At 51.9% G+C, this 63,691-nt stretch overlaps 2 protein-coding genes across 3 annotated transcripts; one reads left to right on the forward strand and one right to left on the reverse strand.

The window, feature by feature from the left end:
• Window positions 1-11,998: 11,998 nt before the first annotated feature.
• On the forward strand, window positions 11,999-36,452 carry RFC2 (replication factor C subunit 2). 2 transcript variants are annotated; one of them, XM_030933142.1, is made up of 11 exons: window positions 11,999-12,174; window positions 14,075-14,144; window positions 17,100-17,141; window positions 17,761-17,867; window positions 20,723-20,824; window positions 24,330-24,430; window positions 27,685-27,842; window positions 29,399-29,464; window positions 30,936-31,016; window positions 32,715-32,828; window positions 35,897-36,452. In XM_030933142.1, the coding sequence occupies exons 1-11, from the start codon at window positions 12,068-12,070 to the stop codon at window positions 36,005-36,007; spliced, it is 1,059 nt and encodes a 352-aa protein (XP_030789002.1). In that variant the 5' UTR covers window positions 11,999-12,067; the 3' UTR covers window positions 36,008-36,452. The 2 variants fall into 2 exon arrangements, with proteins under 2 accessions (XP_030789002.1, XP_030789003.1); XM_030933143.1 differs by lacking the exon at window positions 35,897-36,452 and adding an exon at window positions 33,207-34,522.
• Window positions 36,453-38,190: 1,738 nt separating this feature from the next.
• On the reverse strand, window positions 38,191-56,495 carry LAT2 (linker for activation of T cells family member 2). The gene is made up of 13 exons (XM_010387482.2): window positions 56,284-56,495; window positions 50,636-50,758; window positions 49,826-49,865; window positions 47,143-47,186; window positions 46,921-46,969; window positions 46,671-46,708; window positions 46,305-46,340; window positions 46,189-46,219; window positions 45,251-45,306; window positions 43,186-43,242; window positions 42,786-42,965; window positions 42,227-42,345; window positions 38,191-39,079 (listed from the first exon to the last, which is right to left on the reverse strand). Exons 2-12 carry the CDS (start codon window positions 50,727-50,729, stop codon window positions 42,242-42,244), a joined length of 729 nt encoding a protein of 242 aa, XP_010385784.1. The 5' UTR covers window positions 50,730-50,758; window positions 56,284-56,495; the 3' UTR covers window positions 38,191-39,079; window positions 42,227-42,241.
• Window positions 56,496-63,691: the final 7,196 nt, after the last annotated feature.

Here is a 63,691-nt window from a genome sequence, read left to right on the forward strand (position 1 = left end):
TTGCCTACAGTGGGCACTTAACCGGAACATGTATTTACGTAGAATAGTTTCTAGGAGAGTTATTAAAGCACACTCTTCAGGATTTGCCTAAAAAGTAGGGCAGGAGCTTTTGAAATTAGGAGCCTTATCCACTTTAAAACACCACCTTGTGAGGAAGATGTCTTTCAAAAGGTGTATCTCAGCTGGGTGCAGTGGCTCATGCCTGTAATCCCAGCACTTTGGGAGGCTGAGGTGGGTAGATCACTTGAGGTCAGGAGTTCCAGACCAGATTGGCCAACATGGTGAAACCCCCGTCTGTATTAAAAATATAAAAATTAGCCGGGCATGGTGGTGGGTGCCTGTAATCCCAGCTACTTGGGATGCTGAGGCAAGAGGATCACTTGAACCCGGGAGGTGGAGGTTGCAGCGAGCTGAGACGGTGCCACTGCACTTCAGCCTGGATGACAGAGCGAGACTCTGTCTCAGTAAATAAATAAATTAAATTAAATATAAAACAAAAAATTGGCCAGGTGCGGTGGCTCAAGCCTGTAATCCCAGCACTTTGGGAGGCCAAGACAGGCGGATCACGAGGTCAGGAGATCGAGACCATCCTGGCTAACACGGTGAAACCCGGTCTCTACTAAAAATACAAAAAACTAGCCGGGCGAGGTGGCGGGCGCCTGTAGTCCCAGCTACTCGGGAGGCTGAAGCAGGAGAATGGCGTAAAGCCGTGAGGCGGAGCTTGCAGTGAGCTGAGATCCGGCCACTGCACTCCAGCCTGGGCGACAGAGCGAGACTCCGTCTCAAAAAAAAAAAAACAAAAAACAGGCTGGGCGCGGTGGCTCAAGCCTGTAATCCCAGCACTTTGGGAGGCCGAGACGGGTGGATCACGAGGTCAGGAGATTGAGACCATCTTGGCTAACCCGGTGAAACCCCGTCTCTACTAAAAAATACAAAAAAACTAGCCGGGCGAGGTAGCGGGCGCCTGTAGTCCCAGCTACTCGGGAGGCTGAGGCAGGAGAATGGCGTTAACCCAGGAGGCGGAGCTTGCAGTGAGCTGAGATCTGGCCACTGCACTCCAGCCCGGGCGACAGAGCAACACTCCGTCTCAAAAAAAAAACAAAAAAACAAAAAAAACAAACAAACAAAAACAAAAAATTAAAAAATGTATAAAAGATACATCTTAGAGTCATGGGTAGACATCTTCTCCTGCCCTTAAAAATGGAGCTGTCCAGGGTGATTAGGGGTTGTGAGGGGTGTAAAAGCGTAAAGGACATGTCCTCTTTGGACACGTTTGCTCAGGGACACCAGATTTGAACTTGAGCTTGCTTCCTTTGAAGGCCCAGCTCAAAGGTCATACCTCGGGGTGCCTGGGCCCTGCAGACACAGTAGCTTTTCCCTCCCGGTGCCATCTAGCGCCTACCCAGCAGTGGGGCGTGGACACCCGCGTGCCTGCCAGGACACTCAGACCAGGCACTTTTCGTCTAACTCATTTTTGCATCTCCCACTGCAGTGAACCCAGAACTGTCCTCCCATGGGCCAGTCCTTTGCAGACTGGCTGTGCCTGAGTCCCGTCCTGGCTCTATAGCCAGGGCTGTCCTTGTCAAATGGCTGGCTTCTTTTGGATGCTTGTGGAGAGAGCCCAGTCAGAGGTCACCCTGTGACCTAGTTAAGCGTAGCACAGGAGAAAGCCTGTACACACTCAGCAACACACACCAGATGCAGAGAGAGATTCAGGCAGAGATGGAGACAGGCATGGAGGGAGGGAATTTCGGGTGGTGGACATGCCTTCTTTGTGGATAAAGTGGCCTTCACCCCGGCCCACCAAGGCACCCAGGAAGCTCTTGGCGAGGCCAAGATGACCTCAGAGAAGTGGACGGGTGAGTGGCTGGTTGGACACAGTGAGGAGCATGGGCTCTGGGTTAGACCATCCGGGCTCCGCCTCCTACCCACCAAGTCACTCTGGGTACCACGTGCCTCAATTTCCACACCTGTAATGGGATAATAACAACCTTCGATGGGAATTGCAAGGAGTGAATGTCAACCCTTTCTACCCAGGACAATTGCTAGTTACTAAGCCTCTGCAGGGCCTGAAGACTGTCACCAGGTGCAGACTCATTAAGGGGACACCAGGGACAACCGGCAGAGAGGCAGCTGCCCGAGGTGGGGAGCTGGGAGGCGGAGATCCAGACTGACTCAGTGCGCACTGGCCACCCGGCCTCACAGCATCTCCGTAGTTAGCTTTCAGTTTTCTCACTGGTAATAACAGTATTGGAGCATTTGAATAGCCCTTGAACAGAATTACCTCCCATGTGTGGCTGGCAGGGGTATACCCTATGACAATCCTTCAGAATACAATGTGGCAACACCCTCAGGAATGTGGGGTTTCTGGTGTACTCTCGGATGACTTCTGTGCACTGAAAACTTTATTTAAACAAATTTCTTTTTTTTTTTTTTTTTTTTTTTTTTTTTTTGAGATGGAGTCTCACTCTGTCGCCCGGGCTGGAGTGCAGTGGCCGGATCTCAGCTCACTGCAAGCTCCGCCTCCCGGGTTTACGCCATTCTCCTGCCTCAGCCTCCCGAGTAGCTGGGACTACAGGCGCCCGCCACCTCGCCCGGCTAGTTTTTTGTATTTTTTTTAGTAGAGACGGGGTTTCACCGTGTTAGCCAGGATGGTCTTGATCTCCTGACCTCGTGATCCGCCCGTCTCGGCCTCCCAAAGTGCTGGGATTACAGGCTTGAGCCACCGCGCCCGGCCAACAAATTTCTTAAGGGTTAAGTGCAGTGGCTCACGCCTGTAATCCCAGCACTTGGGGAGGCCAAGGCGGGTGGATCACCTGAGGTCAGGAGTTCAAGACCAGCCTGACCAACATGGTGAAACTCCATCTCTACTAAAAACACAAAATTAGGCGGGCGTGTTGGCGCATGCCTGTAATCCCAGCTACTCGGGAGGCTGAGGCAGGAGAATCACTTGAACCTGGGGAGGTGGAGGTTGCAGTGAGCTGAGAGCGCACCACTGCACTCCAGCCTGGGCAACAAGAGCGAGACTCCATCTCGAAAAAAAAAAAAATTACTTAAGTAAGGGACAAATTTAAAAAACCTTTGCCAGGCGCAGTGGCTCACACCTGTAATCGCAGCACTTTGAGAGGCCAAGGCGGGCGGATCACAAGGTCAGGAGTTCAAGACCAGCCTGGTCGACATGGTAAAACCCTGTCTCTACTAAAAATACAAAAATTAGCCGGGTGTGGTAGCACATGCCTGTAGTCTCAGCTACTCAGGAGGCTGAGGCAGGAGAATCACTTGAACCCGGGAAGCAGAGTTTGCAGTGAGCTGAGATTGTGCCACTGCACTCCAGCCTGGGTGACAAAGCGAGACTCCATCTCAAAAAAAGAAAAAAAAACCTTTTTGGGTAATATAATTAAGTTCTTTTTTTTTTTTTTTTTTTTTTTTTTGGGACAGGGTCTTCTTGCTCTGTCTCTAGGCTGGCGTACAGTGGTGCAATCATAGCTCACAGATGCCTCTAACTCCTAGGCTCAAATGATCCTCCCACTTCAGCCTCCTGGGGAGGCATATATCACCACGCTCAGATAATTTTTAAAAATTTTTTTGTAGGCATAGGATCTTACTTCATTGTCCAGGCTGGTCTCAAACTCCTGGTGATTAAGTTCTTTTAAACATTTTCAACTACTTTTACAAATTAAATATATTTGATTGATTTCTTTTTGAGTATCTTATCTGACAAACCTTCCAAGTACTCAAATTTTTTTTTTTTTTTTCGAGATAGAGTTTCACTTTGTCACCCAGGCTGCAGTGCAGTGTCGAAATCCTGGCTCACTGCAACGTCTGCCTCCAGGTTCAAACGGTTCTCCTGCCTCAGCCTCCTGAGTAGCTTGGACTACAAGTGTGTGCCACCACACCCGGCTAATATTTTTATATTTTTATTAGAGATGGGGTTTCACCCTGTTGGCCAAGCTAGTCTCAACTCTGACCTCAAGTGACCCGCCCACCTCAGTCTCCCAAAGTGCTAGGATTATAGGCATGAACCACTGCACCCAGTTCAAATATATCTAATAAATCTAATAAACTAAACTTGTAATATTTTTTTTTTTGAGACAAGGTCTTGCTTTGTTGCCTAGGCTGGAGGGCAGTGGTGCAATCACTGCTGACTGTAGCCTTGACCTCCTGAGCTCAATCAGTCCTCCCATCTCAGCTTCCCAAGTAGCTGGGACTATAGGCACACACCACCACACCTTGCTAAAAACCTTGTAAGGCCGGGCGCGGTGGCTCAAGCCTGTAATCCCAGCACTTTGGGAGGCCGAGACGGGCGGATCACGAGGTCAGGAGATCGAGACCATCCTGGCTAATACGGTGAAACCCCGTCTCTACTAAAAAATACAAAAAACTAGCCGGGCGACGAGGCGGGCGCCTGTAGTCCCAGCTACTCGGGAGGCTGAGACAGGAGAATGGCGTGAACCCGGGAGGCGGAGCTTGCAGTGAGCTGAGAGCCGGCCACTGCACTCCAGCCTGGGCGGCAGAGCAAGACTCCGTCTCAAAAAAAAAAAAAAAAAAAAAAAAAAAAAACCTTGTAATATGTTGAACCTCAAATTCTCTTAAATATCCTAATACTATTGATACAGCTAGTGAGGTTTCAATCTAAAATCACAAGTTTAACTTAACTGATTCAACTTTACATTTTAAATTAGAATCATAAATTTCCCGTTGGACACTAATATGAGAAGTTGTCATAAGGATTTCAAATCTGTAATATATCAAATCTATAAAGATTATGTATGAATGCTACATAAAAAGACTAATATAAAATTTTAATTTATCTCATCATGTCTGTATTTCTGAAACCCCCTAGGATCATTCATTCATTCAACAATTTTTTAAAATTTTATTTATTTATTTTTTTGAGACAGAGTCTCACTCTGTCACCAGGCTGTATGCAACGGCATGATCTCAGCTCACTGCAACCTCCGCCTCCCAGGTTCAAGTGATTCTCCTTCCTCAGCTTCCCGAGTAGCTGGGACTACAGGTGCACGTCACCACGTCCAGCTAATTTTTTGTATTTTAAAGTAGAGATGGGGGTTTCACCACGTTGGCAAGGATGGTCTTGATCTCTTGACCTCATGATCTGCCTGCCTCGGCCTCCCAAAGTGCTGGGATTACAGGCGTGAGCCACTGAGCCCGGCCTGAATTGTTCCATAATTTAAGAATTAAATCCAAAAATTAGCTGGGCATGGTGCCGGGCGCCTATAATCCCAGCTACTCAGGAGGCCAAGGAAGGAGAATAGTTTGAACCTGGGAGGAGGAGGTTACAGTCAGCTGAGATTGCACCACTGCACTCCAGCCTGGGTGATAGAGCAAGACTCCATCTCAAAAAATAAAAAGTAAAAAAGAATTAGAAATTAAAAGATCAGAAAACAAAGCCCAATACTTCCACACATATTTCCTCTACACCCAGCCTTTGGCAACCAGAATGATCTAAAACCCAAACTGGGTCATGTCACTTTGCCCCACCTCCTCCGGGGCTTCTCACAACTCCTAATTAGCCTTCATCCAGCACAATCTGGTCCCTGCAGGCTCCATCTCTCTCCCGCCCCCACTCCCACCTCTCCAGGGCGGATAATCCCTCTCCCGCCCCAAATCCCACCCGTCCCAGGCTGATCATCTCTCTCCCACCCCCACTCCCACCTCTCCCGGGCTGATCATCTCTCTCCCGCCCCAAATCCCACCCATACCAGGCTGACCATCTCTCTCCCACCCCCACTCCCACCCGTCCCAGGCTGACCATCTCTCTCCCACCCCCACTCCCACCCGTCCCAGGCTGACCATCTCTCTCCCACCCCCACTCCCACCCGTCCCAGGCTGACCATCTCTCTCCCACCCCCACTCCCACCCGTCCCAGGCTGACCATCTCTCTCCCACTCCCACTCCCACCCGTCCCAGGCTGACCATCTCTCTCCCACTCCCACTCCCACCCGTCCCAGGCTGACCATCTCTCTCCCAACCCCACTCCCACCTCTCCCCCGCTGATCATCTCTCCCCCAAATCCCACCCATCCCAGGCTGACCATCTCTCTCCCACCCCCACTCCCACCCGTCCCAGGCTGATCATCTCTCTCCCGCCCCGACTCCCGCCCGTCCCAGGCTGATCATCTCTCTCCCGCCCCCACTCCCGCCCGTCCCAGGCTGATCATCTCTCTCCCACCCCTACTCCCACCTGCCCCAGGCTGATCATCTCTCTCCCACCCCCACTCCCACCCATCCCGGGCTGATCAGACCACCATGTGCCCCAGATCTGCTGTCACTCATCCCTTCGTCCCTTCAGGAAATGTGGGGCCTCTCTCTGGGCCACTACAGGCAATGAGGATACAATGGGAACAGGACAGAGAAAGTTCCTTTTCTCAAAGAATTGTCATTCTAGTGGGGAAACAAACAATAAACAAGGCAACAAATCTAGCTAAATATAGATTGTGGGCAAGAACAATAATAAACAAACAGGGGCTGGGCTCAGTGGCTCAGACCTGTAATCCCAGCACTTTGGGAGGCTGAGGCAGGAGGATTGCTGGAGCCCAGGAATTCAAGACCAGCTTCGGCAACAAGGTGAGACCACGTCTCTACAAAAAATAAACAGATTGGCCAGGCATGGTGGCATGTGCCTGTAGTCCCAGCTACTCAGAAGGCTGAGGTGGGAGGATCACTTGAGCCCAGCAGTTCAAGATACCTGGGCAACAGAGTAAGACCCTATCTCTACAAAGGATAAAACAGATTAGCTAGGCATGGTGCCATGTGCCTGTAGCTCCAGCTAGTTGGGAGGCTGAGGTGGGAGGATGACTTGAGCCCAGGAGGTCAAGGCTGCAGTGAGCTATGATCATGCCACTGCACTCCAGCCTGGGCAACACAAAAAGACCAACTCAAAAAAAAAAAAAGAGAGAGAGAGAGAGAAAGCAATAAACATGGTGTTAGTGTACGGAGCAATGGGAGGCAGGGCAGGGTATTAGGTGGTCCTTCCAGGCAAAGCCAATAAGCATTTAAATCTCAGATTGGGGATTTACATCTCAGGCCAAACGCACCTCCCCATCAAAGCCCTTCCTGATCTCCCAAGCGAGGTGTTAGCCTATTGCTGATATCCTAACAACCCACCAGTCCCTTTTCTGACACTAATCATAATTATGTTTTTATTTTATTTGTGAGATGGAGTTTTGTTCTCATCGCCCAGGCTGGAGTGCAGTGGCACAATCTCAGCTCACTGCAACCTCTGCCTCCTGGGTTCAACCGATTCTCCTGCCTCAGCCTCCCAAGTAACTGGGATTACAGGTATGCACCACCATGCCCTGCTAATTTTGTGTTTGTAATTCAGACAGGGTTTCTCCGTGTTAGTTGGGCTGGTCTTGAACTCCCGACCTCAGGTGATCCGGCCGCCTCGGCCTCCCAAAGTGCTGGGATTACAGGCGTGAGCCACCGGGCCCAGTCCATAATTACATTGAAATAAGCATAACATTGGCCGCTTGCTGTCAGTTTCCCTCCTTACAATGGAAGCTCCTGTGCCCCTCGCAGTGGCTCTAGGCACTGGGTCAATATTTGTTAAAGGCATAAAACGTGCTGGTTACATAATTTCTAACCAGCTTCCGAATTCCATAAATCTAATCAGAGCAATACCCGGGGACAAATTTTACCCAGATGAGACACCCTTATACAGTAGATATAGCTAGGAAATGTTTTTTTCGGTACACGCTGTGCCTCTCAATCTTGAAAATGCTACAAAGTGCTCGCTTTGGCAGTGCATAGACTAATTTTACAAATGCTAATGAAAATGTTAGAAAACCCATAAACGGGGCCGGGTGCAGTGGCTCACGCCTGTAATCCCAGCACTTTGGAAGGCCAAGGCGGGCAGATCACGAGGTCAGGAGATCGAGACCATCCCGGCTAACATGGTGAAACCCTGTCTCTACTGAAAATAAAAAAAAAACCAAAAATCTATAAATGGATGGAACACCGCAGTGCCTGAAACAATTATTTTAATGATAGCATCACCGTTTAAAAACAAAAAACTGAGGCCGGGCGCGGTGGCTCAAGCCTGTAATCCCAGCACTTTGGGAGGCCGAGACGGGCGGATCACGAGGTCAGGAGATCGAGACCATCCTGGTTAACACGGTGAAACCCCGTCTCTACTAAAAACTACAAAAAACTAGCCGGGTGACGTGGCGGCGCCTGTAGTCCCAGCTACCCGGGAGGCTGAGACAGGAGAATGGCGTGAACCCGGGAGGCGGAGTTTGCAGTGAGCTGAGATCCGGCCACAGCACTCCAGCCTGGGTGACAGAGCGAGACTCCGTCTCAAAAAAAAACAAAAAAAACAAAAAAAACAAAAAACTGTCGGGCGCGATGGCGCACGCCTGTAATCCCAGCACTATGGGAGGCAGAGGTGGGTGGATCACTTGAGGCCAGGAGTTCGTGACCAGCCTGGCTAACGTGGTAAAACCGTGTCTCTACTAAAAATACAAAAATTAGCCGGGCATAGTGGCGTGCACCTGTAATCCCAGCTACTCCGGAAGCTGAGGCAGGAAAATCTATTGAACCCAGGAGGCAGAAGTTGCAGTGAGCCAAGATCATGCCACTGTGCTCCAGCCTGGGTGACAGAATGAGACCCCATCTCAAAAAATAAATAAAGGCTGGGCGTGGTGGTTCACGCCTGTAATTCCAGCACTTTGGGAGGCTGCGGTGGGCGGATCACCTGAGGTCGGGAGTTTGAGACCAGCCTGACCAACGTGGTGAAACACCGTCTCTATTAAAAATACAAAATTAGGGTGTGGTGGCACATGCCTGTAATCCCAGCTACTCGAGAGGCTGAGCCAGAAGAATTGCTTGAGCCTGGGAGGCAGAAGTTGCAGTGAGCTGAGATCGTGCCATTGTACTCCAGCCTGGGAAACAAGATCGAAACTCCATCTCAAAATAAATAAATAAATAAAAATAAAAACAAAAACAAAAAATAGCTTAAAATCACAAAGAAATCCACTTGAAAACAAATAATACTTTTTTTTTTTGATGGAGTTTCGCTCTTGTTGCCCAGCTAATTTTTGTATTTTTAGTACAGATGGGGTTTCACCATGTTGGCCAGGCTGGTCTCGAACTCCTGATCTTGTGATCCGCCCACCTCGGCCTACCAAAGTGCTGGGATTACAGGCGTGAGCCACCCCACCCAGGCTAATATTTCTTTTTTATAGAGATGGGAGTCTTGCTACATTGCCCAGGCTGGGCTCAAATCCCTGTTCTCAAGGAATCCTTTTGCCTGGGCCTCCCAAAGTGCTGAGATTACTGGCATGAGCTACCAGGCCCAGCCTAAGATAATGAACTTTTAAAATTTACTGTAAACAAGGCAAACAGCATCAAGTGTGTATGACATTCTGGGCCAATGGAGGCTGGAATGGGCAGGGAGAAAACCAGGCTATCTTGTAGTCCTGATCTTGGCATGCCAGGAGATTTTCAGCCTCACATCCTGCAACATAACTCAGGAAGTGAGCTAACGGTGAAAGTCAAGGCATCATTCAAACCAAGATGTGTTGCCTGACCTCTCTGACAATTTGATTGGAAGCCTCTGGATTTGGGGAAAGAGGATTTTGGTTTCAATTTTATTTTTTCTACATGCTTCCTCTTGGTGTATAACTGCCTTGCCCTCTTGTGATGACAGTCTGGGAGCTTAGTGTCAGTGTGTATTTAATTTCCTGAGATTTCATGGATTTGCTGGGAGGAATTCTCTGCGGCTACTCTTTGCCCTTTCACAAGAGCCTGTGGTTTCCCCAGCACTCCCTGGTTCCCCAACATTGCTGTTTTTCAGTCCCAGGGACGCAGTTGGAGTTTTTAAGCTCTGAGCTCGGTTTGGGCCCAAGTCCAGTGGGTCACAAAAGGCTCAGTCTAAAAAAAAGAAAAATGTCCTGACAGTGCAGCTTTGCCCTAAGAATCACCTCCGTCTCTGGTTCTCCTGGCATTCCAAGCACATCAGTTAGAGGATAGCCCTGGGAGCACCAGAAGGCCTCTTGTAGAGTGGAGAACTATGAAAGGAATCATGTTCTGCATTTATTAAAAATTAGTTTAGGTTCTAAACTGTGTTATGTGATGGGAAGGATGTGTGTGGTAGTGATTACAAGGAAAACATGAAGATTACCACACAGGAACAATTCTACGGAAAAACCGCAGAGACGTTTCAAGAAAAGTTTGTATTTCAAGAAGAGTGTGTATTTTCTCCTCCGGAAAAATGAAAGACCTGTGAATAATGATCGAAAAAACAGACAAGACGGCTCCATCGGTTTAAAGGGGGAATAAGGGAAAGATGGCCAATTCAAGCATTTTTTCCAAATTACATGGAAAGAAAAACACTGTGTAAGTTCTGAATCTGTACACTTTAATACTATCATTAAAACAAACTGCTTGGCCAGGGGCGGTGGCTTACACCTGTAATCCCAGCACTTTGGGAGGCTGAGGCAAGCGGATCACTTGAAGTCAGGAGTTTGAGACCAGCCTGGTTAACGTGGTGAAACCCCATCTCTACTGAAAATATAAATATTAGCCAGGTGTGGTGGCACACGCCTGTAGTCCCAGCTACTCGGGAGGTTGAGGCAGGAGAATCACTCGAACCCGGGAGCTGGACATTGCAGTGAGCTGAGATCACACCACTGTACTCCAGTCTGGGTGACAGAGTGAGACTCCATCTCCAAAACAAAACAAAAACAAAACAGAATGATCAAAGCACTTGTGAATCTGAAGTACCTATTTTCTTATTTTTTTAGAAACAGGATTTCTCTGTGTCCCCTGGGGCTGGAGTGTACTGACTTGATCATGGTTCACTGTAGCTTCCACCTCATGGGCTCAACCCATTCTCCTGCCTCAGCCTCTCAAGTAGCTGGGACTACTGTCACGTATCACAACTGGATCATTTTTTAAAAATTTTTTGTAGAGATGGGGTCTCACTTACGTTGTCCAGGCTGGTCTCAAATTCCTGGGCTCCAGGGATCCTCCCACCTCAGCCTCCCAATGTTCTGGGTTCATCATTATTGATTATTATGACATTTTGGGCTATGGGAGGAAAGACTAGGTAGAAAAACAGCCCACAAAAATGCTCAAAACTCTTACAAGGAATGAGTATTTATTTTTCTTTTCTTTTTTAGAGACAGGGTCTTGCTGCAGACCAGGTTGGAGTGCAGTGGTGTGATCAGAGCTCACTGCAGCCCGCACCTCCTGGGTTCAAGCACTCCTCCGCCTCAGCCTCCCAAGTAGCTGGAACTGCAGGTGCGCGCCACCACGCCCAGTTATTTTTTTTACTTTTATTTTTGTGGGGTCTCACTATGTTGCCCAGGCTGGTCTCGAACTCCTGGGCTTAATCGCTCTTCTGGTCTCTGTCCCCCAAACTGCGGGGATTAGAGGGGTGAGCCACCGCACCCGGACGTGAGTCCCTATTTTCCTGGAACGAACATCGCATTTCATCTGACAAAAGGACAGTTTCAGTTTCCTCCTCTGCAAAATGGGCTGGGGGTGGAATTCCCATCTTGCAACCGAGAATTCCCTGATAATAAACGTCGAGTGCCGCAGGCGGTTGAGGCGCAGGAGCCCACCCAACGGGAGCAGCTCACTGGGACATTCAGAACAATCTGGAAAAGTGGGCATGGGCAGCCCTAGACGTCATCCCCGGACCCCGCTGCCCAGCAGCGCCCGGACGCGAGCGCTGTCCGTGTCCCAGCACCGAAGTCGGCGTTTGGCCGCAACGCCCCCAGGCCCTGCTCCTCCCACGCCGCCGCGGAGCAGATCTTCCACAGAAACTACACACAAACGTCCGTTCCGAGAGCGACCTGCTTTCTCTGAAGGCGTCGCGGCCAGAGCTCGCCTTCCTGTAGCTCCCAGGCCGGACGCCAGCTCTCTCCTAGCAACCGCGGCCTCTAGCGACAGCCGCCCGGGCACCACCGGAACCCTCTTCGCCTGCGCGGAGAGGCGCGGGTACGTGACTTCCGCTCGCGCGCGGCGGAAGTCAGGGGGCGGGGCTCGTGTGGTGGCGTCACGGGGCGGGGCCTCGGGTGGCGGGAAGAGGAGGCGCGAGAATGGAGGTGGAGGCCGTCTGTGGTGGCGCGGGCGAGCTGGAGGCCCAGGACCCTGCCCCTTCTTCCAGCAAGGCTCCCGGCAGCGCCGGCCACTACGAGTTGCCGTGGTGAGGTCCCAGGCCGTAAAGAATGGGCGCATTTGGATGTGAGGGTGGGCGAGTGGCGGCCCGTGCTCTGGAGAAACTCGGGGGGCAGGGGCTCGTTTTGGGGGATCCCGAGGGAGGAGGAGACCTCGGGTGGCATCGAGATGATTTCAAGAAGGCGAGGGACATGCATCGAGAGTGGCCGGCCTAAACTCTGCGAGCGGAGTCTCGCTCACAACAATGCTTATGACAATTAGGGCTATCCCAGGTGGCCACCTACTCTGACCTAGTTGGTTTTTTCAAAAGTTTTTGTGGATAGTAGTGTATGACCTCGTGTTTTTAAAAATCTCGGTCTTTTAAAAAAAATTGATTACGTGTTCAAAATATTTTGACTGTTAGGTTCAATAACATTTACATTTGAAAATTTTTTTTTTTAATCGAGACGGGGGTTTTGCTCTGTTGCCTAGGCTGGTGTCCAATTCCTTGGCTCAAGTGATCCTCCTGCCTCAGCCTCCCAAGTAGATGGAACTACAGGCATGCAACACCATGCCCAGCTAATTTTTTTGTTTTTGCAGATGGAGTAACACTTTGTCACATAGGCTGGAGTGCAACGGTGTGATCTTGGCGCACTGCATTCTGCATCTCCCGGGTTCAATCAGTTCTCCTGCCTCAGCCTTTCTAGTAGCTGGAATTAACAGGTGTGTACTACCACACCCTGCTAATTTTGTATTTTTAGTAGAGACTGGGTTTCACCATTTTGGCCAGGCTGGTCTCGAAGTCCTGATCTCAAGTGATCTATCCACCTCGCCCTCCCAAAGTACTGGGATTACAGGCATGAGCCACTGCGCCCAGCCTAGATCTACGGTTTTTGTCTAGCCAGCCATGCTGTATATTTGGCACATGTCTGCAGAAACTGGCAGGTAATCCTTGCCTGCCACGGTGGCTCACGCCTGTAGATCCCAGCACTTTGGGAGGCTGAGGTGGACGGACCACCCAAGGTCGGTAGTTCGAGACCAGCCTGACCAACATGGAGAAACCCCATCTCTACTAAAAATACAAAATTCTCTGGGCCTGGTGGCGCATGCCTGTAATCCCAGCTACTCGGGAGGCTGAGGCATTAGAATCGCTTGAACCCGAGAGGTGGAGGTTGCAGTGAGCCAAGATCGTGCCATTGCACAAGAGCGAAACTATCTCAAAAAAAAAAGAAACTGGCAGGTAAGGGATGAGAAAGGAGCTTGGCTGCACCCATGTTGTCACACCAAATGATGTCAGCGTTGTGTGTGCTGGGCCTCTTGTGACGGGCAGACGGGGTTGCAGCACGGTGTCCCGTTGCTCCAGATGGCCTGTGCTGGCCCTGCTCCAGCAACAACAGGTGTTTCTCTGCTGTAGCAGGTTTGAAGCCTTTGCTGTACAATTCTCATGCCCTTAACTTTTCAAGTGGCACTTGGGCATCTTAATTACATTTTATTTATTTATTTATTTATTTATGAAACAGGGTCTCACTCTGTAGCCCGGGCTGGAGTGTAGTGGCCCGATCTCAGCTCTCTGCAACTTCTGCCTCCCGGGTTCGAGCTATTCTCGTGCCTCAGCCTCCCAAATAACTGGGATTACAGACGCACACTACCACATCTGACTAATTTTTGTATTTTTAGTAGAGATGGGGTTTCACCATGTTGGCCAGGCTGGTCTCAAACTCCTGACCTCAAGTGATCCACCCACCTCAGCCTCCCAAAGTGCTAGGATTACAGGCGTGAGCTACCGTGCCCGGCTGGCATCTTATTACATTTAAAACCTGGAACTGTTTGGCATAGTTGTACTGAATGTATGTAATTTTCCAACAAAGCTCTCAGGATGACCCTTAAGTGCTTTTTGTGGGGTAGTGTGAAGATAACCATGTCAGCATTTTTATGCATTTTCTTAACAGGGTTGAAAAATATAGGCCAGTAAAGCTGAATGAAATTGTCGGGAATGAAGACACTGTGAGCAGGCTAGAGGTGAGTGGCTGTTTTTTGTTTTTTTGTTTTTTTTGAGACGGAGTCTTGCTCTGTCGCCCAGGCTTGAGTGCAGTGGCGCGATCTTGGCTCACAGCAAGCTCTGCCTCCTGGGTTCAAGCTATTCTCCTGCCTCGGCCTCCCCAGTAGCTGGGACTGCAGGCACGCGCCACCATGCCCGGCTAATTTTTGTATTTTTTTTTTTTTTTTTTTTTGAGACGGAGTCTTGCTCTGCCACCCAGGCTGGAGTGCAGTGGCCGGATCTCAGCTCACTGCAAGCTCCGCCTCCTGGGTTTACGCCATTCTCCTGCCTCAGCCTCCCGAGTAGCTGGGACTACAGGCGCCCGCCTCGTCACCCGGCTAGTTTTTTGTATTTTTTAAGTAGAGACAGGGTTTCACCGTATTAGCCAGGATGGTCTCGATCTCCTGACCTCGTGATCCGCCCGTCTCGGCCTCCCAAAGTGCTGGGATTACAGGCTTGAGCCACCGCGCCCAGCCAATTTTTGTATTTTTAGTAGAGATGGGGTTTCACCGTGTTGGCCAGGCTGGTCTCAAACTCCTGACCTCATGATCTGCCCACGTCGGCCTCCCAAAGTGCTAGGATTACAGGCGTGAGCCACCATGAGCGGCCTTGAGTAGCTTTTTTTTTTTTTTTTTTTTTTTTTTGAGACGGAGTCTCGCTCTTTCTCCTGGGCTGGAGTGCAGTGGCCGGATCTCAGCTCACTGCAAGCTCCGCCTCCCAGGTTCACGCCATTCTCCTGCCTCAGCCTCCTGAGTAGCTGGGACTACAGGCGCCCGCCACCTCGCCCAGCTAGTTTTTTGTATTTTTTAGTAGAGACGGGGTTTCACCGTGTTAGCCGGGATGGTCTCCATCTCCTGACCTCGTGATCCACCCGTCTCGGCCTCCCAAAGTGCTGAGATTACAGGCTTGAGCCACCGCGCCCGGCCTTGAGTAGCTTTTTAAAAGATGACCTAAGGCCAGGCGCTCACACCTGTAATCCCAGCACTTTGGGAGGCTAAGGCGGGCGGATCACTTGAGGCCAGGTGTTCGAGATCAGCCTGGGCAACATGGTGAAACCGGTCTCTACGAAAAAATTTAAAAATGAGCTGAGTGTGGTGGCACGTGCCTGTAGAGTCTGAGGTTCAAACTGGGCGTGGTGGCAAGTGCCTGTAATCCCAGTTGTTCGAGGCCAAGGCAGGAGGATCTCTTGAGCCCAGGAGTTTGACACTGCAGTGAGCTTTGATCACGCCACTGCACTCTAGCCTAGGTGACAGAGTGAGACCCTTACTTTGAGAAACAAAAAGAGTTTGGGCTTCATAGTGAGAGCAGGGAGGAGTCAAGGATTTCAGTTAGGTAAAAATGTTTTAATAGGGCCGGGTGAAGTGGCTCACACCTGTAATCCCAGCACTTTGGGAGGCCAAGGTGATTGGATCACCTGAGGTCAGGAGTTCACGACCATCCTGGCCAACATGGCGAAACCCTGTCTCTACTAAGAATACAAAAAGTTAGGCAGGCCTGGTAGTGGGTGCCTGTAACCCCAGCTACACTGGAGGCTGAGGCAGGAGAATCGCTTGAACCTGGGAGGCGAAGCTTGCAGTGAGCCAAGATTGCGCCATTGCACTCCAGCCTGGGCAACAAGAGCAAAACTCCATCTTAAAAAAAAAAAAGGCCGGGCGCAGTGGCTTATGCCTGTAATCCCAGCACTTTGGGAGGCCAAGGCGGGCAGATCACGAGGTCAGGAGATTGAGACCATCCTGGCTAACATGGTGAAACCCCATCTCTACTAAAAATACAAAAAATTAGACAGCCTGGTGGCGGGCGCCTGTGGTCCCAGCTACTTGGAAGGCTGAGGCAGGAGAATAGCGTGAACCTGGGAGGCGGAGCTTGCAGTGAGCCAAGATCACGCCACTGCACTCCAGCCTTGGTGACAAAGTGAGACTCCATCTCAAAAAAAAAAAAATAGAAAGAAAAAAGCAGTTTTAGTAAGTGTTTAGGAAAGTGGTTGTGGTTACAGGATGGGAAATGGATTCGAATGGGAGCATGGAGATCACTTAATGGCCCATTGATAGCAATCAGACAAAATAATGAGAAAGTGGTAGCAGGGATGGAGTGAAGTAAAGGACACTGGAGACGAAGAGGAGGATGGTGAAGCCCTGGTAATTGAAGTACCCGGGGTGAGGATGAGGCCAAACCAAGATGATGGTGACCTCAGCTTCGTGGCATGGACAGTCCCTGGTGGGAAACATGGGTGGGGCCTCAGGTTTGTACAGGAGAATGAAGTGTTCAGTTTTGAAGATGCCCAGGTGAGTTCCTGTAGTCCCAGCTACTCAGGAGGCCAAAACAGGAGGATCACTTGAGCCTGGGGATTCAAGACTGCAGTGAGCCTTGATCACACCACTCCACTCCAGCCTGGGTGACAGAGCCAGACTGCATCTCTAAAAGAATAAAAAGAACTTGAGGTGGATGGGGCATCCACGTGGATAAATTTGTAGCCACGTTTACTACACGGGCTGTGTGGCTGGGGAGATTCAGCTCAAGCCTACAAATTAACCGGGTTTTGTGTTTTTTTTTTGTTCTTTTTGAGACAGGGTCCCACTCTTGCCCAGGCTGGAGTGCAGTGGCGCAATCACAGCTCACTGCAGCCTCCACTTCTTAGGCTCAACTGATCCTCCCATTTCAGCCTCCCGAGTAGCCGGGAGTACAGGCGCACACCACCACACCTGGCTAATTTTGTTTATTTTTTGAGGAGACAGCGTCTCACTATGTTGCCCAGCCTGGCCTCTAACGCCAGGCCTCAAGTGATTGTCCTGCCTTGGCGTCCCAAAGTGCTAGGATTACAGGCATGAGCCACTGTGCTCAGCTGAGTTTAACCTGCTTGTTTGTTCTTTCTTCTGTCTTTTTAATCTGGTCATCCAGAATCGAGTTTTAACCAGTTTTAATGATCGTTCTCGCTGTAGGTCTTTGCAAGGGAAGGGAATGTGCCCAACATCATCATTGCGGTGAGTACCCAGCCCTGGGCCTGTTGAGTGTCTCCGTGTCTCATCCCACTACGCGTTGAAGTACTTTTTTGTGCATAGCGCTCCCTGCCTGGAGAGCCCCTTACCATTCCTATGGCAAAGGGAAGCATTTCTTTCAAGTTAGTTGGAAGGCCTGGGGTTGGTTGCTGTATTTTTTTTTTATTTTATTTTTCCCTGAGACGGAGTCTCACTCTGTCACCCAGGCTGAAGTGCAGTGGTGCAATCTCTGCTTGTGGCAACCTCTCCCTCCCGGGTTCAAGCAATTCTCCCACCTCAGCCTCCTGAGTTGTTGGGATTACAGGTACCTGCCACCACGCCTGGCTAATTTTTTTGTATTTTTAGTTAGAGACGGGGTTTCGCCATGTTGGCCAGGCCGGTCTCGAACTCCTGACCTCAGGTGATACGCCTGCCTCAGCCTCCCAAAGTGCTGGGATTACAGGTGTGAGCCACTGCGTCCGGTCAGCTGTGTTGATCTGTGTGTGCTGTGTGTGGGATGCGGGGGTCAGAGGGGACAGAGGAACATGCAGCAGTGAGCAGAACTCAGGAGCTATCTGCGGTCCTTCTGGTGGTTTGTAGTCTTTACTGGAGATCTCGTTCCCAGGGCCCGCCAGGAACCGGCAAGACCACGAGCATTCTGTGCTTGGCCCGGGCCCTGCTGGGCCCGGCACTCAAAGATGCCGTGTTGGAACTCAATGCTTCAAACGACAGGTAGGTCTTAGAGTCAGACCTGCAGGGGGGCGGGTGCTCTGCACTGACAATTGTTACAGAAACAGCCTTTCTCAGCACTGGGTTGTATTCGAAGTTGGCCTTGCCAGCTATGTGATTTCCTCCACCCCTTCCCAGTGAAAGAGCATTGCTCACTTGTCAACTTGCTGGTTTATTATTTTTTTTCTTGGAAATTTTCAAAAACTTTTTCTCAGCTGGGCATGGTGGCTCACACCTGTAATCCCAGCACTTTGGGAGACCAAGGCGGGTGGATCACCTGAGGTCAGGAATTTGAGACCGTCCTAGCCAACATGGTGAAACCCCATCTCTACTAAAAATACAAAAATTAGCTGGGTGTGGTGCCGGGCGCCTGTAATCCCAGCTACTCAGGTTGAGGCAGGAGAATCGGTTGAACCTGGGAGAAGGAAGTTGCAGTGAGTCGAGATCGCGCCATTGGTCACTCCAGCCTGGGTGATGAGCAAAATTCCATCTCAAAAACAAAAAACCAGTTTTTCTCTTTTTTTCAAGTTAAAAATTTTTGTAGAGATGGAGTGTTACTATGTTGCCCAGGCTGATCTCAAACCCTTAGCCTCGAGCAATCCTCCTGCCTCAGCCTGCTAAGTTGCTAGGACCATAGACACATGCCACCATACCAGCTTTTTTTTTGTGGAGATGGGGGTCTCACCATGTTGTCCAGGCTGGTCTCGAAGTCCGAGACTCAAGCGATCCTCCTTGCTTCAGCCTCCTGAGGTGCTTGGATTACAGACCTGAGCCACTACACTGGGATGTTCAACCAGTAAATATAATGCAGAATTCCAAAATGTGAAAAAAAAACCCAGATCTGAAACATTTCTGGTCCCAAGCATTAGGGATAAGGGATACTCAAGCCTGTATATTTAAAGTGTATGTAAGGCTGGCCAGGCATGGTGGTTCACGCCTGTAATCCCAGCACTTTGGGATGTTGAGGCAGGTGGATTGCTTGAGTCCAGGAGTTTAAGACCAGCCTAGGCCGGGCACGGTGGCTCAAGCCTGTAATCCCAGCACTTTGGGAGGCCGAGACGGGCAGATCACGAGGTCAGGAGATCGAGACCATCCTGGCTAACATGGTGAAACCCCGTCTCTACTAAAAAATGCAAAAAACTAGCCGGGCGAGGTGGCAGGCGCCTGTAGTTCCAGCTGCTCGGGAGGCTGAGGCAGGAGAATGGCGTGAACCCGGGAGGCGGAGCTTGCAGTGAGCTGAGATCTGGCCACTGCACTCTGGCCCAGGCGACAGAGCGAGACTCCGTCTCAAAAAAAAAGAAAAAGACCAGCCTAGGTGACAAAATGAAGCCCCATCTCTCTGTATAAAAGTAAAAATAAAGTGTACTGGAGGATGTGTATAAGTTAATATACAAATTACCATTTCATATAAGGGGCTTGGGCATAAGTGAATTTTGGTGTCTGAGGAGGGGCCTAGCACCAGTCCTCAGGAACACCGAGGGCTAGCTGCATATTGTTTAGTCTTTGATTCTTCAGTTTGGGAAAATGTGTGTAGGATATTGGCATCTGAAGATTCATAGTCTGAGATTTTGCTTATATGATCAGTTTCACCATCAGCAGAGTCTAGAGTGTCGCTATTGGTGTCTCTGCAGTTCTTTTCTTTTCGGTTCTTTCTTTCTTTCCTTTTTTTTTTCTGAGGCAGAGTCTCGCTCTGTCACCCAGGCTGGAGTGCAGTGGCACGATCTCGACTCACCATAACCTCCTGGGTTCAAGCGATTCTCGTGCCTCAGCCTCCGGAGTAGCCAGGAGTACAGGAGTGTGCAGCCACGCCCAGGTAATTTTTGTATTTTTAGTAGAGATGAGGTTTCGCCATGTTGGCCAGGCTGATCTTAAACTCCTAGCCTCGAGTGGTCCGCCTACCTCAGTCTCCCAAAGTGCTGGGATTACAGGTGTGAACCACCATGCTTGGCCTACATTGCAGTTATTTTCTGATTCATCTAATAATTAGGAAGAGTCCTGTCAATTTTTTTCTCTTGCCTGTTGTGGGTGGAAAATGAAAAATTTTGAATTCTTGGCTGTGGTCAGTGAAAGCTTACAAGATAACAAAGGTGGTGTGTTTGCACTTCTGTTATATCTTTTGAAAGATAATATGGTATCTCAAGCAATGCAGTTAAAAAACTGAAGGATGAGGATTTTTTTTTTTTTTTTTTTTTTTTGAGACAGAGTCTCGAATTATTGCCCGGCTGGGGTGCGGTGGTGCGATCCCAGCTCACTGAACCTGGGAGGCAGAGGTTGCAGTGAGCCAAGAGGGTCACTACTCTCAAGCCTGGATGACACAGCGAGACCCTGTCTAAAAAAAAAAAAGTGTATATTTTCTTTGTTCTTTGAAAGAACTCCAAGAAGGAACAAATGCATAAAATCTCAATCCTTATAAATAGTTATAATTGCCCCCCAAAAAACTCAAAAATGGAAATTGGGTCTTGCAGTCCCTGATATACCGATTGTTTAAAAGTCCTCGTAGGCTGGGCGCGGTGGCTCAAACCTGTAATCCCAGCACTTTGGGAGGCCGAGACGGGCGGATCACGAGGTCAGGAGATTGAGACCATTCTGGCTAACACAGTGAAACCCCGTCTCTACTAAAAAATACAGAAAAACTAGCTGGGCAAGGCGGTGGGCGCCTGTAGTTCCAGCTACTCAGGAGGCTGAGGCAGGAGAATGGCGTAAACCTGGGAGGCGGAGCTTGCAGTGAGCCGAGATCCAGCCACTGCACTCTAGCCTGGGCGACTGAGCGAGACTCTGTCTCAAAAAAAAGAAAAGTTCTCGTGAAGGCAACTGAATTTGTCTCAGAAGGTGCCAGTAAAATCTTGTTATTCTTTCAGGGGCATTGACGTTGTGAGGAATAAAATTAAAATGTTCGCTCAACAAAAAGTCACTCTTCCTAAAGGCCGACATAAGATCATCATTCTGGATGAAGCAGACAGGTAGAGTGCTTTGCCAAATATATTTTGACCTTGATCTCTAAATCTCTTTTTGGACTTTATTAAATCAGGATAAAAAGCACTTTTATGGTAGATTTGCTTATATCTTCAACAAGCAATTTAATAGGTGCCTGCACCTTAAATCTTTTCTTTATTAAGTAACTTACAAACATTTGTCTAAGATAGTCATTCATGTAATGTGCTGGTTTTAGCATCTCTTACATTAATAATTTAAATGAAGTGTTTTTTGTTTTTGTTTGTTTTGAGATGGAGTTTCTACCTGTCACCCAAGCTGGAGTACAGTGGCGCAATCTCTGCTCACTGCAACCTCCGCCTCCCAGGTTTAGGCAGTTTCCCGGCCTTAGCCTCCCGAGTAGCTGGGACTACAGGCACCTGCCACCATGCCCAGCTAATTTTTGTGTTTGTATTTGTATTTATTTATCTATTTATTTTTTGAGACAGAGTCTCGCTCTATCACCCAGGCTGGAGCGCAGTAGCGTGATTTCAGCTCACTGCAACCTCCGCCTCCCAGGTTCAAGTGATTCTCCTGCCTTAGCCTCCCAAGTAGCTGAGACTACAGGCGCACACCACCACGCCCAGCTGATTTTTGTATTTTTAGTAGAGACAGGGTTTCGCCACATTGGCCAGACTAGTCTCGAACTGCTGACCTCAGGTGATCTACCCACCTCGGCCTCCCAAAATGCTGAGATTACAGGTGTGAGCCACCGTGCCTGGCCTGTAAAATTTTTTATTGTGGTTAAATGGACATAATTAACCGTAACATAAAATTTACCATTTTAACTATTTTGAAGTGTACATTTCAGTGGCATTTAGTACATTTGCAATGTTGTGCAACCATCACAACACTGTGGTTGGTATAAATGAAGAATCTGAGTCCAGGCTTGGTGGCTCACACCTGTAATCCCAGCACTTCAGGAGGCCGAGGCAGGCGGATCACCTGAGGTCAGGAGTTTGAGACCAGCCTGACCAACATGGAGAAACTTTGTCTCTCCTAAAAATACAAAATTAGCCGGTATGGTGGCACATGCCTGTAATCCCAGCTACTTGGGAGGCTGAGGCAGGAGAATTGCTTGAACCCGGGAGGCAGAGGTTGCTGTCAGCTGAGATCACACCGTTTGTACTGCAACCTGGCCAACAAGAGCGAAACTCCATCTCAAAAAAAAAAAAAAAATTGAAATGACCTTAAAAAAAGAATATAGAACCCTAACCCTATAACGTTGTTTTTTTGTTGTTGTTTCTGAGACAGGGTCTCACTGTGTTGCTCAGGCTAGAGTACAATGGCACAATCATAGCTCATTGCAGCCTTGAACTCCTCGGCTCTAATGATCCTCCACCTCAGCCTCCCAAGTAGCGGAGACTACAGGCTTGTGCAACTGCAACCAGCTTTTTTTTTTTTTTTTTTTTTCTCCCCTAGAGGCAGAGTCTCACTATGTTACCCAGGCTGGTCTCAAACTCCTGGCCTCAAGTGATCTGTCTGCCTCAGCCTCCCAAAGTGCTAGAATTGCAGGCATGAGATGCTGTGCCCGGCAAAATAAATTTTTTTTAGGACCAGGCACGGTGGCTCACGCCTGTAATCCCAGCATTTTGGAAGGCTAAGGTGGGCGGATTGCTTGAGGTCAGGAGTTCGAAACCAGCCTGGCCAACACGGACACCCTGTCTCTACTAAAAATATAAAAATTAGCCAGATGTGGTGGCACCCAGGCTGGAGTGCAATGGTGCCTGTAATCCCAGGTACTAGGGAGTCTGAGGCAGGAGAATCGCTTGTACCCGGGAGACAGAAGTTGCAGTGAGCCGAGATGGTGCCAGTGCAATAGTTTGCTGTGTTTTTATTTATTTATTTTAGTTGGAGTCTCACTCTGTTACTCAGACTGGAATGCAGTGGCATGATCTTGGCTCACTGCAACCTCTGTCTCCTGGGTTCAAATGATTCTCCTGTCTCAGCCTTGCGAGTAGCTGGGACTACAGACGTGCGCCACCACGCCCAGACAATTTTTTTTTTTTTTTTTTTTTTTTTTTTTTTTTTTGTATTTTTAGTAGAGTTGAAGTTTTGCAATGTTGGCCAGGCTGGTCTTGAACTCCTGATTTCAAGAGATCTGCCCACCTCGGCCTCCCAATGTGCTGGGACTACAGGCATGAGCCACTATGCCCGACCATTAATAGCTTGCTTTATTTCTTCTCTTTTTATACACTATCAATGTTTACATAGTTGAGATCATAATATATATAATTTTTGTATCCTGGTTTTTCCTTTTAATGTTACAGGCCGTGCTCTGCATTATGGTAATCTGGTAAACAGGCTTTTTTGTTTTTTTTTTTTTTTTTTTTTTTTTTTTTTGAGACGGAGTCTCGCTCTGTCGCCCGGGCTGGAGTGCAATGGCCGGATCTCAGCTCACTGCAAGCTCCGCCTCCCGGGTTTACGCCATTCTCCTGCCTCAGCCTCCCGAGTAGCTGGGACTACAGGCGCCCGCCACCTCGCCCGGCTAGTTTTTTGTATTTTTTAGTAGAGACGGGGTTTCACAGTGTTAGCCAGGATGGTCTCGATCTCTTGACCTCGTGATCCACCCGTCTCGGCCTCCCAAAGTGCTGGGATTACAGGCTTGAGCCACCGCGCCCGGCCTTTTTTGTATTTTTTAAAAATTTTTTGTAGAAATAGAGGTCTAACTATGTTGCCTAGGCTGGTCTCAAGTGGTCCTCCCGCATCAGCCTCTTGAGATGGGAGGATGGCTTGAGCCCAGGAGTTCGAGGCTGCAGTGAGCTATGATCACACCATTGCACTGCAGCCTGGGTGACAGCAAGAACCTGTCTCTTCGGGCGGATCACGAGGTCAGGAGATTGAGACCATCCTGGCTAACAGTGAAACCCCGTCTCTTCTAAAAATACAAAAAAATTAGCTGGGCGTGGTGGCGGCCGCTGGTAGTCCCAGCTGTTCGGGAGGCTGAGGCAGGAGAATGGCGTGAACCCGGGAGGCAGAGCTTGCAGTGAGCCAAGATGGCACCACTGCACTCCGGCCTGGGCGACAGAGCGAGACTCCGTCTAAATCAATCAATCAATCAATCAATCAATTGAGCGAGACTCCATCTAAATAAATAAATTAATTAAAATTTAAAAAGAACCTGTCTCTTTAAAGAAAAAAAGGAAAAGGAAGAAAGGAAAGTAGGCAGCTGGTGTCATGACTCTTCTCTTGAATTTGATGTCATGAAGGGCTGGAGAGGAACCGATTCCCACAAGTGTGATGGCAGCCACTCTAGATGGTGGTTTTCGTGAATTTCATTTGAGGGCTGTTCTGATGCTGTGGGTACTAAATGCAGTTTGCACAGTCTTTGAGAGAGCGGCCTGCGGGTTTTAGCATTAGAGCAGTGGCCTATGTACTTCTGATGAGACCCTCATTTGGAACGTTGGGCGTTTCTCTGTCCTGAGTTTTTGTGTACGGAGCGGTTTGTGTCGCACGGGCCCTGGGTCCCACTTACAAACCTGTTTTTCTTCTCAGCATGACCGACGGAGCCCAGCAAGCCTTGAGGAGAACCATGGAAATCTACTCTAAAACCACTCGCTTCGCCCTTGCTTGTAACGCTTCGGATAAGATCATCGGTGAGTGGGAGCTTTGGGTGGCTGGGGGTCCACGTGGTGCTCACCTGGGCTTTTTTCTTTTTTATAGACATGGTCTCCCTCTTCACTCAGGCTGGAGTGTAGTGGTGCCATCAGAGCTCACTGCAGCCTCAAACTCCTGTGCTCAAGTGATCTTCCTGCCTCACCCTCCTAGCAGCTGAGACCACAGGCCTGTGCCACCACACCTGGATTATTTTTTTTTTTTTTTTTTTTTTTTGAGGCAAAGTCTCACTCTGTCGCCTAGGCTAAAGTGCAATGGTGCAATCTCGGATCACTACAACCTCCACCTCCGAGATTCCAGCAATTCTTGTGCTTCAGCCTCCTGAATAGCTGGGATTACAGGCCCATACCACCACACCCAGCTAATTTTTTTTTTTAGATTAGAGGTGGGGTTTCACCATGTTGGCCAGGCTGGTCTCAAAACACCTGACCTCATGATCGCCTGCCTAGGCCTCCCAAAGTGCTGGAATTACAGGTGTGAGCCACTGCACCTGGCCTCGCCTTGGCTCATTAGCACTGGAAGAGTAGGGATTTTTTGATTGCATAGCATGGGCCAAGCACTGTGTAATCAAATTTTTAAATTTATATTTTTTTAATTGACATTGTAATCAACTTTTAAATTTAATCTTTTTTTTTTTTTTTTTTTTTTTTGAGACGGGGTCTTGCTCTGTCGCCCAGGCTGGAGTGCAGTGGCCGATCTCAGCTCACTGCAAGCTCCGCCTCCCGGGTTTACGCCATTCTCCTGCCTCAGCCTCCCGAGTAGCTGGGACTACAGGCGCCCGCCACCTCGCCCGGCTAGCTTTTTGTATTTTTTAGTAGAGACGGGGTTTCACCATGTTAGCCAGGATGGTCTCGATCTCCTGACCTCGTGATCCGCCCGTCTCGGCCTCCCAAAGTGCTGGGATTACAGGCTTGAGCCACCGCACCCGGCCCAATTTAATCTTATATAATCCTATGAGGAGGTATTATTAGCTTCACTTTAGAGATGAGTAAACTGGAGCTCATCCTGATGTTTAGGATCTAAGGAAAAAAGGGAAAGAAAGCAAACTTGGAGAGGTTGAGTAGTTTGCCCAAAGTCACAGAGCAAGTGCAAGAGCAGCTGGGATTGGAGCCTCAGGTCTGTCTCCCTCTTGCATTCTTGGAGGCACACAGGACATTGTTGATGTCCCCTGCACAGTGTCACGATCATAGTCGCTCTCTAGATACCTCTTGTGCTATTCGTGTGCTCTGAGCACTTGGCATAGGCAGTATCTGTACATTGGAATTTGTTGCCTCCGGGAAGCCTCTCTCTGAAATCCTGCAGTCCATCTTCTCTCTGACCTTACTGTTTGCCCTTCCACCTCCCTCCTTGCAGCCTGTCTGCTTCTACACGGGTTTGTCCCGCCCCAGGTCCCAAGAGTGCTCTGGTCTGTCAACTTCCTGCTGGTTTCACATCCTTCTCTTTCTTTTTTTTTAGAGTCTCCCTCTGTCACCCAGGCTATAGTGCAGTGGTGAGATTTCAGCTCACTGCTATCTCTGCCGCCCAGATTCAAATGATTCTCCTACCTCAGCCTCCTCAGTAGCTGGGATTACAGGCTTGTGCCAACATGCTTGGCTAATTTTTGTATTTTTGGTAGAGACGAGGTTTCATCATGTTGCCCAGGCTGGTCTAGAACTCCTGGCCTCGAGTGATCCACCTGCCTCGGCCTCCCAAAGTGCTGGGATTATAGGTGTGAGCCACTGCGGCTGGCCCATCCTTCTCTTTCTGACACAGGCTGCCAGCTGTCCTCTTTCCTCATTTCTCATCGCTCTCTCAGCTGCTTTCTTTGCCTCACTTCTACCCTGCTGAACCCCAACCATATGAGTTTATCCATCTGACAACCCCCTTGCCACCCAGGCTGCTGTTGCAGACAGGCACATTACCATATGTGGCACCCACAAAGTCATGGCTACCAGCCCTGGCAGGGCTCTCAGCAGTGTCGGGAATCCTTTACAATTTTCCCTTCCCCAGATTGCCTGATTTGTGCATTGATTCATTCAGCCGTTCATTGAACAGTTAACTCTGGTTCTTAGTAGCCGCCAGGCACCATGCTAGTGGAGAACTCGTGGAGTTGAATGAGAAATATTCTCTGCTTTCCAGATGCCAGTGATGAAATGGAGAAAAATGCATTCCTAGTTCTTTATTTGGCAGGGCACAGTGGCTCATGCCTGTAATCCCAGCACTTTGGGAGGCCAAGGCAGGTGGATCACCTGAGGTCAGGAGTTCGAGACCAACCTGGCTAACATGGTGAAACCCTATTTCTACTAAAAATAAAAAAATTAGCCAGGCGTGATAGCTTGTGCCTGTAATCCCAACTACTGAGACGGGAGAATCACTCGAACCTGGGAGGTGGAGGTTGCGGTGAGCCTAGATCACACCACTGCACTCCAGCCTGGTAAACAGAGTAAGACTTGGTCTCAGAAAAAAAAAAAAAAGAAGAAGAAAAAGAAAGAAACTGGCCAGGCATGGTGGCTCACACCTGTAATCCCTGCACTTTGGGAGGCTGAGGCGGAGGACTACTTGAAGCCAGGAGTTCAAGAGCAGCCTGGGCAACATAGCAAAACCCTGTCTATGAAAAAAAAGAAATAAACTGGGGTGGCCCATTCAGATTGAATTGTCATGTGCCCAAAGGGCCAACGTCCAGCACACACCAATTCCAGAGTCCATCTGGGCCAGGGCTGACTTATCTGAGGGCTTGTGGCACGTGGATGTATCTCTACTGGAGGATCATTTCCCCGTCTGGAAGCTGTGGCTAGCCGAGGCCATGCCGGGCAGTGCCAGCTGAGACCTCATCATTGCTTATTGGTTGACACCTTGACATATCACCCTGTTTTTACCAAGTCTCTCTCTCTCTCTCATTTATTTATTTATTTACTTATTTGTTGAGACACAGCCTTGCTCTGTTGTCCAGGCTGGAGTGCAGTAGTGTGATCTTGGCACACTTCAGCCTCTGCCTCCCGGGCTCAAGTGAGTCTCCTGCCTCAGCCTCCCTAGTAGCTGGGATTACAGATGTGCGACACCACACCATGTTTTACCATGTTGTCCAGGCTGGTCTCGAACTCCTGACGTCAAGTGATCCTACCGCCTCAGCCTCCCAAGTCTCTACTGAGTACCTGGGGCTGTGTGGATTATGCAGCTGCAGCCTTGTAACCAAAGAGCTAGCAGGGTGATGCTGGCCTCCGCAGGGAAGCCTCACTGCCGTCCCATCTCTGTTCAGAGCCCATTCAGTCCCGCTGCGCAGTCCTCCGCTACACAAAGCTGACCGACGCCCAGATCCTCGCCAGGCTGATGAATGTTATCGAGAAGGAGAGGGTACCCTACACTGATGACGGCCTGGAAGCCATCATCTTCACGGCCCAGGGAGACATGAGGCAGGTATGTGGGCCACTACCATTCAGGCGTGGGCGTCCCGTGCCTGCCATGCCCCTTCCATGGGGAAGGGGAGGGAAGTGACAGCTGCACAAGGTACAAGAGAAAGAGACGGAGACCCGGCACCCTCCTTGGACAGTAGGCTGTCTAGCTCGGATTAAAAGACACCCTGGAGCCGGGCATGGTGGCTCAAGCCTGTAATCCCAGCACTTTGGGAGGCCGAGACGGGCGGATCACGAGGTCAGGAGATCAAGACCATCCTGGCTAACATGGTGAAAGCCCTTCTCTACTAAAAATACAAAAAACTAGCCGGGCGACCTGGCGGGCGCCTGTAGTCCCAGCTACTCGGGAGGCTGAGGCAGGAGAATGGCGTGAACCCGGGAGGCGGAGCTTGCAGTGAGCTGAGATCCGGCCACTGCACTCCAGCCTGGGCGACAGAGCGAGACTCCGTCTCAAAAAAAAAAAAAAAAAAAAAAAAGACACCCTGGAGGCTGAGGCAGGTGGATCACCTGATATCAGGAGTTCGAGACCAGCCTGGCCGACATGGTGAAATCCTGTCTCTACTAAAAAATACATAAAAACTAGCCGGGCATGGCCAGGCGCGGTGGCTCACGCCTGTAATCCCAGCACTTTGGAAGGCCGAGGTGGGTGGATCACAAGGTCAGGAGATCGAGACTATCCCGGCTAACACCGTGAAACCCCATCTCTACTAAAAATACAAAAAATGAGCTAGGCATGGTGGTGGGTGCCTGTAGTCCCAGCTATTCGGGAGGCTGAGGCAGGAGAATGGCGTGAACCTGGGAGGCGGAGCTTGTAGTGAGCCGAGATAGCGCTACTGCACTCCAGCCTGGGCGACAGCAAGACTCCATCTCGAAAAAAAAAAAACAACAACCGGGCATGATAGTGGGTGCCTGTAATCGCAGCTACTCAGGAGGCGGAGGCAGGAGAATCGCTTGAACCTGGGAGGCGGAGGTTGCAGTGACTCGAGATTGTGCCACTACATTCCATGCTTGGTGACAGAGTAAGACTGTCAACAACAACAACAAAAAAGTCACTCTTGGCCTGGTGCCGTGGCTCACACCTGTCATCCCAGCACTTTGGGAGGCAGAGGTGGGAGGATCACTTGCTCTTCCTCATCGCTCTCTCAGCTGCTTTCTTTGGTTCACTTCTGCCCTGCTGAACCCCAATCATATGAGCTTATCCATCTGATAACCCCCTTGCCACCCAGGCCGCTGTTGCAGACAGGCATATTACCAAATGTGGCACCCACAAAGTCGTGGCTACCAGCCTTGGCGGGGCTCTCAGCAGTGTCGGGAATCCTTTACATTTTCCCTTCCCCAAATCACACTTGAGTTGTGCATTGATTCATTCAGCCATTCACCGAACACTTAACTCTGGTTCTTAGTAGCTGCCAGGCACCATGCTAGTGGAGAACTCGCGGAGTGTAATGAGAAGTATTCTCTGCTTTCCGGACCAGCCTGGGCAACATAGCGAGACTCCTGTCTCTACCCAAAAAGAAATAAATATAAAAATCATCCTGACATGTGTTTGCTCCTGAACAGGCGCTGAACAACCTGCAGTCCACCTTCTCAGGATTTGGCTTCATTAACAGTGAGAACGTGTTCAAGGTACAAGCGCTGGTGTGGGTAGTACCGTCAGCAGAAGCCGTGCTTCCCTACAGGGGCCAGTGGGGCTGAGGGGCTGGGCTGGCAGTGGGGACGAACACCCAGCTGCTCTTGTGAGTGCCGGGGAGCCAACCCTTCTTCTGTCTGTCCTCTCCCTGTTGCTGCTTTTGCTGCACGAGTTGGAGAGTTTCGGGGGACCTGGAATGTCACTTGTGTGTGGTAGGTGAGGGAGGACCACTGATGCGTCCGACTCAGGGCCAAGCAATTTCTGACAACGTCTTATTTGATCCTAGCGACTTCCCTGCACAGAGGTTCTTACCATCACATTGTGAGTGATGACGTGGGACCCCCTGGCCCCTAAACGGCAGGCAGGAGCACTGTGCTATTCCCCAGCAGCCTTCAGACCCCACACCCTGGGTTTTTTCTGCAATGCCATACCCTTCTCCCCACTTCTGTCCCTGGAGGGTGGGTAGCAACCCTCAAAGCCAGGCCGAGGAAAAGGGCTCTCACTTACCCTCCCATGTTGGCAAAACATTTTTCTCTTGGGAATTCTTTTGAAAACTGCTTCCACATCCTGATAACTCAGCATCTAAATGCCATTTGGGAGACTCATTTCCTCCTTACTTGTGTAGAAACTAGGAAGGGCTGTCCAGACTTTCAGTCTATAGCTCTTTCTTACCAGGTTTGTGGACAACAGTCAAGCTATTTTTGAAGCATCTGGGTAGACCTGGGCAGTGAACGCATTTTCGAGGCCACTTAGGAAGGGGAGGCCCGCTCAGAAACAGCGGTGATGGTTTGGGCCCTGTTTTGTCTTGGAGGGTCACTGAGGGCTCAGGAAACCATGGCTTCTACTGGGAAAAGGCAAGGGCAGGTGTGGGTGGCCTCTGGAGCCATCAGGAGACTTTCATTCGGAAGATTTAGGGATCGACATCGCACCGGAGGCAGAGCCTCGTGCCAGTGCGGGGAATGCTCAGGGAGGAACGAGTCCCCAGCACCATCCACCCGCCTGCTGGAGCAGCGAGACCCCTCCTTTAGGGTGTCAGGCTGAGGCTAGGGGACCCTTTGCAGGGAAGGCCAGTTCCTACTCCGGGCTGGAGGTGGGAATTGGCCCAAAGGACCTCCCAGTTCTAAAGTGAATTCCAAGTGCTTCTGGGCAAATGACCCCCCAAGTGATCTAAGATAGGTGGCTGGCAGCTTTAAAGCTGTCCCCGAGTGGGCATCCTTCACAGGCCCTTGGTTGCTCTCGTGTTCATCTGTCTTGTGTTTGGGACATTTATCTTCCTGGTCCTGGAAACACTTCTCTTTGGTGGTGAGAGGGGCATTCCCCAAACGCATTCTGGTTGCTGGAGAATTTGATGATAACAACAGGTTGAGTAGTTTTACCCATAGATCGCCCAGAAGTTGGTCTGTTGGAGCCTCCCCGGTCACATTGTCCCTTCCAGCCCCTGACCGCCTTTCCTTTCCCTTTGGCCAGGTCTGTGACGAGCCCCACCCACTGCTGGTGAAAGAGATGATCCAGCACTGTGTGAATGCCAACATCGACGAAGCCTACAAGGTTGGCCTCCTTCCCCCCGTCCTGGCAGAGGAACCACTCACTTCTTGGGCAGAGGAGAGAGGGAGCCCTTCTAGTGCCAGGGACATTATACACATCACTCCATTAATTCTTGAACTCTTACTTGGGAGGCTGAGGCAGGAGGATTTCTTGAGCCCTGGAGGTCAAGGCTGCAGTGAGCTTTGCTTGCGCCACTGCACCCCAGCCTGGTGACAGAGTAAGGCCCTGTCTCAGGAAAAAAAAAAAATTATTAGTATCATGCTGTGTGTTAATCTGTTTAGGAGCTGGGAAAAAAAATCGTGCCAAGAGTTGGGTGCACTTTACTGATGAGAAAACTGATTCAGAGAGGCTGAATTCCTTGTCCTAAATCTCTGTGTTTATTTATTTCTTATTTATTATTTTTTTAGAAACAGGGTCTTACTCTTGCCCAGGTTAGAATGCAGTGGCGCAGTCACAGCTCACTATAGCCTCAACCTCTCAGGCTCAGGCGATCCTCCCACCTCAGCCTCCCAAGTTGCTGGGACTACAGGCACACGTCACTATACCCAGCCCTAAGTCATGGTTTAAAAGCAGTAGAACTAGAATTCAAAATGGTGTTTTTCTCCTGTAATTATATCCTCTGCAAGAGAAATTTGTCAGCCAAAGTCAGGAGGAAAGGCCAGCCTAGCTCCTTCTCCGGGAAGCCATCTTCTCTCTGGGTAAGGGAGGTGTCCCCATCCATTCTCATAGGCACAGGCATTCTGGGACCCAGCAGCCCCCAGCCAGCCAGGGGAGGAGGGAGCAGGAAGATTCTAGCCTGACAATGGGACTGGGTGCCGTGAGCAGATTCCAGCAGGTGTGGCTGGGGCTCAGGTGACCTCAAGCCACGTGGGTGTGGTGTGGTTGGTGTGGTTCAAGGTCATTGATCCAATCATAGTTTCCCTCTGCCTACCCCCTAACAAACTAGGCTGGAAGTTGACTGGGTTTAGGGCAGAGTTCCACCTAATGTGAAACCAGAGTGCAAGGCGGGGAGACTGAGCAGAGACTCAGGCCCAGGTCCCTGAGTGGACCTGAAGAAAGCCTTCAGATTTGTGGGCACAGAGCTTCTCTGCCCCCCTGAATTCACCCCAAGATGCCAAAGCAAAGGCAAAAAAGTCCCTGCAGCCTGGGTGGGGCAGGTGGGTGGGAAGCAGAGGCTGGGATTACCCAGTCAGGGTATGCTCCGGGCTCGTCCTGCAGAGGTTGCATTGGGACTGCAGCTGGGTGAAGCTAGCAGATGAATAGTCTGCTTTTTCCACTCTGCTGTACCTAGTCATCAGATTAATAAAGCGTTTTAAGAGCTCTGGATCAAGAGATTACATGGGTGTGGTAGTATACCATTTTGCAACACAGCTTAAAACATTCGCAATAGGCTGGGCTCAGTGGCTCCTGCCTGTAATCCCAGCACTTTGGGAAGTCAAGGCAGGAGGATTGCTTGAGGCCAGGAACTTGGGACCAGCCTGGGCAACATAGCAAGACTCCATATTTATATTACTGAAAAAAAAATATTTAAGCAAATCAAAAATACATTTGCAATGTTATCTCTCTATGTGCCATGAAAATCAGTTAAAGTAACCCCATGTGACCTGAAGGGTGGGCCCCACCAGCTGGGATGAGTCTCAAAATCACATGGTTTCTTACAGTTTAAAGTGTTAAGCAGCCTTTTCTGTCTCCTTTGTCTAGATTCTTGCTCATCTGTGGCATCTGGGTTACTCACCAGAAGATATCATTGGCAACATCTTTCGAGTGTGTAAAACTTTCCAAATGGCAGAATACCTGAAACTGGAGTTTATCAAGGTCAGTGAGAGTGCAGAAGTGCCTCTGTCCTCAAGAGTGTGGGCCATAGTGGCTGGGTGCCGTGGCCCACACCTGTAATCCCAGCACTTTGGGAAGCCAAGGCGGGCAGATCACCTGAGGTCAGGCGTTCGAGACCAACCTGGCCAACGTGGTGAAACCCCCTCTCTACTAAAAATACAAAAATTAGCTGGATGCAGTGGCAAGCGCCTGTAATCCCAGTTACTTGGGGGGCTGAGGGAGGAGGATCGCTTGAACTTGGAAGGTTGCAGTGAGCCAAGATCGCACCACTGCAGTCCAGCCTGGGCAGCAGAGCGAGACTGTCTCAAAACAAAATAAAAGACTGTGGGCCCTGGCTTCGCTTTCTCTTTTTGCTCACAGGCCTGCCACCTAGAAGGCGCTCAGTGTTTCCCAGCTGCAGCGGGAGGGACGGTGTGTCGTAGTCCCTTTGAGTTACTATAAAGGAATACCAGAGACGGGGTCATGTAGAAAGAAAAGAGGTTGATTTGGCTCACAGTTCTGCAGGCTGTACATGTAGCGTGATGCCAGCATCTGCCTCTAGGGAGGGGTTCAGGCTGCTTCCGCTCATGTTGGAAGGGGAAGGGAGAGCCTGTGTGTGCAGAGATAGGCTGTCGAGAGAACGGAGGGAGGTGCCAGGCCCATTTGAACAGCCAGCTCTCCAGGGACCTAATTGATCCAGAACTCACTACCTTGGGGCAGGCACCAAGCCATTCACGTGGGATCGTCCTCGTGACCCGAACATCCCCACATTGGGGACCAAATTCCAAATGAGATTGGGAGGGGCAGACGTCCAAACTAAATCAACGTGGCTGATTGTCCTGAGGACCAAGTTTGTTTCACACAGTCCTGATTTTCTTCATTCAAGGCTCTCTTGTCTATTGATTGATTGATTGATTTTTAAGGTCAGATTAATTGAGGTTTAATTTACATAGAATAAAATTCAGCCTATTAGGTACAGGACACACGCAGTCAGTCACGCAAAAACCATCACCATTAGGATGCAGAATCTGTCATCCCAGAACAACTCACGTGTCCCTTTGAAGCCAGCCCCCTCCCTGACTACCACTTGGAGGCTACTGATACAGTTTCTGTTTGGGGGATACAGTTTTCCAGAATATCATAAATGGAATCATGTAGAACTTAGCCTTGTGAGTCTGGCTTCTTTCTTTCACTGTAGCAGAAATGCCTTTCAGATGCGTCCACGTTGGTACTTCCATCCATGCGTCAGTCCGTTGTATCACTGAGAAGTAATCCATCGTGTACACGTACCACAGTTTGCTCATCTGTTCATCAGCTGGAGGACATTTGGGTTTACAGATTGTGGTGACTGAATAAAGCCAGTGTAAACATTTGCATATATGGATTAGTGTGAATGCAAATGTTAAGTTTTTCTTTTTCCCAAGTAAGTTCCCAGAATTGCCTGGGAAAATGATAAGTGTATGTTTTACTCCATAAGGAACTGCTGAATGGTTTTCCAAAGTGACTGCAGTACGTGCATTCCCAGCAGCATTCCGGAGCATGCTTAACCTATTCGCCACGCGGAGTGCTCAGTTTGGTTTTTAAACCATTCTGATAGGTGTGTAATGACCGGTTGCAGTGGCTCACGCCTGTAATCCCAGCTACTCATGAGGCTGAGGGAGGAGGGTCGCTGGAATCCAGGAGGTGGAGGTTGCAGGAGGTTGAGATCACACCACTGGACTCCAGCTTGGGCGACAAGAGTGAGACTCCTTCTCAAAAAAAATAAAATAAAATAAATAACAACCAAATAACCTAATAGGCATGTGATGAGCTCTGTGGCTTTAATTTGCGTTTCCCTAATTAATATGCTGAGCATTTAATCATGTGCTCGTTTACCTTCCAGAGTCTTCTTTGATGAAGCATCTCTTCATATGTACCCATTTTTTAAAGTTTTACATTTTTTATATTTTTGGTAGAGACGGAGTGTCCCGTGTTGCCAAGGCTGGTCTTGAACTCCCAGGCTCAAGTGATCCTCCCTCCTCGGCCTCCCAAAGTGCTGGAATTACGGGTGTGAGCCACTGCACCTGGCCTGCATCTTTTATGTTTTTGAGAGACAAGGTCTTGCTCTGTCACCCAGGCTGGAGTGCAGTGGTGCAATCATAGTTCACTGCAGCCTCAACCTTCCAGGCTCAAGCAATCCTCCCACCTCAGGCTCCCGAGTAGCTGGGACTACAGGCGTGTGCCACTACGCTTAGATCGTTTTTATTTTCTTTTTTTTTTTTGTAGAGTTTGGGTGTTGCTGTGTTGTCCAGGCTGATCTCCAGCCCCGGGCTAGTGATCCTCCTGCCTTAGCCTCCCAGAGTGCTGGGATTACAGGTGTGAGCTACTGCTCCAGGTCTAAATCTACCCATTTTTTAATTGGGTTGTTTGTTTTTTATTACCGAATTTATTTATTTACGTATTTATTTTTGAGATGGAGTCTCGCTCTGTCGCCCGGGCTGGAGTGCAGTGGTGCTATCTTGGCTCACTGCAACCTCCGCCTCTCAGGTTCAAGTGATTCTCCTGCCTCAGCCTCCCGAGTAGCTGGAATTACAGGCATGCGCCACCACACCTGGCTGATTTTTGTATTTTTAGTAGAGATGGGGTTTCACCATGTTGATCAGGCTGGTCTCAACTCCTGGCCTCGTGATCCACCTGCCTTGGCCCCCCAAAGTGCTGGGATTACAGGCACGAGCCACTGCACCCGGCCTTTATTACTGAATTTTTGAGAATTCTTTATAGTCTGGATGCAAGTTCTTTATCAGATATATAAATATTTTCCTCTAGCCTGGCTTTCCGTGCCGCCGCCCACCCAGTTTCTTAACAGTATCTTTGAAAGAACTATCCTTTTAAGAAATAAATTGAACTTTAGGTAAACATAATCCATCGCATCTTAGCATTCATTTTCTGGCTGGAGTTGGAATTCCTCATGCTGATTTTGAACAAACCATTAGTTCAGTTTGTTTCTGTTTTTATTTTTATTTTTTCAGTTCAGACTTTAAAAAAGAACCCCCCCACTTACTAACCAGATTTGAATTTGGTTTGTTTTTCAGGAAATTGGGTACACTCACATGAAAATAGCAGAAGGAGTGAACTCCCTTTTGCAGATGGCAGGCCTCCTGGCCAGGCTGTGTCAGAAGACAATGGCCCCGGTGGTCAGTTAGAGCAGAGACTTCGCTGACTGACTTACAGGAGCCCTGTCCTGAGGTACAGGAGCTGTGGCTTTCTGATGGGGGAAAATGCCGCCTTAGGCTGGAGCCAGCATGACTGCCGTTTAAACTCCAGTGGCTGGCCAGGCGCGGTGGCTCACGCCTGTAATCCCAGCACTTTGGGAGACTGAGGCAGGTGGATCACCTGAGGTCAGGAGTTTGATACCAGCCTGGCCAACATGGGGAAACACTGTCTCTACTAAAAATATAAAACTTAGCTGGGTGTGGTGGCGGGCACCTGTAATCCCAGCTACTCGGGAGGCTGTGGCAAGAGAATCGCTTGAACCCAGGAGGTGGAGGTTGCAGTGAGCCAAGATCACGCCACAGCACTCCAGCCTGGGTGACAGAGAGAGACTCCGTCTGGGGGGAAAAGATTTAAATAAATAAACTCCCGTGGCTTTCATGATTGCTTCTGGGACATCTGTGCCTCATGAGTGTTTGCGTTCAGCCTCCGCCCCACTGATGTGGTACGGGGCGGAAAGGCGCAGAGGAGCTGAGGGTGGTCTCTGATCTGTGTGTGGGTTGACATTTTAGCTAATAAAGCTTTGCAGTGTTTGTCAGCAATAAGGTGACCACGTGAAGCCTTGAGGAAAACCAGCTTCCTGTCTCTACTGGCCTTGGCAGCCTACAAGTAGAAAAGGCGATTAGATAGTAGACCCACAAGCTCATCTCGGTTCTTCTAGAAGCCTGAAGGGGCCACTTCCCCAGGGCGAGGGCAGGGTTTGCTGTCATTTCCTATTTAGACTGACTTCTCAGAATGGCCAGGTGGCGAGCCTCTCAGAGAGGGCCGCAGAGTGGAGAGATGCAGCCCAGCCCTCAGGAAAACACCGTGACGCCCTTCCTGTGTTCTAGACCATACTCTTTGTGCTTGCTTTAGAATTCCCCGGGGAATTTCCTACTAATTTGTAGAATTGCCTTTTTTTTTGTAAGATACTATTTTGTTTCCGTTTTTTATTTATTTATTTATTTATTTAATTTTTTTTATTTTTAAGATAGGGTCTTGCTCTGTTGCCCAGGCTAGAGTGTAGTGGGCCAATCTTGACTCACCGCAGCCTCAGCCTCCCAAGTAGCTGGGACTACAAGCATGCACCATGATGCCCAGCTAATTTTTAAATTTTTTGTAGAAATGGGTCTCGCTATATTGCTGGGACTGATCTCAAACTCCTGTCCTCAAGTGATCCTCCCACCTCAGCCTTCTGAGTAGCTGGGACTACAGGCATGCATCACGATGCTCAGCTAATTTTTAATTTTTTGTAGAAATGGGGTCTTGCTATATTGCTGGGACTGGTCACAAACTCCTGGTCTCAAGTAATCCTCCCACCTCAGCCTCCCAAAGTGCTGGCATTACAGGTGTTAGCCACCATACCTGGCCCATTTGGGCACAGTGGCTCACGCCTGTAATCCCAGCACTTTGGGAGGCCAAGGCCGGCGGATCACATGAGATCGGGGTTCAAGGCCAGCCTGGCCAACACAGAGAAATCCCGTCTCTACTAAAACACGAAATTAGCTGGGCATGGTGGTGCATGCCTGTAATCCCAGCTACTCAGGAGGCTGAGGCAGGAGAATTGTTTGAACCCAGGAGGCAGAGATTGTAGTGAGGCAAGATGGTGCCACTGCACTCCAGCCTGGGTGACAGAGCGAGACTCTTACAAAAACAAGGAAGAGAAGCTTGTCCCTGAGGTTGTGCAGTCAGGACTTCAGGGTGTGAAGTAACACGCGGGCAGCAGTTGGGTTCTAGACGTTTCTTCGGATTTCCTAACTTGTTGCATTAATTTCTTCTCATGGGAAGAGTCCCTGGGCCATCCCAGAAAGACGGCTGGACTTGGGAACTAAGACCCCATCCGCAGGCCTGACGCCCTCAGGGTCCCTTTTTATTAAACAGGAGCTGTGGCCATCATTCCCTTAAGGTTTTTTGTATTTGGTTATGTTTTTTGAGACAAGGTCTCCCTCTTTCGCCCAGGCTGGAGTGCAGTGGTGCAATCACCATTCACTGCAACCTTCTGGGTTCAAGTGATTTTCCTTCCTCAGCCTCCCAGGTAGCTGAGACTACAGGCATGCACCACCACGCCCAGCTAATTTTTGTATTTTTATGAAAGGTTTTTTACCTGAAGCAGGAGAAAGGAGACACAGGATAATCATTGCTTTTCAACTAAAATGGTTTTATTGAGATGTTTTGGTTGGAGGAGATACTTTTTCTGGCAGCATTTCTGACTCAGAAGGTCCCTCTGGGCCCCAGCTCTTCCCATGAGACAGTCACATTACTGTCTAATCAGCTCTGCAGAGGCCAGCCCCGGAGCAGAGGAGGATTCCGGGCCATGGAGGAGACCTACTCCGCCCCTTTCTGGTAACTACTTCTCTAAACTCTCACGCACTATTGTCCATAGCAAATGACATTTCCACTGAAAGCGCATAAAGATGGCGACAGCCTCATTTCTTCCTCAGTGAACTGAAGCCCAAAGAAAAGGGAGGTCCCACTAAAGGGGAAGAGAGCCAGGGCCCCGCCCAACCAGGATGCTGAAATTAACTACATGTAATGCTTTCTAGGAGACAACACAGAAATCTCTACTCTGAAATCCAGAATATTAAATATGGCTCCCCCCTGTAAGTTAACTGGACTTATCAATCCTTTAAGACCCCGGCAACCAACAATAGCAATTAGGAATCCAAATTCATCGCACAAAAGGACACAGATACCAGTGTTGGACAATGGTTTTGGTATGGGGACAGGGCGACAGCTTATCCTAAATCCTGTGCATCCATCCATACCAGGAGCTGGGTTACCCTCGGTACCAGGTGCCTGCCCTACAAAGCCCGGGTTGGGAGAGGGCTTGGTGGCAGGGCTGCAGCTGCTGTGGGTAACTGTCCTTTCCCGGGCTGTGTGCGCCTGGCCATGTGGTCCTCAGGGTGGCTGGTTCTCCTTCCAGGAGCAACCATGGCAGGGGCTTAAAAGTTGAGTAGCTCTGGGAAATGGTCCTTGGAAGGCAGCGACAGGTCCATGAGCACAGTAGTCCCTCTTTGCCTTGGCTCCTTAAATGAAGAGGAAAGTTTGTAGAAGGAGGTTTGCCTTGATCCGTATTTTGTTCCTGAGAACCAGAACCACTGGTTTGGGGACAGCTCACAGCAGCTCAACCTCCTAGACTCAAGCTATCCTCCCACCTCAGCCTCCGAGTAGCTGGGATTACATGTGTGCACTACTACACCTGGTAAATTTGTATATTATGTGGAGACAGTGTTTCGCCATGTTGCCCACTCCTGTCTCCACTGCTGCCACCCCTGGCCCAGATGGCACCAGTGCCTGGGTCCTTCCTGGGCTTCCTGTACCCACTCTCCTAGTACCCATTTGTCTGCCCAACAGCCAGAGAAATTGAATTAGAAACATCCAGCCAGTCTTTTGTCCAAAACCTTCCCATTGGCCGGGCGTGGTGGCTTATACCTGTAATCCCAGCACTTTGGGAGGCTCAGGTGGGCCGGTGACCCTGAGGTCAGGAGTTCGAGACCACCCTGACCAACATGGCGAAACCCTATCTCTACTAAAAAAAAAATTAGCCAGGCGTGGTGGCCTGTGCCTGTAGTCTAGCTACTCGGGAGGCTGAGGCAGGAGAAACCTGAACCCAGGAAGCAGAGGTTGCAGTGAGCCAAGATCACACCACTGCACTCCAGCCTGGGTAACAGAGCGAGACTCCTTCTCAAAAAACAAAATAAATACAAAAAAATTAGCCAGTCGTGGTGGCAGATCCCTGTAATCCTAGCTACTTGGGAGGCTGAGGCAGGAGAATCGCTTGAACCCGGGAGGTGGAGGTTGCAGTGAGCTGAGATTGTGCTGTTGCGCTCCAGCCTGGGCAACAGGAATGATAAAAAAGAAAAAACAATCTTTCTGTCTCCCTCCCTCCCATCTCATGCAGTAAAACCCCAAGTGCTGGCCCTGCCTGGTCAGCCTCCCCACCTCCGGCCTTGACCTCCACTAGTTTCCCCTCACCCGCTCCTCCCCACCCCTGGTTTTGCTCAGACCTGTGGGGCTCATTCCACCCTGGGGCCTCCGTTGTCCCCTCTGCCTGGATGCCCTTCCCCCAGATGGAGTGCGGAAGGGAGCTCTGAAAGGCTTCTCTAGCCTCCTTCCTTAAATTGCAATACCCCGTCGTGCCCACAGCCCCACACTACTTCCTGCCCCGCTTCCCTGTTTTGTTTATCTCTGCCGGACTTACCACCAGTGAACATGCCATGTCTTCTTACCTGTTTTCTTTCTTTCTTTTTTTTTTGACAGGGTCTCACTGTGTCATCCTGGCTGGAGTACAATGGTACCATCATAGCTCACTGTAGCCTTGAACTCCCGGGCTCAAGTGATCCTCCTGCCTCAGCCTCCCAAGTAGCTGGGACTACAGGCACACACCACTATGCCCAGCTAATTTTTAAATTGTTTTGTTTTTTGAGATGGAGTCTTGCCCTGTTGCCCAGGCTTGAGTGCAGTGGCGCGACCACAGCTCACTGCAGCGACCGTGGCTCATTGCAGCCTTGACCTCCCAAGCTCAAGTGATCTTCCCACCTCAGCCTCACGAGTCAGTGGGACTCTAGGGCATCCACCACCATGCCTGGCTAATTTGAAAAGTTTTTGTAGAGGCTGGACATAGTGGCGTGTGCCTGTAATCCCAGCTACTTGGAAAGCTGAGGCACAAGAATCGCTTGAACCCAGGAGGCAGAGGTTGCAGTGAGCCGAGGTCATGCCACTGCACTCCAGCCTGAGTGACAGTGATACTCTGTCTCATTAAAAAAAAAAAAAAAAAAAAAAAAGTTTTTGTAGAAACAGAGGTCTTGCTATGTTGCCCAGGCCGGCCTCAAACTCAGAGGCTCAAAGGATCCTCCCGCCTCAGCCTCCCGAAGTGCTAGGATTTATAGGCATGACCACTGTGTCCGGCCCTATCTGTTTCATCTCTCCCACCGGAACGTAAGTTCTAAGGGGTCAGGGGTTTCCTATTCTTTATGTTGGTGTCCCCAGCGCCTAGAGCAGGACTTGCCCATAGCAAGGGCCCAGTGGATACTGGTTGAATGAATGACATGGGGCTCTGCACACTCGGCTCAAACTCCTGCACCTGCCTCTGGGGCTGACTGTTGACCGCCCAGGTTCAATGTGGTTTCCACCCTCCAGCCTGCTCACTGAGATGATGGCCTGGGTCTCCCAGATGGGGGCTCTGGGCAGCCTTCAAGGCCCTCTGGGGATCCATCCTGCTTCCCAAGCGGTAGACCCAGCCTGGGCTTTGATGTCTGATATCTGACCACTGGGGCTTCCAGCTCGTCCTCCCCTTACTCCAAGATGTGACCTTGGGCAGGTGGCTTAACTGCTCTGTGGCTTTGGGTGCCAAGAGATGGTGCACGTGTGAAAGCTTAGCATCACACCATCTCACTGGCCTGCGGTGGCTCCTCAGTGCATCTCAACCACTGTTACATTTCCCAATGTCCCCACCTCCTGTCTGTTTCCAGCACTGACCGAGTGCCTGCTGGGCTGAGGCTTTGTGTGCGATGTCTTGTCGTGTTTTTTTATTTGTTTATTGAGACGGAGTCTCGCTCTGTCGCCCAGGGTGGAGTACAGTGGTGCGATCTCCGCTCACTGCAACCTCCGCCTCCAGGGTTCAAATGATTCTCCTGCCTCAGCCTCCCAAGTAACTGGGACTACAGGCGCCCACCACCATGCCCGGCTCATCTTTTGTGTTTTTAGTAAGATGAAGTTTCACCATGTTGGCCAGGCTGGTCTCAAACTCCTGACCTCAGGTGATCCGCCTGCCTCGGCCTCCCAAAGTGCTGGGATTACAGGCGTGAGCCACCGTGCCCGGCCGTGTGTGCGATGTCTTGTCTGAGAGGGGGGCACCATGTGAGAAACTAAGTTCTGGGAGGTTGTCACTTGGTCCAAGGTGGCAGCCAGGAGGATGCAGTGGAGTTGGGAGACCCACCCGGTGCCCACTCCTTTGCCCCCGAAGTCACCAGAATTCCCTGCCTGATGCCCCTGGCCAGAACACAGGAACAGAGTCGCCAAGCTGCCCTCTTGGAGCACCCATGGGTGTACCCTGCAGCCCCCACCATGGCCCCTCCACCCACACTCTTGGCTGTTCCCTTGGATTGGGGGTCCTGCAACCTGGCAAGACCTCCAGTCCTTGGCCCACAGCAGCTGGAGAGCAGGGGCTGTACCTTTCTTGGTCTGCCCTAGGCTTCTGTGGCCGACACCTCCCCATTCACGTAATCCGGTTCCCCGTCCTCCTCGTCTGGGCTTCCCACCGGGCCAGGGGAAGGTTGTCTCTGGAGTTGCCCTGTGGACCAGTGGGCAGACAGGTCATCGAGTGGTTCATGTGGAGACACTCATAACTATTCCCCCAGACTCAGACCCCCAGACTCCACAAAACAGCCTGCGGGAAATGCCATGCCGGACAGGTCCTGGCGGTGTGTGTGTGTCCTGTCTCTGGGATTTGCTGAAGATCGTCCTGCTCTGAGAGTAGGTGAATGTGTTACTCCATGCGTGCAGCTGGACGGGGCGGCCTGCCGGGAGGACCTGACCCCACCCCGGAGGCTGGGTGGCTGCCGAGGGCCATCCTGTGTGGTTCAAGGTCTCTGCAGCTGCCCCTGCACACAGGCATCACTGCGGGGTTAGCTGGACTGGCTGGAGGGAAGCCCACTTTCAGCCCACCCTTCCAGGCCAGTCCCTTAAGCCTGCCCTAAGTGGGCCACCCCGCATCCTCTTCTGGCCACCTACCCATGACCCTCCTAGACTCGCGCCACTGATGGATGGATGCTGAGTTCTGATAATCCTCGGATTCCTCATCTTCTTCCGGGGAGGCAGAGGGACAGAGACCAGAAGTGGAGCCAGTCGTCAGGGCTGATGACGGGATGCGATCCCCTCTGCAGAGGCCACCTGTGCCGTCCTGCTGGGCAACTGCAGAGAGGGAGAATAGGCCCCCCCGGCTCAGTCCCACAGAGGCACCAGGAGCCAACAGAGCCTCCGAGGATACTAGGGGCAAGACTACCCAAAGGTACCCAGGGATCTGACAGCCTTCGGTTTCAAAGTGGGGGCGGCCTTTGAGCCGTGGAGAGTGCAGGGGCCAAGGAGGCCTGCTGCTTCCGGCCCCAGCCTGCCCCTGGCTGGGCAGCCTCACCTGGCTCTGTAGTTTTCTGCTTGCAAATGAGTACATTCTCATACGAATTGGCATCATCTGTAGGAGAGAGAGGAGCGGGCATGGGGGTGTGGGCAGGTCCTGCAAGGCCTGGCTCATCCTCCACCTCTGTCCTGCCTTCCTTTTGCAGGGGACCTTTCCTGCCAAGCCCTAGCCCTCTGGGTCCTCTGGGACCTCAAGCCTTCTCCTGGATGAGCTTCCTAATGGGCGCTGGCCTGGCACCCCTGTAGGCTTTTCCCTGAGCACTGAGCTCCTTCTCTGTCTTCTTTGTTTCTTGTTGAGATGGTGTCCACTCTGTCACCCAGGCTGGAGGGCACTGGCAAAGTCATAGCTCACTGCAGCCTCCAACTCCTGGCTCAAACGATCCTCCTACCCCTCAGCCTCCTGAGTAACTGGAACTACAGGCACGTACCACCATGCCCAGCTAACTTTTAAAATTTTTTGTAGAGAGAGGATCTCGCTGTGTTGCCCAGGCTGGTCCCCAACCCCTAAACTTAGGCGATCTTCCCAAAATGCTGGGATTACAGACATGAGTCACTGTGTCCAGCCTCCTCTGTCTTCTGAGATTCCCTCCAAATGCACTCGGGCGGAGGTACTCTGGGGGAATGTTGCAATTCAGGCCCATGATGGGTGGCTGGAGGAAGGGAGGGAGGCAGGGGCAGCCTCAGAGGCTCATCTCTAATCAGGAGCTTTCCCTAGAGCCACTGCCGGGAGGGGCTGGACTCTTCCAGACAGGGCAGGGCAGGCTGGGGACGCTTTGCTCGGGGACCCAGGCTGAGTGTGGCACCTCAGCGCCTGGCACCCCATCTTGTAATGGGGAAGCTGGGCTCTGACCGATGCCCCACCCAAAATCCATCAGTGATGTTGGAGTCCTAAGAAATGAGCACTGCTGGCCTGGTGGGGTGGCTCACGCCTGTAATCCCAGCACTTTGGGAGGCCGAGGCGAGCGGATCACCTGAGGTCAGGAGTTGAAGACCGGCCTGGTCAATACAGTGAAACCCCGTCACTACCAGAAATACAAAAAATGAGCCAGGCATGGTGGCAGGCGCCTGTAATCCCAGCTACTTGGGAGGCTGACGCAGGAGAATCGCTTGAACCTGGGAGGTGGAGGTTGCAGTGAACCAAGATCGTGCCATTGCACTCAGCCTGGGTGACAGAGCAAGACTCTGTCTCAAAAAAAAAAAAATGGAGGTGGCAGTGGTAGGGGCAGAAGAGGACCCCCCAACACCAACTCAGCATGGTCCAGGCAGGAGCCAGGTCAGGCAGCTGGATTCAAGCCCCAGGCCCATGCATCTCTCAGCGGGCTCCTCCCACCCTGAGTCCTCAGTTGCCCTTTTTTTTTTTTTTTTTTTGAGGTGGAGTCTTGCTCTGTTGCCCAGACTGGAGTGCAACAGCATGATCTCAGCTCACTGCAGCTTCTGCCTCCCGGGTTCAAGCAATTCTCTTGTCTCAGCCTCCCGACTAGCTGAGATTACAGGCATGCACCACCATGCCCGGCTAATTTTTTTTTTTTTTTTGTATTTTTGTAGAGACTGGGTTTCACCATGTTGGCCACACTGGTCTTGAACTCCTGACCTCAGGTAATCCACCCACCTTGGCCTCCCAAAGTGCTGGGATTACAGGCGTGAGCCACCGTGCCCAGCCTCTCAGTTGCCCTTTCTACAAAGCAAAGGTATTCAGGGACCAAGGTTCTGGTGGCCTCAGAGCCTGCAGGGATCACTGTCCCGGGTACGTTCTGGGCTCAGGAGGAGATGCTCAGTCCTCTTTGACAAGGACCTGGCCTCCCCCGACCTCCCCGAGCCAGCCCTCTAGTTCCCTGCCCCTGTGGCCCACTCCTCTCTCCCACGCCTGTGCCCACAGCTCCCATGCTGACCCGCCTGCCCCCTAACCCTCCTTGGCCCCTGCCTGCAGCACCAGCCTCCTGTCCACCCAGCCGGCTCTGCCAATTCACCTGAACCCAGGCCCAGCCTCCTGCTGGAGGTGTGGCTTCTGCCCCGAGCTCCCACTCTACTTCCTCCCCCGCCACCGGCTTTGTCCTTCACCTCACCTTCCGGGGGCTTCCGGAACCGCCCCCAGTTGTAATACTCCATGGCAATGGGGTCTCTGGCCAAGAGAACATACATAGCACAGGTTTCAGGGCAGGCTGGAGGTCGAGTTGGGGGGCTCTGTAGGGGGACGGTGAGGCCAGGGCTGCTCCCACTATTGCTGGTCATGGGGGTCTGCCAGGATCTCCTCTCTGATTCCCCCACCCCCACTTCCTGGGACCCCTGAGCCACCGGGGGGGGGGGGGGGGGGGCTGGAGGGCGTGGCCAGCTGCCCGGTTGGAGCCACCTTTTTTTTTTTTTTTTGAGGCAGAGTCTCTGTCATCCAGGCTGGAGTGCAATGGCATGATCTCGGCTCACTGCAACCTCAGCCTCCCGGTTCAAGCGATTCTCCTGCCTCAGCCTCCCAAGTAGCTGGGATTACAGGCGCACACCACCATGCCTGGCTAATTATTTTTAGTAGAGATGAGGTTTCACCATGTTGGCCAGGCTGGTCTCGAACCCCTGGCCTCAGGTGGTCTGCCTGCCTCAGCCTCCCAAAGTCCCGGGATTGTAGGCATGAACCACCGCACCTGGCGAGCCACCTTGCTTTGTGACCTTAGGCCAGTCCCCGTAGTTTGCCCATCTGTGAGATGATGCAACACCCCAGAGGGGTTCTGGGTGTCCTGTAGCTTGTCTTTGACTGGGTGATGCTGAATGAGTCTCCGTCCCCCACCCCTGACACCCTGTGTCCCAGAGCAGGGCCAAGTCCGGTCCCACAAAGCCAGGGTCACCTGAGAGACAACAGTGTCACCCAATGCCTGCCTGCCAGGAGAAGGAGGGGAACCTGGATGCCTTGTTCTAGTGCAAGAGGGTGGTTCCTGGACCAGGAAGCCCAGGGCTGTGGCAGGCAGGTGGGGCGGGGGGAGAGGCGAGGCAGGGGAACGGGACCAAGGTCACTCACATGTAGCCTTCCTCCGACCCGTGTCTGCTTCCTGCGGGAGAAGGTGAGAATCGGGCCTCAGCCCATGGGCTGTGGCCCCCACTGTGGCCTCCCCCTTTCCCCAGCAGCCCACCTACCTTTGCTGAAGTTCTGGTACCTGGAAGATGCTGGATCTGGAAGAAAGGTCCAGCTTGTCGCTCTTTCCCCTGGTCCCTGCTTTCCACCCAGCTCAGGCGCTGCAGCCCAAGGCAGGGCGAGCTATTTCCCGTGTCTGAGCCTTTGCAGTGCTCCCTTGTCCCCTCAGTGGGGCATGTGCGAGTGTGCACCCTCCCCCTGCCAGGCCGATTCCAGGAGCCCGCCCTGCCCCAGCCTGTGTGTCTCTCCTGGGGAGGTCTCACCTGGCCCCACAGCCCCCACTGCACGACGCCCGTCCCACAGGGTGTTCACCTGTCTTAGTCCCAGCTTGGCTAGGCCTGTCCCTGTCCCTGCCCTGTGCCACTCACCCTCCAGGCCTGGGGAGAATTGCAACAGCTTGTCCTTCCTGCAGGGAGGGGGATGGGGGGGGTTGAAGGAGGGGCCGTGGGGGAGATGCCCCCCAGGACATATCCCCCCATACCCCTGGTGGGGCCTTCATAGCTGAGCCCTGGAGCTCTGGGGCCCGGGGAGGGAGGGAGGGAGGTCTTGACCTGGGCTCACCAGGTAGGGACCTACAGGACTTTCCTTCTTGTCACTTCCTGGGGGGCTGTGACCTACCTTGTGGGTGCCGTGTCGTCCAGGGGTCCTGGCCATGCCTGCCCGACCACTGCAAAGGGCAAGAAGTGGGGTGTTGGCTGGGCCTCCAGGCTAGCCCAGCCCCCTCACCCCATCATCCCGCCACATCAGGCCTGGCCATGGTCTTACGGCAATGGGGACCGAGAGAACTTGATAGGGACACCCCCAACCCAGAGCCCAGCCCAGGGGCCCTTGGAGACTCACAGGAGTAGGTCCAGGACCCTGTGAAGCTCTGTTGGTTCTCACGCCTGGAAATGCATGGGCTGTGCTGAGCCTGGGCCTGGCCTCCCACAGTCCAAGGACACAGGGACAGGAGAGAGGGACAGGCAGGGACGAGGAGGGAGAGCAGAGGGACGGACCAGGGTGACAGCGGGGAGGAACTGCTGTCCTTTCAGGCCTCAGACTCACAGCTCCCCCTGCTACCCCCATTCTGTGGCCCCTCTGTGCACTAGGTGCCCACCCCTCACACAGGGTCCTGGGCTAGAGCCTGGCTCTCAGCCAGACCCATCCCTGACGTGGCCTCAGCAGGGCCACATCCTGCTGGGGGGGTCCCAGGCCCCTGGAGACGGGTCAGGAGGGGTCTGTGGATAGGGCTGAGGAGGCAGCCCTGAGATTCTGGGGCATGAGGGTGAATGAAGGCAGGTGATGAGGAATCCAGAAGTGACTTGGGGTAAAACATTTCGGCCAGAAGTGACAAAGAGGCTGCCTCCCACCTGCTGGTCCCAGCGAGTGTTTGCAATTCCTTAAAAAAGCACACACCGAGGCCCGGTGTGGTGGCTCACGCCTGTAATCCCAGGGCTTTGGGAGGCCAAGGCAGGCGGATCACCTGAGGTCGGGAGTTCAAGACCAGCCTGACCAACATGGAGAAACCCCATCTCTACTAAAAATACATAAATTAGCTGGTTATGGTGGTGCATGCCTGCATTCCCAGCTACTCGGGAGGCTGAGACAGGAGAATCACTTGAAGCCAGGAGGCAGAGGTTGCAATGAGCCAAGATCATTCTACTGCACTCCAGCCGGAACAACAGAGTAAATGTGACTCCATCTCTAAATAAAGAAAGAAAGAAATAGAAGACTATTCCTAGCCTTCCTTGCACCAAAGTGTGGCCATGGATTAAGCTCTGGTCTATGAGATTCAAGCCAAGGTTGTTGATATTTCCAATAAATCTTTTTAAAGGGGGGCACTGGCAACTGGGAGACACCCTTTGTATCCTTGTTCATTCTTTCTTCCTGCTGCTGGGAATGCAGAGATGAGGGCCGGCACCCCAGCTGCCATCTTGGACCATGAGCTGCTCTTGAAAATGGAAGCCACCATTACAGGTGATGGAGTGGATTCGCTCATTATTAAAGCAGGTTTGGTGGCTCCTCCTCTGAACCAGAATGGGTACCTGGCCCAGCCTTCCAAACTCCTGGAAGACTGGGGCTCAGGGTGACCTGGTTTAGGAGAGATACCCTAAATCCACAGGAGAGAGTCAGATGTGGCTTCTTGGGAGAAGCAACAGAGGAACGGAGCCTGTGCTCACAGCAGTCACTTCATGCAGACTGGTGGGACTGAGCCCAACCGAGGTGACAGATGGAGAGGCAGGCAAAGGCATTCCAGGGAGGGGACTGAACAGCTCCTCTTCCACCTCCCACATGGGGACCCTGAGTCTGGCCCTGACCATCTGTGGCTCTAAGATCAATCGGGGGGCCGGGGGTGGGCAGGTCCTGAGAGAAGAGGGGAGAGGGGAAGTGTCCGAGGAGTCAAGGGTGTGGGGAGCATCTGGGGAGGTTGCAGGCAGGCCAGAAAGCCACATGGCCAGAAAGACCCAGAAAGGTCTAGCTCTGGCCCACATCGAGCAAGGATGAAGATTCTATTTTCAAATCTCACTGTGGTTTTTCAGTTGCAAAAGGAAATGAGGAAGGATGTGTGTGCGGGTGTGCGTGTGTGGGTCATGAGTGGCTGCTCGGAGGTGCACGTGGACCTCCGAGGTCTCCTGGGCCCACAGCAAGTCATTCTCTTAAAGGACACCTGTGGCCACTGCCCATGTGCCCAGGCTGTTTTGGGTTTTAGCCCTAGCCTGCAGTGTCGAACCCACTGCCCTTCCCTGGCTCTTTCTCACAGTCCTTCCCTGGTCCCCCAAGGGACTTGCCCACATCCTCCCCTGAGCTCTAGCAGCTTTTCCCAGGGGAGACTCCAACAATGTTCACATTTCACCCTGTGCTGGGGTCTCTGTCTCTTGCATTGCAGGGGGAGAGCGGACTAGCCCTGGGGGATTGGGGTCAAAGGGAGGCTGAAGACACAGGTGCCTGGACTTCTTTCTTTTTCTTTTCTTTTTTTCTGAGATGGAATCTCGCTTTTTCGCCCAGGTTAGAGTGCAGTGGCACAATCTCAGTTCTCTGCAACCTCCGTCTCCTGGGTTCAAGTGATACTCCTGCCTCAGCCTCCAGAGTAGCTGGGAGTACAGGCACCCACCACCGTGCCCGGCTAATTTTTGTATTTTAGTAGAGACGGGGTTTCACCATGTTGGCCAGGCTGGTCTCGAACTCCTGACCTCAGGTGATCCACCTGCCTCGGTCTCCCAAAGTGCTGGGATTACAGGCGTGAACCATTGCGCCTGGCCAGATGCCTGGACTTCTAGAGGGGTTCACAGGAAAGCTGAAGAGTGGCTAGCCCCACAGCCCAGGCATCCCCACCTCAAAGCCCTCCATAACCCAAGCTGCAGCAGGGCCTGGACAGCCCCCGGGCACTTCCTCTCCCTTCTCTGATGGCTAGGGACCCGCTAGAGCCTGGCACGGAGGAGGTGTGAGTGAAGGGGTGAAGGACGGGGGTGCCAGGAATTCCCTTGGGGACGCCCATGCCCAGGGCACATGAATACACCAGGCTAGGGACATCGAGGCAACTCACAGACTTCTCTGCTGGTAGATTTTCTCTGACCGCTTTGCACCTGCAAGAACAGGCCAGGATTAGCAAAGGGTCTGGGGGCAGCTGCGAAATGAGGTCAGACACCCCCCGCCATGGCTTGTCTCCCAGCAGGACTCAGACAGGACTTGGGGGCCAAACTGTCAATCATCACCGGCCACCTGACATTAAAGAGTATTTGGGACCAGGTGTGGTGGCCCACTCCTGTAATCCCAGCACTTTGGGAGGCCAAGGCAGGAGGATCACCTGAGGTCAGCAGTTCGAGACCAGCCTGGCCAACATGAGGGAAACCCCGTCTCTACTAAAAACACAAAAATTAGCCAGGTGTGGTGGTGTGCACCTGTGGTCCCAGCTACTCAGGTGGCTGAGGCAGGAGAATCGCTTGAACCCGAGAGGCAGAGGTTGCAGTGAGCCGAGACGCCACTGCCCTCCAGCCTGGGAGAGCAAGGCTCTGTCTCAAAAAGCAAAACAGCAGCAACAACAACAAAAACCTGTATTTGCTCACCCTCTTTTAGAAGAGGAGAGGCTGGAAAAGTGGATGCCACAGACAACCTCGCCTCCCCTCCCTTGTCTGGGGCAATTTCTCTGGCCCGATATCGCAGTTGACCTGGCAAAACCAAAGCCCACAGGTGCACCTCACCATTGTCTTCAGGGGGCAGTTTAGGGGTTCAGGGCTCACATCATGAGGTTCATCTGACCGCCCCTTCTGACCACAGCCACGTCTGGGCCTGAGACGGTCTCTGAGATCCACCATCCATGCCTTCTCCCCATCATGCCCCCGGGACCCCCGCCTACCTGGGCGTGAGCAGCGCACACACAAGCTGGCTGCCACGCCCAACAGCACCAGCAGCGCTGCTCCAGGCCACAGCAGTTCAGTCCCTGAGCTCATGTTGGCTCCTGGTGTTGCCTCCTGTGATGCTGAAATGGGAGGTGCCCGTGAGCAAGGGGCCCCTTTTTTAGGAATCCCACCCTACACCCGCATGTGCTCGGACAGCCTCATACCTGAGCCCAGGCTGCAGAAACATCACCTCCCTCCCCGCTCCTGCACTGGGCAAGGACAGAACCAGTCCTGTTCACCCCATGTGACCCCAAACCAACACCTCTGCCCCATGGGCCATCTTCACCCTTGATAAGTGCTGGAAGGTTCTGGTGGCCCACAAGACGGCCCCATGTGCACACACAGCCGTACACACAGCCTCCCTTAATCCAGACAACTGCCCTTTGAAGACGAGGTTCACTGCATTTCACAAATTGAGAAACTGAGGCCAGAGAACTCACGTCTGCTAAGTGGAAAGACAAGACTCAGGCCCCAGTGTCCTGGCCCCCACCCTGGCTCTGCCTATCAACCCACAGTGGGTTGCCTCCAATAAACCCACCCTGGCTCCTGGAGGTGACAGTCTGTGGCCACCACTCACACAGAAGCACCCGGAAGCCCTTGCCCACCCCAGAGCGACTCAGGGCTCCTCTATGCTTCCCAGGACCCCTCTCTGCCCACCTCCTGCCTTGGGGTCCCCCTAGGACCTGGGAATGGGGCTTCCATTCCTGAAACAACTGGAAACCCAGATTCTGCCTGTGGTGGGAGCTGGGAGGAGGGAGGTTAGGGAAGGCTTCTTGGAGGAGGTGGCCCAACAGCGTGAGGTGGAGAAAGATGACCCGCAGAGGGATGGGGCCCTAGCGCACTGCTGCAGGGGGCTGGGATGAAATTAGCTGGGATGCCAAGGCTGGGCTGAAGACAGGATGTTCGGGGGGAGCCCTGAATCCCCAGCTGGCACCTGGCCGGCTTCTTGGTCTGTGGCTGGTCCCAGCCTTGGAGCCACGGCGTGATGACCAGGCTCAGCAAAACACACGCACACCACCCACTGTGGCCCAGTGAATGGAAGCGTGGCCCTCTCCAGTGGGCTTCCAATAGCTGTTGCAACTAGAAACAGACCCGGGCCAGGCGTGGTGGCTCACGCCTTTCATCCCAGCACTTTGGGAGGCCGAGGCAGGGAGGATCGCTTGAGGTCAAGAGCTCGAGACTAGCCTGGGCAACATGGTGAAATTCTGTCTCTACAAAAAAAAATACAAAAAAGGCCAGGCGCGGTGGTTCACGCCTATAATCCCAGTACTTTGGGAGGCTGAAGCAGGTGGATCACGAGGTCAGGAGATCAAGACCATCCTGGCTAACACAGTGAAACCCCATCTCTACTAAAAATATAAAAAAAAATTAGTTCGGCGTGATGGCGGGCACCTGCAATCCCAGCTACTCAGGAGGCTGAGGCAGGGTCAGCTGTAGTCCCAGCTACTCGGGAGGCTGAGGCAGGAGAATGGCATGAACCCGGGAGGCAGAGCTTTCAGTGAGCGGAGATCGTGCCACTGCACTCCAACCTGGGCGACAGAGCAAGACTCCATCTCAAAAAAAAAAAAAATATATATATATATATATCTCCAGGCATGGTGGTGCATGCCTGTGGTCCCAGCTACTTGGGAGGCTGAGGCAGGAGGATTGCTTGAACCCAGGGAGATCGAGGCTGCAATGAACTGTGATCATGCCACTGCACTCCAATCTGGGCAACAGAGCGAGACTGTTTCAAAAAATAATAAAATAATAATAATGAGACCCGGCCCCCTGGAGATGGCCGAGGACAGAGTTGAGGGTGGTGGGGTCTCTGAAGGGGTTGAACGTGGCGGGCATTTGTGGAGCCAACACTCTCGAGTGTCCACTGTCCCCCACCCCAGTGTTCTTCCCACCCTGGCCACCAGTGAGGAGGGTTCCTCCCCATCCCACAGCCGGGGAAGGTGAGGCTTGGACCAGTAAACAGGACTTAAAAGGAGGTGCTCCAGCTGGGTGCAGTGGCTCACGCCTGTAATCCCAGCGCTTTGGGAGGCCAAGGTGGGCAGATCACGAGGTCAGGAGTTCAAGACTAGCCTGACCAATATGGTGAAACCCCGTCTCTACTAAAAATACAAAAATTAACCAGGTGTGGTGGCTCATGCCTGTAATCCCAGCTACTTAGGAGTCTGAGGCAACAGAATCGCTTGAACCCGGGGGCTTGAAGACGTTGCAGTGGGCCGAGATCACACCACCGTACTCCAGCCTGGGCGACAAAGCAAGACTCCATCTCAAAAAAAAAAAAAAAAAAAAAAAAAAAAAGCCCAGGCACGGTGGGTCATGCCTGTAATCCCAACACTTTGGGAGGCTGAGGCGGGTGGATCATGAGGTCAGGAGTTCAAGACCAGCCTGGCCAAGATGGTGAAACCCTGTCTCTACTAAAAAAATGCGAAAAATTAGCCAGGTGTGGTGGTGGTGGGTGCCTGTAATCCCAGCTACTCAGGAGGCTGAGGCAGAGAATTGCTTGAACCCGGGAGGTGGAAGTTGCAGTGAGCCGAGATCCCACCATTGCACTCCAGCCTGGGCAACAAGAGCGAAAGTCCATCTCAAAAAAAAGGAGGAGCTCCAGGTTGCCTACCTCCTGCCTTGGGATCCCCGAGGCCCATCAGGACCTGGGCTGTCCCCCTTGAAAGCTGGGTGGGTTTGGACAAGTCTCAGGACCTTTCTGGACTTCCCAAATCCCTGCGGTAAGATGATGCGGAATCTCCATGCGGCCCTGAGCCACGGTCAGGGCCCATCACAGAGAAGCCACTGGGCCTCTCCCCAAAAGCCAAGTGAGTCAGTGGGAACAAGTGAATTTCCAAGCCGTGTGACTGGCACGACCCACGTCACCCGGGGAGGTTGTCCAAGGAAAGCTCTGCTCTCTCCTCCCCATGGCCCGCCTGGGCACTACCCTTCTCCCTCCCCGAATCTCACCTTGCCTCAGTGTCCCCAACCCAGGGTGCACCCCCAACCCCTCCAGCATGGCCCAAGTTCATCTCAGGCTTGTGAGGTTGGAGCACTTTGTCTTGGGGGAGGGCTCATGGGACCAAATCTAGCCTGTGCCTGGGAGCCCCCAGCCTCAGTTTTCTCATCTGTAAAATGGGGTCGGGCTGGGTACAGGGACTCACACCTGTAATCCCAATACTTTGGGAGGCCGAGATGGGAGGATCACTTGGGTTTGAGACCAGCCTGGTCAACATGGTGAAACCCTGTTTCTACTAGAAATACAAAAATTAGCCAGGCGTGGTGGCACAAGCCTATAATTCCAGCTACTTGGGAGGCCGAGGCATGAGAATTGCTTGAACCCGGGAGGCAGTGAGTTGCAGTGAGCTGAGAACGCGCCAGTGCACTCCAGCATGGGAGACAGAGTGAGACTCCATCTCAATAATAAATAAATAAATAAATAAATAAATAAATAAATAAATAAATAAATAAAATGGGATCAGGCTGGGTGTGGTGGTTCACGCCTGTAATCTCAACACTGGGAGGCTGAGACCGGAGGATCACTTGAGGCCAGGAGTTCGAGACCAGCCTGGATAATGTAACAAGGCCCTGTCTCTACAAAAAAATGAAAAAAATTAGGCAGGCACAATGGCACATGCCTGTGGTTCCAGCTACTCAGTACACTGAGGCAAGACAATCACTTGAGCCCGGGAGTTGGAGGCTGCAGTGAGCCAAGATCGTACAACTGTACTCCAGCCTGGGTGCAGAGCAAGACCCTGTCTCTAAAAACAAAAAGTAAAATTTAACAAACAGTCGTGTGTCTGCCCCCAGACTGAATACATCTTGTGCTGTTGGCCAGGTGCGGTGGTTCACGCCTGTAATCCCAACACTTTGGGAGGCTAAGGTGGGCAAATCACCTGAGGTCAGGAATTCAAGACCAGCCTGGCCAACATGGTGAAACCCTGTCTCTACTAAAAATAAAAAATTAGGCTGAGCGCAGTGGCTCACGCCTGTAATCTCAGCACTTTGGGAGGCCGAGGCGGGCAGGTCACGAAGTCAGGAGATCGAGACCATCCTGGCTAACATCGTGAAACCCTGTCTCTACTAAAAATACAAAAAATTAGTCAGGTGTAATGGCGGGCGCCTGTAGTCCCAGCTACTCGGGAGACTGAGGCAGGAGAGTGGCGTGAGCCTGAGAGGCGGAGCTTGCAGTGAGCCGAGATCGCGCCATTGCACTCCAGCCTGGGTGACAGAGCAAGACAGAAAATTTTTTATTTTCCATCTACAAAAAATAAAAAAGAAATAAAAAATAAAAAATTAGCCAAGTGTGGTGGCACGTGCCTGTAGTCCCAGCTACTTGGAAGGGTAAGGCAGGAGAACTGCTTGAACCCAGGAGGTGGAGGTTGTAGTGAGCCGACATCACTCCACTGCACTCCAGCCTGGATGACAGAGCGAGACTCTGTTTAAAAAAATAAAAAAATAAAACTTCTGTGCTGTCTCTGTGTCTCTGTCTCTCTCTGTCTCTGTCTCCCTCTCTGTCTGTGTCTCTGTCTCGCTCTTACTTTCACTCTTCCATGCAGGTTCTGAAAGCAGGTGGAGGGAGGTGGAGGGAGCGGAGGGTGGGCCCTCTGAGGCCCCCAGGGACCGGCAGGGCTGGGCGGGGTGGGGAGTGGGGGCTGCCACAGACCACAGTTCTGCAGAGGCCAAAATAGCACTAAAGGGAAGTGGGCAGTTTTCATATGAACAAAGATTGCCAAGAGCCGGCTTCGGGGAAGCTCTCGAGGCTGGGCTGGAGGACACTCAAGACCACCCTGCTCGTTCTCCCAGCCAAGCTGTGGCTGGGGACACTGGGGTAGGGGAGGGGGCAGCCTGGCTTGAAGCCCTGGACAGCTTTATCCACTGAACTCTGCTCTGGTGTCTGTTGGTTTTTTCATTTAGTTTTTAATTTAATTTTTTAAAGAGATGGGAGTCTTACTATGTTGCCCAGGCTGGTCTCCAGCTCCTGACTTCAAATGATCCTCCCGCCTTGGCCTCCCCAAATGCTGGGATAACAGGTGTGAGTCACCGTGCCAGGCTAGTCCTGCTGCTTTTTCCAAATAACTTTGGGCTTCAAATGAGGCTGGCTGGCGGGGGGGGAGGCGGGCGGGTACAGCAGGGGCCTGAGCAGCACTAGTCCCAGGGACAGAGCTGAGGGCCAGGCAGGGGGCTGGGCAGGGAGGCAGTGGGGGTTCTCCACCTGACCTGGGGCAAGACCTGGGCCCTGGCCTGTGTCTCACCATTTTTCCCTGACCTGTGTAGGGAGTTACAGTCCCACTTCATGGATGAGGAAACCGAGGCTCCCAGGCCAAGGCAGCCACTGTTTTGGCTCTCGGCTGCCCTTCACCAGTCTCTGGCAATGATGGGACCACCCTGGGATGTCCCAAGGCTGTGTAGGCTGGACAGGGGAAGGCGAGGGCAGGAGAGTGACCAGAAGCCCAGAAACAAACTGATTCCTGAAGTGCCATGGGATCTGGTGCCAGGGCGGGAGTGGGGCTGTGGGAGGGGGCGCCAGGCATCCAGGCCTCTTCCCACCCCACCCAGTGGGGCCAAGAGCTCCTGGGGGATGGGGGACAGCCTAAGGACTGAGGCACCTCTGGGAAAGGCTTACCTGAGAGTCCAGGGCTCCTCACCGCGGCCGTCCCATCCTGAGCCCGCACAGCTGCCCGAGCTGATGCCAACACCACTGACACTGGCGGGCGGGCAGGGCGGGCTTCCTGCCAGCCACTGAATCATCCGTACATCCGCTGCTCTGCCGGACAGGCTCAGCTATGAACCGGGTGCGGCGGGGGGAGGGAGGGGAGATAGGGGAAGCGGGTGGCAGAGAGAGAGAGGAAAAAAGAGAGAGGAGAGAGAGAGACAGGGTGGGAGAGAGAGAAGAGAGGGGGAGAAAGAGGTGGGGGAAGAGAGAGACAGAGGACAGAGAGAGAGAAGAGAAACAAAGTGAGAGTGAGAAAGAGAAGAAAGAGAGATAGGGCCGGGCGAGGTGGCTCACGCCTGTAATCCCAGCACTTTGAGAGGCTGAGGCGGGTGGATCACCTAAGGTCAGGAGTTCGAGACCAGCCTGGCCAACATGGTGAAACCCCCCCCCGTCTCTACTAAAAATACAAAATTAGCTGGGCGTGGTGGCATGCATCTGTAATGCCAGCTACTCAGGAGGCTGAGGCAGGAAAATCATTTGAATCTCAGAAGCGGAGGTTGCAGTGGGCCGAGATTACACCACTGCACTCTAGCCTGGGCGACAGAGGGAGACTCTGTCTCAGAAAACAGAAGGGAAAAGAGAGACACAGAGAGCAGAGAGACACAAAGAGAACAGGAAAATACGGACACACACTAAACACACACATAAACACAAAAAGTCACACAGAGAGGAAGAGAGATACACTCCAGCAGACAGGGAGCAAGAGAATGAAACTGAGGTACTCCTGCAGATGGCAGATATGGAGACACACACACGCTAAAAAGACACACAGAGGCAGAAATTCACACCCACGGGCCAGGCACGGTGGCTCACATCTATAATCTCAACACTTTGGGAGGCCGAAGCGGGAGAATCACCCAAGGTCTGGAGTTCAAGACCAGCCTGGCCAACATAGTGAAACCCCATCTCTACAAAAAATTTAAAAATTAGCTGGGCATGAGATGGACCAAGAGACACAGAGAGAGACACACAGAAATACACAGAGAGAAAGAGAGTCACAGACTGTCAGAGACACACGCAGAGGGGGAGACAGCAAGAAACAGGGAGACAAGGGCCAGGTGTGGTGGCTTGCACCTGTAATCCTAACACTTTTGGAGGCCAGGGCAGGGGGATTGTTTAAGAACAGGAGTTTGAGACCAGCCTGGACAACAGAGCAAGACCCCATCTCTAAAACAATTTTTTAAATTAGCTGGGTGTGGTGGCACGAACCTGTAGTCCCAGTGTGTTGGGAGGCCAAAATGGGAGGATTGCTTGAGCCCAAGAGTTGGAGGCTGCAGTGAGCCATGATCGTGCCACTGCACTCCAGCCTGGGGGACAGAGCAAGACCCTGTCTGTAAAAACAATAAATAGGCTGGGCGTGGTAGCTCAAGCCTGTAATCCCAGCACTTTGGGAGGCCGAGGCGGGTGGATCAGCTTAGGTCAGGAGTTCGAGACCAGCCTGGTCAACATGGTGAAACCCCCATCTCTACTAAAAATACAAAAATTAACCGGGTGTGGTGGTGTGCGCCTGTAGTCCCAGCTACTCGGGAGGCTGAGGTAGAAGAATCACTTGAGCCCAGGAGGCGGAGGTTGCAGTGAGCCGAGATTGCACCACTGCACTCCAGCCTGGGCAACACAGTGAGACTCCATCAAAAAAAAAGAAAAATTAATAATAATATTTAATGAATAGCTCGATGGCCTTGGGCAGCTGTTTAATGGTCAATAGCACAAGGCACTTCACCCACTTGCGGGATGTGGCTTTATTGACCTCAGGTGCCAGAGCGCCTGGGCTCCACAGGGAACTGTCTCACTTAGTCCTCACATCTGTGTGGATGGCAGCCATGGTATCCACCCCGGGACTGGGCACAGGAGCGGCGCTGGGCAGGAGTAGGCTGTGGTCCCTCTGCCTGTGCTGTGAGCCGTTCTCTGCACCCCCTGACGCCAGGAGCCTCATCTGTGCAGTGGAGCGATGAGACCCGCAGGGCTGGGGTGGAGCAGGGCTGGCTGTCCTTCCTTCTCCCACCCTTCAGCGCCCTCTCCATCCGCAGCCTCTGACATGTGTGCCATCCACTCCTCCACCTGTCTTCGGTCACTTATTCCATCTGCCCTGCCCTTGTGGCCTCTGCAGGGGTCTCTCTGTCCCTGCCCTGCCCACCCGTGTCCCGCGTCCTTTGCCTCTGTGTCTGTCTCATCCTCTGAGACTCTTGCTGTCTGACCCTCTGTCTCTATTCCTTACTCTCTTCTTTCTTTCTTGGGACAGGGTCTCACTCGGTCCAGAGGTGAAGTTGGATTTGAACCCACATCCCAAAGCCTGGCTTCCTTGCTGGGACCCCCTGTCTGGCTCCTCCTCACACAATGGGAACAAGCCTGCATCAGTTTCCCTCCAGCCCCAAACTATGCACCTGGACAGGGGTTACCTACTGTTCTTTCCCCTTTTTATTTATTTATTTATTTATTTATTTATTTATTTATTATTTATTATTATTTTTTTTTGAGACGGAGTCTTGCTCTGTCGCCCGGGCTGGAGTGCAGTGGCCGGATCTCAGCTCACTGCAAGCTCCGCCTCCCGGGTTTACGCCATTCTCCTGCCTCAGCCTCCCGAGTAGCTGGGACTACAGGCGCCCGCCACCTCGCCCGGCTAGTTTTTTGTATTTTTTTAGTAGAGACGGGGTTTCACCGTGTTCGCCAGGATGGTCTCGATCTCCTGACCTTGTGATCCGCCCGTCTCGGCCTCCCAAAGTGCTGGGATTACAGGCTTGAGCCACCGTGCCCGGCCTTTTATTTATTTATTTTGAGATGAGGTCACACCTGGTCACCCAGGCTGGAGTGCAGTGGTGCAATCTCAGCTCACTGCAACCTCTGCCTCCCAGGCTCAGATAATCCTCTCACCTCAGCCTCCAGAGTTAGCTGGAACCCCAGGTGCGTGCCACCACACCCAGCTAATTTTTGTATTTTTTTTTTTTGCAGAGACGGTCTCGCTATGTTGCCCGGGCTGGTCCTGAACTCCTGGCCTTAAGCGATCCTCTATCCTCAGTCTCCCAAAGTGCTGGGATTACAGGCGTGAGGCCACCGAGCCTGGCCCCATTGAATCTGGTGTCTATCCCACCTGTTGGAGACAACAGGCAAGAGCATGACAGTCCTCCAGCTCCTAAATGTCTGGCATTTCAGAACCTGAGCCCCCAGTTCTGGACGACTCTAGGCCCAGGACCCTGGCTCTGGGGTCCCACTCTCAGCTTGGGGCTAGGTTTCCCTTTCAGCCTTGGCGGCGGTGGCTCGGCCAGGCCAGGAGAGGTGGCCGCTCAGACGAGAGGCTGGGCCCGCTGCTGCCACCTCGTGGAGCAGGAGGCTAGCACATGCTCCAGGGGCTGGTTCTGAGAGTTCCTGCAGGCTTCCTTCCGTAAGAGGAGCTCACCCTGCCTCCCTCTGTGGCCCGACTGGGACTGAAGCTGCCCATCAGATGCCCACGCCGGTGCCTGTGCAAGCAACCGCCACCCTCCCTTGTTCCATCCAGCAATGCCAAGTGCACTGGATTCAGGACCACGTTTCCTTCCCACGGTAACCGGTAAGAAGACAGAGGCTCACAGAGCTGAAGCTGGATTTGAACCCAGACCCCAAAGCCTGGCTTCCTTGCTGGGATCCCCTGCCTGGCTCCTCCTCACACCATGGGAACAAGCGTGCATCAGCTTCCCTCCAGCCCCAGACTATGCACCTGGACAGGGGTTACCTACTGTTCTTTTTCTTTGGTTTTTTTCTTTCTTTTTTTTTTTTTAGATGGGGTCTTGCTTGGTCACCCTAGCTGGAGTGCAGTGGGGCGATCTCAGCTCACTGCAAACTCTGCCTCTCGGGTTCAAGCGATTCTCCTGCCTCAGCCTCCTGAGTAGTTGGAATTACAGGCACCTGCCACCCCGCCTGGCTAGTTTTTTATACTTTTAGTAGAGATGGGGTTTCACCATGTTGGACAGGCTGGTCTCAAACTCCTGGATTCACGTGATCTGCCTGCTCAGCCTCCCAAAGTGCTGGGATTACACTGCACGTAGTCTGTTCTGGTTTTTTGTTTTGTTTTGTTTTGTTTTTGACAGGGTGTTGCTCTGTCACCCAGGCTGGAGTGCAGTGGCAAGATCATAGCTCACTGCAGCCTCCAACTCCCATGCTCAAATGATCCTTCCACCTCTGCCTCGCCTGTAGGTGGGACTACAGGCACACACCACCATGCCTGGCTCATTTTATTTTTTATTATTTTTTTGAGACGGGGTCTCGCTCTGTCGCCCGGGCTGGAGTGCAGTGGCCAGATCTCAGCTCACTGCAAGCTCCGCCTCCAGGGTTTATGCCATTCTCCTGCCTCAGCCTCCCAAGTAGCTGGGACTACAGGCGCCCGCCACCTCGCCCGGCTAGTTTTTTGTATTTTTTAGTAGAGACGGGGGTTTCACCATGTTAGCCAGGATGTTCTTAATCTCCTGACCTCGTGATCCGCCCGTCTCGGCCTCCCAAAGTGCTGGGATTAGAGGCTTGAGCCACCGCGCCCGGCCACCTGGCTCATTTTAAAACTTTGTAGTGGTGAGGTCTCACTGTATTGCCCAGGCTGGTCTTGAACTCCTGGGCTCAAGCGATCCTCCCGCCTTAGCCTCCCAAAGTGCTGGGATTACAGGTGTGAGCCATCGCACCCAGCACACTTGCTCTGTTCTAGTTCCCTGCTTCCTTCACAAGCTTGGGCACTGGTAGGTGCTGGAGGGGAATGGTCTGTGAGAGGGCCTCATATGCAAAACGATCTTACAGACAGAAGTGTGGTCTTTTTTTTTTTTTTTTTTTGGAGATGGAGTCTCACTCTGTCACCCAGGCTGGAGTGCAGTAGCATGATCTCCGCTCACTGCTCCCTCTGCCTCCCGGGTTCCAGCGACTCTTCTGTCTCAGCCTCCCTACTAGCTGGGATCATAGGCACCTGCCACCACACCCAGCTAATATTTGTAGTTTTAGTAGAGACTGGGTTTCACCATGTTGACCAGGCTGGTTTTGAACTCCTGACCTCAGGTGATCTACCTGACTCAGTTTCCCAAAGTGTTGGGATTACAGGCGTGAGCCACGGCACCCAGCCAAGAAGTCTGGTCTTGCACAGCTTGGAGAGGAGTAGATCTCTGCACTGTTGTCCAGACCCAGAGCATGCCTGTCGTAGGGTAAGAGGATGTGTGTTCCAGCAAGACAATGAGAGGCAGCCCTCCAGAACAGGCAAGAATGCTATATGCCTCTCAGTCTATAATTTGTGATAGCGTCAAGGTTGACACACTGATACCCTAGGGGCAGTAAATAAAGTAGGGGCCTGGCAGGGTGGCTCACACCTGTAATCCCAGCACTTTGAGAGGCTGAGGCAGGAGGATCGAGCCCAGGAGTTCAAGACCAGCCTGGCCAACATGGCAAGATCCGGTCTCTACAAAATATTATAAAAATTGCCGGGTATGGTGGCGCACCAGGAGCTATGATCGCACCACTTCTCTCCAGCCTGGGGTGACAGAGCGAGTCTGTACTCAAGATGTTTTCTGAAATAGATGAGAAAAAGGCAGTGGAGCAATGAAGGGGACTCGCCCCATAACCAAAAAGGAGAGGAGTTTCACTTCCCCTGGGAAGGGATCTAAACTGGTGACTGGGGATCAGGTCTTTCCAAAGGCCACCAATGGCGCATTGGGTTGCTGGTCTGTTTTCTCCTTGTCCGCCCCAGCTGGGATCAGATCATTGCACATTTGTCTCCAGGTAACAATAACTAGGTGTTCTAGGCCTCCCTTCTTGAGCCACACAGACCTGCTTTGTCCCTTTCCCTTTGGTTAACAGCGGGTCCTGGTCCTTATCTCTTCCGTTCCCTCCCTGCCTCCTTCCCTCCTTTCTTCCCTCCCTCCCTGCCTCCCCTCCCACTTTCCCTTTCTCTCTCCCTCCCTCCCTTTCCTTCCTTCCCTCTTTCCCTTCCTCCCTCCCTCCTTCCCTCCCTACTTCATTCCCTCCTCTCCTTCCCTCATTCCCTCCCTCCCTCCCTTTCCTTCTTCCTTCCCTCCCTCCCTCTTTTCCTCCCTCCCTTCCTCTTTCCCTCCCTCCCTGTATTTCCCTTCCTCCTCTTTCCCTCCCTCCCTGTCTTTCCCTTCCTCCCTTCTTCCTTCCTTCTCTCCCTCCCTGTCTTTCCCTTCCTCCCTTCTTCCTTCCTTCTCTCCCTCCCTCTCTGCCTCCCTCCTTCTTTCCCATACTCCCTGCCTCCCTCGTTCCCTCCCTTCTTTCCTTTCCCCCCCTCCTTCCTTCCCTCTCTCCCTCCTTCCCTCTTCTTCTTCACTCCCTTCCTTTTCCTTCCTTCCCTCCCTCCCTCCTTCCTTCCTTCTTTCCTTCCTTTTCTTTTTTCACTTTCTTTTTTTCTTTCCCTCCCTCCCTCCCTTCCTTCCTTCCTGCCTTCCTTTTTTTTCTCTCTCTCTTTTCCCTCCCCACCCTCCTTTACTTTGTTTGTTTGTTTAGAGACACTGTCTCACTCTGTCACCCAGGCTGCAGTGCACTGCTGTGGTCTCGGCTCACTGCAGCCTCAGCCTTCTGGGCTCAAGCAACTCTCCCACTTCAGCCTCCTAAGTAGCTGGGGCTACGGGTACGCACCACTGTGCCCCAGCTAATTTTATTTTTTTGCAGAGATAGGGGTCTCACTCCATTGCCCAGGCTGGTCTTGAACTCTCAGACCCAAGCGATCCTCATGCCTCAGCCTCCCAAAGTGCTGGGATTACAGAACTAACACACCTAAGCCTTCCCCTTTTAATTTTTTTTTTTTTAAACCCATGTCCCTAAAGTTGCCTGGGATATCCTTCCTTTTTGAGAGCAGAACCGCTCCTGCCACAGAAAACAAAAGCCCAATGCTTGCAGCCCTCAGCAGAATTATTGGATAGAGGAAAAATGTTTAAACAGCTGCCGAGAGAAAGCTTAGCCACAAGTGGGGTGCGGCTGTGGGACACTGGTGGGATGGTATTAGGTTGGTGCAAAAGTAATTGTGGTTTTTACCATCACTTTCAATGCACGGCTGCACCTGCAAATCCTAGCTACTCGGGAGACAGAGGCTTGAACCCGGGAGGTGGAGGTTGCAGTGAGCCGAGATCATGCCACTGAACTGCAGCCTGGGTGACAGAGTGACACCCTGTCTCAAAAAACAAAACAAACAAACAAAAAACACCAAAAACACAAACTAGACAATTCATGTTCAGCTGCATAAATTCTAGTACACTTAGGTTGTTGTTTTTTTTTCCCGACAACTCAATCGTTTTTGGTATATTACATTATTTTTTTAAACTATGATATACATAACAAATGCTGGCAAGGATGTGAAGGGAACTCT

This window comes from Rhinopithecus roxellana, chromosome 6 (assembly GCF_007565055.1).
Source record: "Rhinopithecus roxellana isolate Shanxi Qingling chromosome 6, ASM756505v1, whole genome shotgun sequence".
Taxonomy (NCBI): domain Eukaryota; kingdom Metazoa; phylum Chordata; class Mammalia; order Primates; family Cercopithecidae; genus Rhinopithecus; species Rhinopithecus roxellana.

Excerpts from the sequence above, each read along its gene's own strand:
- RFC2 (XM_030933142.1), top strand. The coding sequence starts at position 12,068 with ATGGAGGTGGAGGCCGTCTGTGGTGGCGCGGGCGAGCTGGAGGCCCAG. Across the intron at positions 17,868-20,722 it reads CTCAATGCTTCAAACGACAG|GGGCATTGACGTTGTGAGGA; the intron begins GTAGGTCTTAGA and ends TTATTCTTTCAG. Across the intron at positions 27,843-29,398 it reads CCCAGGGAGACATGAGGCAG|GCGCTGAACAACCTGCAGTC; the intron begins GTATGTGGGCCA and ends GCTCCTGAACAG.
- LAT2 (XM_010387482.2), bottom strand. The coding sequence starts at position 50,729 with ATGAGCTCAGGGACTGAACTGCTGTGGCCTGGAGCAGCGCTGCTGGTG. Across the intron at positions 49,866-50,635 it reads TGTGCGCTGCTCACGCCCAG|GTGCAAAGCGGTCAGAGAAA; the intron begins GTAGGCGGGGGT and ends CTGTTCTTGCAG. Across the intron at positions 46,220-46,304 it reads GTACCAGAACTTCAGCAAAG|GAAGCAGACACGGGTCGGAG; the intron begins GTAGGTGGGCTG and ends CTTCTCCCGCAG.